The sequence below is a fragment of the Macrotis lagotis genome, chromosome 2, assembly GCF_037893015.1.
Source record: "Macrotis lagotis isolate mMagLag1 chromosome 2, bilby.v1.9.chrom.fasta, whole genome shotgun sequence".
NCBI classification, from domain to species: Eukaryota; Metazoa; Chordata; class Mammalia; order Peramelemorphia; family Peramelidae; genus Macrotis; species Macrotis lagotis.
The window spans coordinates 122,330,628-122,402,716 of NC_133659.1; the positions used below are offsets into that span (position 1 = coordinate 122,330,628).

The 72,089-nt window shown below is 34.7% G+C and overlaps 1 long non-coding RNA gene across 1 annotated transcript; it reads right to left on the reverse strand.

The window, feature by feature from the left end:
* Positions 1 to 17,389: 17,389 nt before the first annotated feature.
* Positions 17,390 to 53,616, reverse strand: LOC141511168 (uncharacterized). Its single transcript, XR_012475276.1, has 3 exons — positions 53,495 to 53,616; positions 45,302 to 45,360; positions 17,390 to 17,805 (listed from the first exon to the last, which is right to left on the reverse strand). It is a non-coding gene; the product is annotated as an uncharacterized LOC141511168 (long non-coding RNA).
* Positions 53,617 to 72,089: the final 18,473 nt, after the last annotated feature.

Here is a 72,089-nt window from a genome sequence, read left to right on the forward strand (position 1 = left end):
TTAAGAACTTTGCCCAAGATCACTAAGATAGGCAGTGGCAAGTAGTGCCTTCCAGTTGCCCAACTCTCACCTGGGGATCCAAGAGTTCCTCAGGAGTAGAAGCCCATTTGGTTAGGAGCTCAGGCCAGTCAACCTGTGTTGTTCTCCTGCTTCTGCTTCTGACTTTCTGGACTTTGACACCATGTTCCCAATGGGTACCTTCTTCTTTCCTCTTCCCCCTAAGTGTGTTTTCGGCTCCCTTTTGTATATTGTTTTCTCCTACTAGAATCTAAGTTCCTCAGAGCAGAATGTTTTTCCACTTGTTTTTATTTGTTTCCCCAGGACTTAGGCTAGTTCCAGAAAGGAGTGAATGGTTAATTAATATTTAATCCCTTGTCTTGCCTTGAAGTCATTAAGTATAAGATCATTGGACACTAGATTTAGAGTTGGAAGGAACTTTATAAAGAAGCATGCTCAGCCATTTTGATCATATTTGACTTTTTGTGACCTCATTTGGATTTTTCAGGGCAAAGATGAATGGTTTGCCATTTCCTCATTTGCTCATTTTATAGATGAAGTACTGAGAAAAGCAGGTTAAAGTGATTTGCCCGAGGTCACAGGGCTAGTCAGTGTCTAAGCCCAGATTTGATTCAGGGAGATGAATGTTCCTGACTCCACACCAGTACTCAGTCACTGTAGCACCTTGGTGCCCAGAGCCTCCCTTAGTATAACTCAATAATTTTGGAGATTAGGAAAATGAAGGAAAGATACATTAAGTGACTTGCTCAGTTAAACACAGGTAAGTAATGTACAGAATTAAAACCCTAGTCCTTATAGTCCAAATGTGACACTCTGGATGATGGTAGATATACCCATATAATAATAGAATTTTGATGATATCTTAGACAAAGATGAATAACAGGATTGTTGTATATCATGAACAAAAGCTATGGATATTGCATGAAAGCTGCCAAGGAAGATTTAGGGTGGCCATAAGGAAAAAAAAGTTATGCTTTCTTTTGGTATTCTATCCTAGTCAGAACATATTTAAAGAATTGTGTTCATTTTGGGATCCCCACAGTTCAAAGATAAGCTGTAGAACTTTCTGAGGATGACAATTAGGATGGGAAAGGATCTTGAGTTAACACAATATGAGAATCATTTGAAGGAATTAGGGATGTTTAGCTTGGACAAGAGAAGGCTTGAGAGTGGAGGATAGAGGTGCTTTCAAATATTTGAAGACCTATTATTTGGAAGAGGTTTTAAACTTATTATCTTTGATCCCAGAGTATAGAGCAGGAAGAAATGAATAGAAGTTAAAGAGAGGAAAATATAGTAAGGATCCTTATCAGTTAAAATTATATTAAAGTGAAATGCTATGGTTTTGGGAAGTGGCAAGTTCCTCCTCTCTGGAGGTCATTCAGCAGAGGTTAGACAATCACTTTTCTACTACATAAAAGTGGGTATTCTTTTTCAGGTATGAATTAGATTAGCTCCAACTGATGTCATTCCAATTTGAAAATTCTATAATTCTGATCTAAATGCAGCTATTAAAGATGGGCAGGATTAGAGTAGTCCAGACAAAGTTGGAAAATGAATTTAAAGTTGCTGAAGCACATCTGTGAGCAACTGGCACCTCAGTCAAACTAGAAACAGTAATTAAGATGACATGATTTTTTTCCATGCAAAGGCTTCAGGTGATGAGTATAAGGTAACATCTCTGTTATGTCATGAAACTTGGATTCATCTTAAGTTGTTCTAGGGCCAACTGACTTGATAAAATAGCCCTTTAAGTCACAGGAATGGCACAAACACACACAAGCAAGATTTCCCAGGGGGATTCTGACTAAATAAACTACATTTATTATGGCAGAGATTGATTATCTGGGACATCATACACCCATGGGATTTTAAAGTTGGAAGAGACTTTAGAGATTATTTAAGAGATAAACTGAAGAAAAAAAGAGAGAGAAAGAGGTAATAATCCTTGTGTTACTTACTTCATGGATGGTTGCCAAGATTAAATGAGATAATATATGTAAAGCATGTTGTAACTGCAAAACACACACACACACACACACACACACACACAAATGTAAGTTATCCTTTTCTGGCTTAATCTTCTAGTTTTTCCAATTTGATAACTGGAATCTCAGAGAGATTGAAGTGACTTGCCCAAAGGCAAATACCTTGTTAGTCAAAGAGCCTAAACTTAAACTTGTTTTTTTGTAATTTTTAGTACAGTGCTCCTTCTAGTTCAAGAATTTCCTTTCTTTAATTTCCTGACTTAGTAGAATCCCTGGACAAGACCAATGAAGAAACCAGAGATGCTCAATCCAATTGGATAATGAATTTTTATGTCCATCAAACTAAGATTTTAAATATCTGAAGGACTGAGTATAAACTTTTTAATTGAAATCCCAAGGAGTTTAAATAATATGTAAATAGATTAGTGTAAAATAATGTTTCATAAGCATAAATAAGCTGGAAATCATCTAATGAACTAATGTCTTATAAGAGCATTGAAAATAAGAAGGAATTTAATTTTCAAAAGTTATCTTCTATTTTGCTTCTTATTAATGATTTAAGTAAGGTAGTTGAAAAAAGGGAAGGATTGAATTTCCATGCAAAAAAGACTAGTCTAGCATTTTAAGCCCTAATGGAATCTGAAAGTATCAGCAATGTCATAGGCAGTCCTATTCTCAAAGATTTCCTGGACGATTTTTGATATCCCAAGAGATTCAGAAAAACGTGAACTTCTGGGCACATACCAAGATGTCCAAATCTCTTTTAGACTCACCCATCACAAGCAATGGCAGCTAAATGCTGTAGGTTTTTTTCCTAAATAGGTAGCTTTAATAAATTAGACAGGCAGAATTTGAAGACCAGATAAGTGTATATATATATATATATATATATATATATATATATATATATATATATACATATATATATTTTACTTCCTGTAAGAAATGATTAATTCAAATATATTTTCTTCTGAGTGAGTTAAAAATAGAGTTGAAGTAACTCATCCTATGAAACCCTTAAGAGTGAAATGTGTTTTTTCTTTTAAAAAAAGCCATTACTTTAGAAGAATCAGGCCACTGCAGTCTGGATGGAATGCTAACCATGCCACTGGATGGCAAATTGGAGGGAAACATGCCTTTCATCTTAATTATAGGCCGGACAGGGGAATGCACTATATTCTGTGCTATGTATTAGCTGAAGGAAACTTTCCCAGGGTATTTTTCTTTTGCATTTCTGATTCTTATTGGGTTGGAAGCTTGTCCATGTGACCCAGCAGGGTCCACTTTCCATAATAAGTCTAAAAATATGCCAGAAATGTTTTCTTTAGCACAGTCTATGAATGTCAAACATGAAAGGGACAGCTTTGCTTTTCCTTCTGCTTCACCTTGTTTTTTTTTTTTGGTTAAAAATAAAAGCAACAAAACTCCAGTTACCCTCTCACTATTATCCAAGCATTATTATTTTAATAGTATTCCTAAAATGAAACTGTGTTAGATGGAATTACTGAAGAAATTTGAAAGACTTGGGGAAGCAAAATCCATTTTTAGAAAATTTGACATGATACTATTGACTCATCTCCCATAGGCATATGCTTTGAATCCTTTGTCTAGTAATAGTGAATGCTTGCACTAAACCATCTTTTTCATCCATGGCTACTTGTTGCATTAGAGATGCAAAATGTAATTAGAATAGAGCAATTCTGAGTAGCTCATGTAAAGACCAAAGCTAGAACCTTGGGCTCATTATACCATGTAATAATCCCCTGAACTAACAAGTTATAGTAGATGACAAGTTGTGTGAAAAAGTCTTTGTTGGACCTAAGACCTTACAACAGGTTTCCTGTTCCCAATATTATACTATAACCAGATTTATTGGGTTAACAGTCTTATATCTCTTGCCCAGGAATGAAACGAAACCATTCAGCTTTTCCTAATGCCTTCCCTTCCATTCTCTTCTATTTTCATTTGACATTAATTAATTTAACATTTATTAATTTTCTACCAGGTGCAAATCATAGTCCTAAGTGCTGTATATATGCAAAGATATACATCTGTCTTTTCTATTCATTTACTAAAGAGAAAGCATGGATACTACATAACTATCATATTAAGTGCATAAAATAGGTGCAAAGATTATATTTACAGTATTGGGCAATTTTGGTAGGCAGAATCTGGATTTCTGAATTCAATTTTTTAAAATGGTCCCAGTACTGATCAAAAAGTATGGCAGGTATTGGGCTTACTGCCATGGATGAAATAGTTGTATGCCCTGTTAACACTGCATATCACACATTGAGTATTTCACAATTAATATTTGCTAAATGGAAATAAAAGTATCTCTACTTAATTCAGTTAATTTATTCTAATTATTTTTAGAAGGTTTTTTTTAACTATTATTATTTAAAACTTTTAGAATTCTCACAGTTTCTACTACTACTGAAATAAAAATGGAAGATGCTACTTGGTTTATTATTTTTTTAAAGAAGTAACATGATATATCAAAAAGTACACTACAATTTGAAGGCAAGAGACCTGAGATTGAATTCTTGTTCTAACATTACTTATGTTAGCTTGGACAAGTCATTTTAACCTTTTCCTTGCCCAGTTTCTATATCTGTAAAATGGAGGTAATACTTATTTCACAGGGCTGTTGCTAGGGAAAAACTTTGTAAAACTTTTAGTGCTGTGTCCATTTGAATCATTGTTACTGCAACTGCCATATGTGTAATTTTTTTAAAAAATTGTTTTATTGGGATTCTTTTTTGACATAATTTTCATTGCCTCCCGCTCTCCCCTCTTCCCTGTTAAAAAAAACACAAAACTCTCTCTTCCCAAATAAGTATAGTCAAGGAAAACAAATCCATAAAATAAACTTGTCTAAATTTGCATCTCTCTTTCTGTATCTTGTTTACCACTTCTTTGTCAAGAGATGCCAAGTGTTTCATTATCAATCCTACAGAGTCATTGGTCATTGATTTGATCAGAGATCTTGAATCTTTCAAAGCTGTGGTTTTTAACATTGTATCACTTGCTCTCCTAGCTCTACTCACTTCACTCTGCATCTAATTATTCAAATACTCCTGTTTTTTCTGAATCCATCCCTTATGAAAGCTCTATTTTGTTATATCCCTATTTGGCTACAAGTTTTGACTTCAGATACTTATTAGCCTGTGACCTTGGGCAAGTCATTTAACCTGTTTGCTTTGGTTTTCTCATCTATAAGAGGAGGATGACTGTAACAGCATCTGCCTTCCAGGATTATTGTGAGGATCAAATGAGATAATAATTATAAAGTACTTTGCACAATGTCTATCACACAGTAAGTTCTATATAAATGGCAGCTATTACTGTTGTCAGTATAAACTATAATTTGTTCAGTTGAGGTGTTTTCTTTGCAAAGATACTGGAATGGCTTGCCATTTCCTTCTCCAGTTCATTTTACAGATGGGAAACTTAGACAAACAGGGTTAACTGACTTGCTAAGGATCACACAATTAGTATCAAGAAACAGACTGGATTTGAATTCGGGTCCTCCTAATGCCAGACCCTGTGCTTTATCCACTATGCCACTTAACTGCCTCAACTAATAGGCACATCATTAGTTTCTAGTTCTTTGCAATAACAAGAATGATATTATACATTTTTTTATCTGTATGGGTTCTTCCCGTGAGATATTATGAGGCCCAAATGAGATAATGCATACAAAGCATGATGCAAGTATTAAAAGTGTGATCTAAATGTCCGTTGTTATTGTTTGTGTTGTTATTCTTATTAGCCAACATTCTCCAGGTTTCTAGTCTGGTGATGACTTCATTCCCACAGTCTTCTACTTCACTCCTGTTGAACTCAAGTTATTTAGTCCCACAAAAACAATGATTCACCTCTAGGCAGGGTGTCATAAGATTTATACTATGATGTTTCAGGCCAATTTCTTTGCCATCACTTGTATTTATTTGCCTTCTGCTTTAACTCTTGTTTCCTTGTGGACTTTTAGAAAGAATGATGTGTTACACCACTTCTGCTCTGTCTGGTTTCAACTTCCAGGAACAATATGCCCTTCTCAGGATATGTTCATCACTTCTGATCTCTTCATCATAATGCTAATTCAAGTTTTGATTAACAATATCTCTCTCAGTCTCCTCTCCCCTGTGTTTGGAGGGATAAGGATATAGTCCTAAATTCTTTCAATGGCTTTCTTTTAAAGTGAGCAGTAATTGGACTTCTAGCTTACCCCACTTTGCATCTGCTCTTCTTCCTGGTTTCAACTTCCAGGGAACAAGATGCCTTTTTACTGGATATCTCTCATATCTCCCTTCCCCCAAGCTTTTTTTTGCTTCTTTTTGTGTTATCTTCCCTCCCCTTGCCCTCTCCCTCTCAATAGATTTTTAAACTTTTTATGGGAAGGGACTTTCTTTTTTATTTACTATATCCACAGTACTTCATAATACCTAGAACACAGTAGCCATTTCATACATGTTTATTGGATTACATTATTGCATCATTGTTGCAGTCTTTGATTGTTCTATTTGTTTATCTTTCTTACATTTGTGTCATCCAAGGTTTTTGAAAAGAAAACAATTTGTTAAAGTCTGCCCTGTTTTTTTTTGCTTCTAGAAATGCTCTAAATGTAGCCCCCTTCAAAATAAGTATCATCTTTTTTCATTCTAGTCTATATTTAGGTTTTCAGAAAAGGTCACTTTGATTTTATATCTTCAGTTTCTTTGCTCTTTAAAACACATTATTCCTTTCCTTTGTGCAGTTTCCAGTGGGTGAAGAACAGTACTGTGTTATTTGAATTTCCTTTCCTTTCCATTTGAGGTTTTCATTCCATTTGCTTGCACAATTGTTGCTTGTCATTGGACTTACTACTTTTAATCATATGGATCTTAGAGTTTTCATCACTGTATTTTGTTTTGTTATTCTTTTTTTTTCCTTGAAGCAATCTATAAATTTTTTTGGTTGGCTTTTGTTCAGAAGATCTAAATGAATTTCTTTAGTTATTTCTTGATTGTGATTTTCATGGTTTTTTTTTTTTGCTTTATTATATTCTTTTGGAAGAATTATTATTTTTAAATTGTCTCTAAATTTCTATCTTTGAAATTGATATGGTCCTCCCTCAATTGGCAATTCTTGTTTTGCAGACTTCAGTCTCTGCCTCAAAAGATTTTTGGAAAGACATAATTGGTCCTAGATTGATAATGGGCATTTTTTTCTCAGACTCAGTGGAATGTTATGTGTCTTTCTGCTGCTCTTTTGTAACATATACTTCTTCTAGACTTAGAAAATTTCTGCTTTGGGGTTTTCCATGGCAGGGAGAATAGGTGATAGCACTGGGTTCTGTTGCAAGCGTGTTATGAAGCCCTACTATTGGAATTTGGTGAGTGATGAGGGAGGGTATGCTAAAACAACAAGTTAGAGGTTAGTAATTAGCCTTCTCTGCCATTAGTTTATTGGGTTTTTAGCCTCATTAAGGTTCTTGGTCTACTAAACCAAGGAGATAGCTGAAACTGCTTTATTTATTAAACATAATTATTATTTGGAGAATAATAGAATAGAAATCCTCAATTATTTTTAACTCTTCAACTCTTTTGATTTTTCTTTTCTTTTTTTCTTTCTTCTTCTAACCAAACATGGAGCCATAGGAGTTGGCAAAAACCTTTTCAGTGACTGAACAAAGAATGAAAAGTCAAAGCCTTTATCAGTCCTTGTTTCCCAATAAGACATCTAGAAGATAATTTCCTCTTTTCCTGAGTCCCTGAAGAGAGATTTATCTCAGCAAAAATGATCCATAGACTTCTTTGATAATGGCTCTGTGGATCTTGGCTCTGAGACTGGCCTAGTTATTCAGCAGATACTGACTGTCCTAGTCAACCCCTAGAATAACTTTCAGCCACTACCACAAAAACAGGTTACTACATTCAACTAGATGGAGAGAACCTCCTCCTCCCATGCCCACATGCCTGATTTATACTGTTTATGCCATATTTTCAGGGAAGAAGGTACGGTTTCTTTCTTCCTAACTCTCTCACTCTCTTTTCTTCCTTTCCTTCTTATTCTTTTCATTTTTCTTATTTGGCTACTGATCTGGCCAAAATTGGAAGTAGAAAAGATGCCTGTATCCATGGATTATCAACTGACAAAACATGGAAAAACACTGCTGCTACTTTAAAAGAAAACACAACTATTTATTTTCTGATTCATTAGAGATTCCTTTATTTTCTTACTGAGTATTTTGTCTTCTTTGGTTCCAATTGGTTGACCTTCTGTAAGAGGTGGAGGTCTTGAGGGAGTAATAAGAATGGGCTGAAATTACTTGCTGCAGAAAATGGATTGCATATTATATATCCCCGACCATTGTGAGAACTAACCTCTACTGATCAAATGTGCTTTTTTCATTTCGTTCTTCTACCTTTTTTAAAGATTATCTTTCATGGCTCCTTTTCTTGATCCTTGATTTTTTTATTACCTCTCCTTTTCATTTTCTTTCTTGCTGAAGCAATGTAGTATCAAAGAGTTGCTGGACTTCAAGTTAGTTTGATTCGAGTTTCAGTACTAACACAGATCCTAGCTTATGATCCTGCATCCTATTTGACTTCTGGGAACCTTGGTCACATTGAGGCAGTCTGGCTACTGAATCCCTTGGGGTCTTTGAGGGGACCCTTGGGGTTTGAGATTGATTTTCCAATGCTAGCCTAGATCTTTCCCACAAATGATTATTAATTGATGTCAATTAGTCAGGCAGATTTAATTAGTTTATAGAAATGTATTTTTTTTAGGGTTTTGCAAGGCAAAAAGGGTTAAGTGGCTTGCCCAAGGCCACACAGCTAGGTGTCTGAGACTGGATTTGAACCCAGGTACTCCTGATTCCAAGGCTGGTGCTTTATCCACTATGCCACCTAGCTGCCCCAGAATGTATTTTTTTTTAAGATAAAATAGTAAGATTTTTGACCAGTACATACAGAGTACTGAGAAGACTGGGCTCAAACTTATAGTAAATGTGGCAAAAGATACAACTCACAGCTCCTAGAAATCTTTTTACTACAGTCCCTACATTGTTTCCCTTAAGTATTCAATGGCCTTTCTGCTCAGTTCTTCAAAGATCTTCAAATCTGCTTTTCCTCAAGTTCAGTCTGAACTGGCTCCTATTGCAATCACTATTGTCAGCCTCAGCTATCCCAAGGATACTACTATGATGCTTTCAGTCTTCCAAAGATAATGAGAGCTTCCTCTGGTCAAGGAAGAGAGGAGATCAAAATCAAAGTTTTTGATTCAACTTTGACTCCTTTACAAGATTTTCCTTTTTAGGGTTTTGGGAGTAGGATTAAACCACTAAGTAACTCCTGGATGCTGGAATCTGTTTTCTAGCTATAATAAAGATTAACCATAGGTCATATCCAAATTTCCTCAAACAAATCATACAATCTTTCTATGCAGTATTTTCCCAATTTATCTTATGACTTTGAAAGATATCTAAATTGATTAAGGATTTTTGAAATTAATTTAAAGCCTATGGTTGACTGATTCAATACAGAAGGATTCTCGCCTGGTTAAGATATTAGGGCATAGTATACTGACACTCTAAGTGGAATGTTAATTGATTTAGTGACTCAATTGATCTTCACTTTTACATGTAAAATAGGGATAAAAACAGATCTTACTCCACAGAGTGGTAGTAAAAAAAATATGTAAAGCACTTGGCAAACCTTAAATTCCTATCAATAGTTCAGTAATCCTTGCCTTCTGACTAATGTCTGCTAACACTCTATATTCATTTTGATATTTTTTAGGCCTAATAATAGTGCTAGAACTGAGTGTTAAAATGATTACTGAATGGTAAAATGGATATTGAGTTATTTATTTTATGTAAAGGAGGACAGGAAGACTTTGAAATTCATGAATGTCATTTTGAATCTCACTGAGAGGCAGTATGGAGTAGTGAAGTTCTGTATTTTGAATCAATCAATCAATAAACAAACACTTATTAGATATGTGACAAGTATTAGTTACCTAAAGACAAAATTGAAACAATCCCTTCTTTCAAGTACCAATATTTCAATGAAGAATATAACTTGTACAAGTATAGGATGAATATAGGGTGTTCCAAAAGTGTTTGAGTGTTTTTAAACTATTATTAAAGTTATTAAACCTTAAAAAATTCACATCCTATCCTATAGATGCAAAATGAATATAAGGTGAACAGAATAGGTGAACAGAACCAGCAACAAGAGAAGGTAAAATAATCTTTGAGCCCAAGAAACTTGGAAGCTTGATGAGAAAGGTCTATCTCATTCAGGTAAAAGGAGAGTACAAAATAGAACAGGAAGCATCCACCCAGTCAGCAGCAAGCCCCACCCAGCAAATCAGGGGGAGATACTGAGCCCTAGTGCAGTACAGTAGTCAAACACCAACACCAGGACCTCCCACATACCTCAGCATAATCAGGGGAATGGATAAGACTCCAGCTCTGGGAACAGACACATGCCTCAACATTGCTCTGGGCAAATAGGCAGCCTCTAGCAAACAGACTGCTACTTGCTTCAGTGTAGTCCTGGGTAAATGCAGAAACACCCTACCAGCACATGCCAGACACTAGAACTGGAACACTAGCTCAGCACCAGATAAGCTGCCAGAACCCTACAGCCACCAGTCACCCCTACCCCACTCCTTTGGCAGAGAACCAGAAAGGAGGGTCTCTTGTGAACTTCAGGGCAACAACAGTATAGCAACAGGTTAACAGTCAGGGCTTGCAGTGTCTTCACAAGAAACCTAAGACTGTGCCCCTTTCACATCAGGAGCAGAACTCAAATTCAAAAGAAAGGGAGAAGTCCAAAAAAGCTGAGCAAAAAGCAACAAAAAAAGAATTAGACCATAGAAAGTTATTACAGTGACAGAGAAGTGCAAGAAGCAAACTCAGAAGAAGATAACAATGTCAAAACACATATGGGCAAAGCCCCAATGAAAAGCAAGAATTGTCTCATGCCCAGAAAGAACTCACACAAAAACTCACAAAGAGACTTGAAAATCATATAAGAGAGGCTGAAGGAATACTGGGAAAAGAAATGAGAGTGATGTAGGAGAATTATGAAAAAAAGAATCAATGGCTTAGAAAAAGAAAGTACAACTGGCCAAATGGAAAAGGAAATGCAAAAGCCAATTGAGGAAAATAATTCCTTAAAAGTTAGAATTGGGCAAGTGGAAGATAATGACTCTATGAGAGATCAAGAATCAAACAAGCTCAAAGAATGAAAAAAATGGAAGACAGTGTAACATACCTTATTGAAAAAAACAATTGAACTAGAAAATAGATCTAGAAAAGAAAACTTCAGAATCATTGTACTACCTGAAAGTCATAATCAAGAAGGACCTGGACAGCATCCTTAAAGATATCAAGGAAAACTGCCCTCATATCCTGGAACCAGAAGACAAAATAAGTATTGAAAGAATTCACTGATCACCTCAGGAAAGAAATCCCAAAATAAAAACTCCAAGAAGTTTATAGTCAAATTTCAGAACTATCAGGCCAAGGTAAAAAATACTGCAAGTGACCAGAAAGAAAAAAATTCAAATATCTGGGAGCCATAATAAGGATTGAGTAGCTGCAACATTAATGGACTGGAGTTCATGGAACATGATATTCTGGAAGGCCAACGAGCTAGGACTACAAGCAAGAATCACCTAACTGGTAAAATTGAGTATAATACTTGGGGGGGGGGGGATTGTCATTCAATAAAATAGAAGGATTTAAAGCTTTCATAAGGAGAAGATCCAAATTGCACAAAAAATTGATCTCCAATATCAAGACACAAAAGAAGTATGAATAGATGAAAGGAGAAAAGGAAATTAGAATTGAGTTGTTTACATCCCTAACATGGGAAGATGATACTTGTAATTCTTAAAAATTCTATCATTAATTGTACAGCTAGAATGAATATGGTATCAGGTGAACTTGACAGAAGGTGTGGTATAAGGTAAACTTGACAGAATGACAAAAATAATAAAGGGATGAGAAAGATGAGCACATTGAGTGCAGAATGAAGGGAGAGATAGAATGGGGGTAAATTACTTCACATGAAGAGGAATGAAAAAATCAACTGCAGAGAAAGGAAAGTTAATATACACAATTAGTTCACTAAAGAAATCTATCTTACCCAATAGGAAAGGAGGATGAGAGGAGATTAAGTAAAGGTGGGGGGATCTGACAGAAGAGAGGGCAAACCAGGGAGGTGGCAGACAGAAGCAAAACACTATCAGGGAGGGAAAGGGTAAAAGGAGAGGATAAGCAGAAGGAAAAATAGAATGGAGGGAAATGGTTAATAATCACAACTGTGAATGTGAGGCATGGACTTTCCTATAAAATAGAAGTGGCTAGCAGAATGAATCAAAAACCAGAGTTGTCCTCATTTCTCAAATATTTAAAGAAGTGAGTCAAATTTATAAGAATACAAGCCATTCCTCAATTGATAAATGGTGAAAGGATATGAACAGGAAAGTTTTAGATGAAGAAATCAAAGCTATCTAAAGGCGTGTGAAGAAGTATTCTAAATCACTTTTGATTAGAGAAATGCAAATTAAAACAACTCAGGTACCACCTCACCCCTATCAGATAGTCTAATATGACAGAAAAGGCAGATTACACATTTTGAAGAGGATGTGGGAAAATTGGAACACTAATGAGCTATTGGTGAAATTATGAACTGATTCAGCTATTCTAGAGAGCAATTTGGAACTATGTCCAAAGGTCAACCAAACTCTGCACACTTTTTGCTCCAGCATTACCACTGCTAGATCTGTATCCCATAGCAATTTTAAACATTGGAGAGAAAAAGGACCCACATGTCCAAAACTATTTATAGCATTTTTTTATGGTGACAAAAAATTGGAAACTGAGGGGATAGCCATAAATTGGGAAATGGCTAAATAAACTGTGGTTTATGAATGTAATTGCATCTATTGTGCAATAAAAAATGAGTAGCAGACAGATTTCAGAAAAACTTGGAGAGACTTGTACGAATCAATTGAAAATGAAATGAGCAGAATCAGGAAAACATTGTATATAGTTTCAGCAACACTGTGTGTTGATCAACTATGAACGATTCATCTCTTCTCAGAAACACGATTGGAAACAAGAACAAACAACTCAAAGGAAAGTGTTATCCACATCCAGATTAAGAACTGATGGACTCTGAATAAAGATTGAAGAATACTTTTTCACTTTCTTTATTATTTTTTCTAATTTCTCTTCTTCCCTTTTGATCTTTTTCTTATTTCAAAACTCTGAATAGTATGGAAATATGCTTCACATGATAGAATATATATAACCTATATCATAGGAAGAGAGGAGGGTACAGATTAAGAGAGGGAGAAAAATCTGGAACTCAAAATCTTGTAAAAATGAATTATAAAAAAATTGTCTTGGCATGTAATTGGAGAGTGAAATTGTTTAAAAAAAAAGAACATGGAATTCCAAAAGGTGGAGGTGAAGTAATACTGTAATCCAGGTGTGATGAAGGCACAAACAAACAATCAGCACAAAATCATGGAGAAAGGAGGCAGAATGTTGTGCCCATGGAAGAACAAATAGATCTGTATGACTGTGCCATAGAAAACTTGGAAAGAAGAATATAAAAGAAGGAAGGGGTCAGATTATGAAGAGTTTCCAAGTGTCAAATAGGAGTTTATCCTGGTTCTACTCAATACTATCTATGTGACCTTGCGTAAATCACTTCGTTATCTGATTTAATTTAATGTAATGAACTATAAAGATAATAGTTTTGGCATAAATAATCTTTTCTAGCTCCAGAGTCTATGTTGTTGTTTGGTTGTTTTCTGTGTGCCAACTGTGACCCCATTTGGGATTTTCTTAGCAAAGATACTAGAGTGATTTGCCATTTCCTTCTCCAGGTCATTTTACAGATGAGGAAATAGGAGAGTTTCTTGATTTGCCCAGTGACACACAGCTCAAGCTTATGTTCCTGGAATAATAATCTGAATTTTTGCGTATTTGTCATGATGAAAACTTTCTCTGATCTCTAATAGCACATCTCTATGAAGAACAAGGTTGGACTCAAATAAATTCATTTATTCATATCTAATTTTATTGAACCTTTGTTGACAAAGCCTATTAATTCTACCACCGTAGCATCCTTTAATCAGTACCTTTCTCTCAACTGCTATCAATATCAACCTAATTCAAGCCCTCAGCATATCTTCCTTAGACTATTAAAAAAGGGTTCAATAGATCTCCCTACCACCAACCTCTCCCTTTTCTTTCTTTTTTTTAGATTTTGTTTTTGCAAGGCAAATGGGGTTAAGTGACTTGCCCAAGGACACACAGCTAGGTAATTATTAAGTGTCTGAGGTCGGATTTGAACTCAGGTACTCCTGACTCCAGGGCTGGTGTTCTATCCACTGCACCACCTAGCCCCCCCCCAACCTCTCCCTTTTCTAATCAATTCTCCATACAACCACGAAAATAATCTTCTAAAGTCCTGTGTATGTCATTTTGTTGTCAAAAATCTTCAGTGGCTCTTTCTGACCCCAAGGATAAAATCTAGTTTCAATCTACCTTTCCACTCATTTCATTAAATTGCCTTCACCTTCTATACTAGAATCTAGTAAAAAGGAACAATAAGTCACTAGGCATATTGAACTTGAGATCACTGTTCTATCTCCAACTTTTATGCATTCATATAGCCTATCCCCTATGCTTATACTATGCCTTCTCCCAGATTCTTGTCTTTTTTGAAAGTTCATTTTGCTAGTAAGGAAACTGAGGCTTAATATCACATAGTTATACAACTACTAAGATTCAAAATGAAGACTGCAATTCAGGTCTTCCTGCTTTAGGTTTGGTACCCTTCTCATCACTCTATTCTACTTTTTTTCAGTATCCCTAAATCTATACATATAATACAGATAAATTAGGGAGTCATTATTCAGATATACAATACAATAATAATATGATTTATTGCTGGCTAAGTGCTTGTTTACATAAAAGTAATTGACAATTAGTCAAATTGGGCAAAGAACCTTATGCAGCTTTGTAAACAAGTTTCAATTATAGTTTCATCAGATATGAAGAAATCTTACCACTTCAAAGACATTTTGAATCATTGAGGGGAAAAGAATTTAATTTTTAAAACTCAGTTCTACATTTAATTTTTCATAAATAGTTATTTCAGGCAATGAGCATGCACCATTTCTTTAGTGGTTTCTCTTAACTCACTAATTTCAAATAGCAAGAATTATTATTTATACTTTGTAGATAGGAGAAGTGATATAGAGAAATGATTCAAGTTATCTCAATTTAAAAAACATTTGTTAAATACCTACTGTAGTCTAAATATTGTGCTAAAAGCTTATAAATACTTAGGGAAATAATAAAGAAAACAGAAGCAACTCCAGATTTTACTCTGAAGGAATTAACATTTAGGGGAAGGTCAGGGAGAAAAAATAAAAATCTCAGTGCACCCTATTCAAAAGAGACAAACTCAGAAAATAAGACAAAAGAATTTATTAACACTCCAAGCAAGCTTGTTATTATTATTATTATTAACAACTTATTTTTATTATTGTTATCATTGTTATATTATTGTTATTAACTCCAAGATATATTATATGATTTGAGAACCTTAAAGAGTTATATAAATACTAGCTATTAAATGAATCTAGAAAGACTGGTAGACACCAGATTAAGTATAATTTTAAGGAGAGTATGTATTTTATTTGAGACAGTTTGGGATTACTGCAACTTTGGGTTAGTGAACTGATTGATTAGTCAGTCTGTTGAAGAGATTGGCTTAGCAAGTGACAACTGAACACAATATGAATCAATGGGGAGTTCCTTACTCTGTTCTAAAATTTCCCTTCCTAACTCATGTTATTTCATTCATTTATGCTGAACAATACCGTTCTTTCTGATTCTGCTCTTTTAGAAGATAAGTACTCTTCTGAAGGGTAATAGAGTCTTTATTTAGTGCCAATTAATTTATCACATCATTTTCTTCCTTTCTTGAAAAGACCTGCAAATCACAGCTAAGGTAGAGTGGTTCCCTAAGAAAGGAGGTGAGGGAAGAAAGGAGAAACATTGCCTATTTCAAAATTATAATAAAAATTGCTCTGGATCCAAGGATATTGCTGAAGAGAATTCCACATCCCACCTTGCTTTCTAGGAGAAGTCATGACTTCAGCCATGTTCATACCTTCTTCACCTGTCTGATGCAATTAGACATTAATTGGGTAGATCCTAAGTGAACCATGCTGGTACTACTTCCTGCCTCAGTAGAAGCCATGTAGAAAAGTTATGCTTTATTTTGCTATAATCAGCAAAAGCTAGAATAATGTGTCTAATTTTACAGATCACATTTTAGGAGGAACTTTGACCAGCTGGCACATATCTACTAGAAGGCCACCAGGAAGGGATTCTAAACCATACCAAAGAAGGATCAGTTGAAGGAATTAGAGAGGTTTAGCCTAGAAAAGTGAAATGAAGATTTCAGGGGTAACCTAATAGCTGTCTCCAAATATGAGAATGCTTGGCATTGGAAGATAAATTAGATTCAGTCTGTTTTTCCCCAAAGAATAGAACTAAGAACAATCAGAGACCATCTGAGAGAGTTAGTCTGTCTTGATATGAAGAAACAGCTGTTAATTAAGACTGTCCTAAAGAAGAATTGGTTGCCTTAAGTATAATGTGGTCTACCAGAGATTATATAACTTATTGGGGTTGTAGATATGGGTTTATATTTTCTGGAATATTAGACTGGATGATTTTGAGGTTAGTTCTAACACTAACTACTATCTCAAAAAGCTCTAGAGCTAAAGTCAATATCATTTTATGCATCCTTCTTGATACAAGTTGCTGTTTTATGCTTCCACTATGCCTACCCTCCCTTATTTCAACCCCAGCTCAGAGTATTTTCATAGATTCTACTCTCTGATCTTCAAAAATCAACTGCTAATATCTCTATAAATCTTCAATAAAGGCCCTATACAAGTCACTGTTGTAGAGTACCTGGTTCTCATCTACTTTCTTGCTCTGTTCTTTGATACAACTGCATTTTCCCACTGTGCACTTCTCTTGGATTCTGCCTAATCATGCAATAATTGGGAGACCTGACTGAGATTAGCCTTCTCTTGTATCTTTCCATTCTGCTTTTCTTTTCCCCTTTCTCTAATTCCCTCACCAACAATTTTGAGTTGTATAGAGGCCTTTATTGAAGATTTATAGAGATAATAGCATCAATAGGGCAGAGAAGGCATGAAAGAGCTGGGTCTAAGTTAATGGTGAGTGTACCTATATTATAAGTTCTTGAAATCATTATTAAAGAGTACGTGTAAAATTTACATTAGTTTTTCTTTATATCATTTCTTTGCCCATTGCTGCCTATATTAGTGGTACTTATAGTCCCTCACTTCAGAGCTTTTCATTTCTAGTTGTCTTTCATAAATTTGAATAATGTCAGATCTTACTAGACAAGGGCTTTGTTTCCATATTTTCTCAAGATCTACCAGATGGGTGAAGGAAACAGTGGGCTAAAAACTCAGAAGTGATTAGCTAGTACACAGGCTTCCAGGGCAGTCTTGCTTCAAGAGGACATTTGATAACCTGCAGATAATTATAAGTTTATGGTGAACAAATGATTGCTGAAAGACGGCATCATGCACATCTGTTGTTTGGAAAGAATTGTTGAAGAGTAGTTGACTTGGCGCTAGCAATTCACAACCGTGGCTAATGGTGTTTTCTTCTGAAAAATTCTGTTTGGGCGCGTGGAGATTTGAGATGGAATGAGTGTCAAAACTGTAAAGACAAAAAAAGGAAACAGAAGCTTGCTTTTTTCTTAAGGAAATGTGGCTAGACCTCCTTATACAACTCGTATCCTAAATGAGAGAGGCTATTTGTTATAGTGGTGGTCAATTCTAAATCAAACACTGAGAAAATGCTGCTAATCTCTCAACTGGTAGGATGATATAGAAAGGTGAATAAAAAATAATTGAATTTGCCTTCAATTAGTCTCACTACTCACCTACCTCTTGCAAAATGACAACATTTTGAAAAGAAGGAAGTTACTCAAATGACAAAAAAATGACACATGCAGAATTGAAATGGACCTTCGAGGTCATTTAATCCAATGCATTCATTTTATAGGTGAGAAAATTGAGGCCCAGAGAGGTCAAGATACTGATCTAAGATCACAAAATTATCAAATAGTTGAGTAAGGACTTGAATGAAGGCCTCATCACTTCACATCCTACTCTGTTTTCATTGTATCAAAATTTACTCTCTAGTCCTTCCCTTGGTGCTTCATAGAAAGATGGCAGTCATCTTAATGACTTCAGAGAAAAGCTAAGCATGACTTAATAACATGAAGGTTAACTCAAAGATCTTTTTCTTATGGAAATTGCACCAGAAGAAAATCAACTTGTTGATATTAGAAATTTTTCATTTCTAGGGATGTGGCACAGATTCAAGGTGATAATGTCCGGGTCAGTGTACTAATTAAAGTATATTTGTGAGTATTATCTTTATCAGATGAAACTACACATGTAAAGTGCTTCACAAGTCTTAAAATGCTATATAGTATCATCAGATATCCAATCAACAAACATTTGGTGAACATGTTTAATATGTGAATATTCTACTTTCTTGTTGATACTGCAGGGGATACAAGAAAACACTACATAGTTCCTGCCCTCAGGTGGCTATTTTAGGAGATGATGTAAATGCAAGAAAAGTTAGTAATATGGTGCTTTGCACAATTAATTATAAATGTACCATTGATAGAAATTATTGGCACTCAAAGAATACAGAAGGCATTCTAGGGTGTGAATATTTCATATAATTCTATATCTTGAATTTCATTCATTATAAAATTCTTATTTTCAAATATGGTCTCTCAAGGGGACTATCAGGATTGAAGTCAAAAGAGTCAATTCCTCTGTAAACAGCATTAGTTGGAGACATAACTATAGCAGGGGAGAAATGATTTATTCTTTAGACAAAGACTGTTCTACTGAGAGAACTGATGAACTCAGAGCAGATTGAAGCATACTTTTTTCAATTTATTTTTCTTGTTTTTCTTTTGTATGGTTTTTTGTGACATGACTAATATGGTAATATGATTTCACATGTATAATTGGTATTGCATTTCTTGACTTCTTAAGGGGTAGAAGGGAGGGAGAGAATTTAGAACTCAAAACTTTAAAAATTCTAAATTTTAAAAGTATATATATATATATATTTGAGAAATATTTAATGAAATAAATAAAATATATTTCAAAAAAAAGAAATAACCAAATCCAAGGAACCCAGACACTACTTGGTTCAGACCTTTTATGCCATTAAATGAACAAGAAGCTAAGTCTGAGAAACCAGTCATGTTCCAAAGGCAACTTTATCTTAGATCCAATCCTTGTTGATTTGGAGGATGGAGGAAGGAAGAGGTAGGTGATAAAGCTTCCCCTTGTTGTAGGAAAGCATTAGTTCTATTGCATATGTGCACTCAGGGAATTTTGTTTTTAATTGAACATTTGTTGTTGTTTGTCCTTTGTTTTCATTTGAACTTTGTTTTCAGAGGACCAATGACATCATGACTTGTACGTGAACTGGAAAGTAAGGAAGAATTGTTCAGTCACCAATCTCACTCTATTCCAGAGTCATTGAAGTCCAGTGGCAAGATAGAAGTCAAGATGCCTGGTTATGACCTGGATGCACTGGATGACTTTGGTGTCTTCAATGTCTGAGCATGTTCTAAATTTTAAAGCGCCTGCTTCAGCTACCTTCATGGTTATTGGAACAAATTTTTCTTATCTGCCCATTCCATGAAGAAAGTCTTCAAATGTTTGGGGTAAATACCCTCTAACTCACAGTGGGTTTGAGTCCTGATAGCTATCCTTAACTTGGTTTAGCTCATCTGTTGAGAGAGTTTACTAGTGTGTAGCTGTACAGCATGCTACAACTTCTTGGAGTCACAGGTAAGAGTTGAGTACCAGGTAGACAGCAGAGGAGATGAGTAACCCTTAAAAGAGCTCAGCAAATGTTCACACCTCCATATACCCCAGGTGAACATTTATTGAAAAATATTAATTCATTAAAAATGCATCTAAAGAAGTTAAAACTTAATAAACTTGATTTTTAAAAGATTAACAACTAAATTTTACTTCAAAATGAGACACAAAATATCACTTTTTTAATATTAGGATATGCCTGACCATATTTGACTTGCCTTCTATATATTTTTATTTCTGTGAAGATACTCAGTTTTTGAAAGTGCTAGCTTTGCCACAATGGGACTATTAGGTAGGACTATTAGGAGATTGTTGTACCTCATACCCCCACCCCCAAGAAAAGGAAAAAAACCTTAGAATCTGAGAGTTGGAAGGGAACTCAAATCTATTATTCTAAACTTTGTATAAACACAACTATTTTCTACCATATGCTTAACTAGTTGTCATTGGTTTCTACATGAAGACATCCATTGAGAAGGCATCACCTACCACCTGTCTGACATAGCTCGTGTCATTCTTACATAGCCCTAATTGTTAGAAGTCTTTCATTGATTGAATAAAAATCTACCTCTCTTCAATTTCTATCCCACATGCTTCTTCTGTGATCAAATAATAATCATCATTAATGTTCTGTAAAGTACCTTAATGTTTACAGTGTTTTTCCATATATTACCACAATGAATCCTCAAAACTGTGTAAGGTATTATAATCTTCATCTTATTTTTTCTAATAAAAATAAAGCTACTAATTCATGTATACAACATAATTTACAACAAAATATTTTTCTCCTCAATTTCTTAAAAACTGAAATGCATAGAAGATATGGTTCTTAAAAATTTATTCGTTAAGGCATGATCTGACAGATAAGTTTTAGAAAGAGGATTTGAACCTAGGTTTCTTCTAAGTTCCAAGTTTGCCTTTCTTATCCTAAGGAAGCAGTATGTAAAATAACTAGTTATAATCTTTCTTCTATAGAACTATTTTAAAAAAATATTTGAAGATATTTCCATATTCTGCCAGGTCTTTTCTCTGAACAAAATTTTCTCAATTCCTACACATTTGAATTTGACTGTATCCTTAATCAGTGAGGACCAAAGAATATGTGTGGTCTAGGCATTTACATGGTCTTGTGTTGATAATTGTGTTGAGAGCAATAATTTGCCTTGAGAGTTGATGACCAAGAATAATACTTATTTTTAATACCCAGGCATAGGATAGGGTATGAATTAGGTCTTTTAACATTTCAGTCATGCCTAAACAAACAATTTGCTCAACTTTTAAAAGCAGCAGTAAAGGAAGATTTCGGGTGTGTTATGTACTATGGAAGACTAACTACCCTAAGAGTATCTTCTATAATCCGATGAGTCATTTGCTGTTCATCCATGATGGATTCACTAGAATACAGATGAGATGAAGGCAGCGTTCCCAGAGGAGTCAGTAAGAGTCCAGCAGAATGAATTCTGAAACTAACAAGGACTTAGTGATATTGGAGCCCTCCACTCAATAACAGATGTGCCCAACTCCTGCCAATGTATTTTTATCATCAAAGTTTGAATAAGAATACATGGTTTCCATGGGGGGAGAAAAAGAAAGTTGTTTCACTGACAGAAATGTGAGCCATCGTCCTTTGCAACTAGTTTAATGGAGAAGTGACTTTACATGGAAACTATATTGGTCAAGAACTAAACTGAATTCATGGAACACTAACACTATTTCTTTTCATTGGAAAGTTTTGGGGAAAATGTGTCTCAAACCCTTCCTAGTACAGTCAATATTTCAAGAAGCCACATAGGAACAGTGGCATCTGCTCTTTTCCTTGTGTATCTAGCTAATACTAATCTGGATTTTCCTTTAGCCTGACGATCAGAATCTTCTTAAATGTCATTGATCTCATTCATTGCACACCCTGAGTTTCTCCATCCTGATGTCAACCTGCAAGCAAAGAGGTTCTGGCCCTGCTGGGTGATTCATTTTTCTGTTTGCATGCTCTGATAGTATATTCAGGCCAGCCTGCCATCAAGTGGCAGGAACACCCACTTTTGCTATCAGGCTTTTCCAAGAATGCGGATGCAGCAGTTACTTCAGTCTTTTAAATCTCCTGTGGTTTCTATGCATATCATTTTTTCACTTGCAGTCAATATGAATTATCCTCCAGACTTTGAGTCAACAATTAAAAATACAAAGTTGCATGTTTACAGGAGATGTTGAAAGTGTTTCAATTTAAGGGAGAATTTTTTCCCCCCATTAGATGAGTAAAATTTGTGTATATTCCATTGTTTCTATGTTTCACAAAGGGAAGTGGAAAGTTGGCAATTATCCAGTTATTATGATCAATGTAGATAATGAGAACAGGTAATTCCATTAAAAAACTTCCCCTTGGGCTTAAGGTGATCTGATTAGGCCATTTACATTGATCATTTCACTAGATAATGACCAAATATTTAATTCTTTTTGTGACATGAGATCTAGCTTTATTTATTTCCTATTTCTAAGCCAAAGAATTCTCATATACCTATGTGTGTGTGTGTGTGTGTTTCTAAGTTCTAGCATTAGCCTTTAGATTCATTACCCCAAGTCTAAAATAACTAATATTTATATCAGAATAAGAGTTCATATCCTGGTACAAAAATAGCATAACAAAAATAATTTTAATGTGACAAGAATATTTTTAAGATACAGGCATATTGCACTTATCAAAAATGCTATTTCATACATTACAATCATAACATGGCAAAAGAATTTGAACCCTTTCAGGGAGTTCATTACGGAATGATCTTTTCCTACTAGTTTAGAGAACTGAGGCACAGAGAAGGTGATACAAGAATGATCTAGGACTCCACTTTTACTTCTGATGATGATGAAGCAGTGGAAAATGATGAGAATAGCAGGATCAATATATTAAAACTCTGCTATCTAGGAAGTCTATGTGACATATGAAGAAGTGGAAATACCACTTAAGAATGTAAAGAAGGAAGAAGTTGTTGGATCATATGCATACAGAAAATGATTATTTTGGAGGCACCACAATTTAAAAGGCACTTGGGATTGCAAGATGATACAAAGAAAGAAGAGATTATTTTTTTCTTTTTCAAGATTTCAGAGAATTAATATATTATAAAATGTAAAATTTTATGATGCTATAAACACATAAACATAAAATTTCTATTTTAGCATATATGACATGTTATTTATTATAATATATATTTATTATGCATTTTCAAAGTATTTCAAAGAATGGAAAGGCATGTCATATGATGATAGTTTGAAGGGACTGTGGCTATTTACCCTAGAGAACTGAGGCACAAGAGCTATCTGGAAGTATCTGAAGGACTGTCAGATGGAAGATGATTCATTCTATTTGACCCCAGAGAACAAACTAGGTGCAAAGAGTGGAATGATAAAAAAGGATAAAATAGATTTGATATAAGAAAAACAATTCCCTAATTATTAGAATTATTCCAAAGTAAAATTAGTTATTCATTTCTCCTTTCACTAGAGGTCAATGAGTAAATTATTGATAATTATTTATAGGGCATGTTGTAGAGCAACTTCTCATTCACGTAAGGTGTTAGACTAACTGGTCCTATTGTTGAAATATAGGTTTGCTTAAAAGACTATTTTGCAAGTGAGCAGAGCTAGAAGAATATTGTAAACATTAACAACAACATTGTATGATGATCAATTATGATGGACTTGCGCTCTCAGCAGTACAATAATCAAAGATAATTAATTCTAAAGTAATTGTAATGGAAAATACTGTCCACATCTAGAGCAGAAACTAGGGAGTCTGAATGTAGACCAAAAGCATACTATTTTCAATGTTTAAAATTTGTTTTATATTTTATGATTTTCCCCCCTCTTTGTTTTGCCCTCCTTTTTTTGTTCTGACTCTTCTTTCACAATATGATTAATGTGGAAATATGTTTCATATAGTTAAATACATATAACTACATTCTCTGTCAAGGGGCAGGAGAGAAAGAGAAGGAGGAAGAAAAATGTGGAACTCAAATCCTTACCAAAAATGATTGCTGAAAACTATCCTTACATATAGTTGCAAAAATAAATAAATGAATTTTTTAAAGAAGATTATTTTGCAAAGAATTCACACAAAGCAAGAATTCACACAGAGGTCAGAAAGAGCAGTACAAGGATATTCTCAAAGTTTCTCTGAAAAACTTTGGTATTGACTGTGGAACTTAGAAGATACTCGTGTAGGACTAACCAACAGAGAGTGCCTTATCAGAGAACATGCTGTGTTTAAAAACAAAACAGAATTGTAGTAACTTAAAAGAAATTTGAGATAAACAAATTTAGAAACACGGGCACTTCAAATGTTAATATGGACACTTTGTGTGTGACCCGTGGTAGAACCTTCTGAGGTTGTCTTGGTCTGATTAGCCACTACATTGACCCAACCTAGTGATGTCATTTTGGTCCTCTTTGATTATGAAGGACAACAATTGAAAACTAACTGGTTATTACACAATTTGATGATCCATCTTTCCAAAAGAATGAAAAAAAGATGATAGAATACATTATTTTCAGGGCCATTAGAAAAGCAGGGTCATTAAACCAATTTTCTTGAAATTTGCTTACTTTGATATCTCTACAAAATCTTTATAAAATGCATAAACATACATATATATTGAGGGCATGTGGGGAAAAATCAGGAAAAAAAGGGAAAATAGGTTTTATTTTTTTTAACATATTTTGCCATAGAAGATCACAAATTCTGTAATGTATTTGACTTCTCAATAATTTTCATTATAAGGAATACAAGATTCTACTGTATTATTTGTGTGTTGCCTCCTCTTTTCCAATTAACTTTATAGAGTAAAACATATACTTTAAAGATTCTCTTGCAACAATGTTTCACATGTAATATGGGCGTATGTTATGCAAGAATTGTTGAGAGGACCATGAAAATAATTTTTGTTAAATAATCCTTTATGATTGTCAAAAGCAAGTGAGCTATAAGACACGTAAAAGCATGCCAAAAATATTCACCTATGTAATAGGGTAAACTCTGAAACAAATTCAAATGGAAGAAAGATGCCTATAAGTGGTAAAGTTCTAAGGTTGTTATTGTTTGTAGGTGGTATTGAGCCTTTTTTTGTACCATAAAGACTGGATTCACTATAGGGTCTTTTTCTATGGACTGAAATCCACATTTAAAAAAGTAACTAGAAGAGGATTGCATATGACCATCAGTAGATATACCCTAGGCAAATACAAATGAGCAACAAATCAGATTCAGAATTGAATAGGACAGTGGACTTGACTACATTTTGGAAATTGTACAACTTTTTCAATGATTCCATGATTTTTCTTGTTATAAAAAGTCTTTTAAAATGCCAGTCTTTTCCCAGTGGTAATACATGATTCTCTGCCCAGTGATGATGTTGAAATCAGGGAGATAAAGCCATGACAAGCAAGTGAATTAGATTTGAGTGAGAGTTGCTATACCTGCTACAGATGCTACTACTACTACCATTACTACTTTTTCCTCTTTCTCCTTCACCTACCAGATGACCCCTTGTAGTGTTTTACAAAGCACTTTACATAATTGCTCCTTAAAATTTTTTGATTTGATGAAATAATTATTTTTTTAATTTAAAATATGGTAAAATAATTGATTATTTAATATTTATAACAATCCTGTGATGCATTTAGTGAAAATGTTATTTATTCATTCTACAAATGTATACTGAATTTGGCACCAGGAAGATCTGAATTTAAATTCAGTCTCAGCTCACTAGTCTCTGGGCAAGTTACTTAAATCTCTCTAAACCTTATTTTCCTCTTTTGAAAAATGGGGATAATAATATCTTTGGCATCACACTCTTGTTATGAGAGACATATATGAGCTAATATCTGTAAAGTGCATTCTACACCCTCAATTGCTATATAAATGCTATTTATTATTTTTGTTATCATGAAATGAGGAAAAAGTGACTTACCCCAAGTCACTCAGCAAGTTAGTGATAAAACTGGATCACAACTTCCTTTTTTGGTTCCTTTAATTCCATCTAATTCCCCATCTGAGTAGTTATCCAGTAGCCCTTGATATTTTTATTTTTATAGTTACCCTTCCCTGCCCCCCTACCCAGGCAACCTGCCAGCTGCCTGACATTCTCTTGGGTCAATTGGAATCCCATGGATTCTAACTCTGATAAAAAGAGTGCTACCTATTCCATTGGGAAGTACTGCTTCTTTTAGCTCTGGGATTTTCCCAAGATGTTTTGAATGCATGAACTGAGTTCACATCACTCTATTTAGCTCCTGAGATCATAGTCACTGTGAATATTTTTCCTTTGACTTCAACCTAAGGGCATGTGCATGGCAGTCCACAATTAGCTAGTATTTTATATGGGTGAAGAGTCCAACTGGTAATGTAGATTGAAGAAGTCTTCTAAGGGGAATGACTTTATACCTTTGTTTGAGTCTATTCCGATTCAGCTTCTTTGTCTAGTGAGCAAAATCACAGTGTTTTCAAGTGATGATGATGATGTTTTGTCTTTGGTTCTCAAAGAAGACCATGATATTAGAGAGGTGATGCCATGAAAAGCACATGAATTGGATTTCGATGAGGTGGGGGCTATGCTGAGTCACCAGCCTCACTTTTTCTTCTGGAGTCATCTGGATCCAGTAGATGGAAGGTGGTCCTTTATGTCAGGCAATCAAGGATAAGTGACTTAACCAAGATCACACAGCTATTAAGTACTAAAGGTCTGAGGTCAAATTTGAACTCGGGTCCTCCTGACTCTAGGGCTGGTGCTCTATCCACTGCACAATTTAGCTGCCCTGGTATGCAAGAATACCAGCTTGGTCCTTTGAATCCCTTCTCCAAGTTATTTAACTATTATTTAAATATCAAAGTACAGTTACTTACCTGATGGTAGATCATTGAAGGAACATATAAATGTTTTGGAAAGAGATGTAAGGGATAGCTAACTAGAGTTGTGTGATAAGCAAAATATTTGATTTACTTGGTTCATCACTTCTGTGTTTTTCAATTGAGGGAGGGTAGGGGAGGCAAAACTATATGTCTTAAACTATCTTTCTTTATGGGTGATGTTAGTGAGCGATATCTAGAGAATGTTACTAGAAATACTAGATATTCTGTTCTCTGAGAGTAGAGATCATAGCTTGTATTCCATCTTTCATTTAGCTCCTCTAAATCTCAAGCCACATAAAATGTCAGCTGAGTTGAGATTTGGATTGGTTTGGTGAAGGAAAATGGGAAGTATGATTATATGCCTTATCAAATGTTGCAGAAATAAGATCTGGAAGCCCAGGGTCAATGGAATTGGTCAGCAAACTGGTAGAGAAGGTGGTTAAAAGTCCAGTGGTTTTTCCCGTCATCTTACAAGGCTTCTCAAATATTTTTTAAAAAGTGAAAAAAATATAAAAAGGCCCTTAGTATTTTTAACCTTAAAAGGTGTTGTAGTGATGGCAGAGAAGGGTATGCTGAGTGTGCTAAGAATCAGAGATTTTAGATCGAAAAATAACATGACTGCTACTACTCTAAATATGACTTCCATTCTACTTCTTCAATCTACCTCAATTATTCCTTTGAATTTTTTTGAATGGTTGACATATTTTGGAGAGATAGAATAGCAAATGTGATATACAAATAATGATTGATTGATTGATTACTATGCAAAACGACTGATTGAGGTATATTGAAGACTGAGGTAAGGAAAATTGAGGAGGTTGAGGAACTGAGATGTTAGGAACTGAGAAGAGTTCAGGAAAAGGTACTGAAATTTTGAGAGAAGGGCAATGACTTGAAGTTCTTCAGATAAAATAACAAAATCTGGATAGATTGAAATAAACTTGAAGGGGAGATGGTTGCTAACTGATGGTGACAAAGGGAAAATAGAAAAGAAGTAATACTTCATGCCCAAGTAGTTAGAGAGAGGAGCAGAAGGGCCACAAGACTTTAGGGTTGTGAGTGACCTGGGTCAGTGAGAGGATGAGCAAAAGAACAGGAAGTCAGGGCAGTTGGCACTATTGTTGGGGATGGGATGGAAGAAGAAGAGAATGCACCTGAGGGGAAGAATGTTGCTTTCAGGGAAGTTGATGTATAAGATCCAATTCCAATTGCTTCCTCTTAGTTTTTTCCCCTAGTATTATCTCCTTTTATCTTCACTGCAATATTGGGATATGACATCAGTATTATCTTATATAACAGATGAGACAGTATGGGCACAGTCACACAGTAATTGTTTTTATTAGGAACAGTGACTAGTTATTAGGTCACTAAGGACAGAGCTTAGACATGGACCTTGATTCTGTCTCCAAATTAGATGCTTTTTCTAGTACATACTTTTGATGTGGCCTGATCAGGACAGATAGCAGGACCATTACCTCCTTAGCATTAAATGCTGTGCTTCCTTATTGAGTTGTTTCAATTGATCAAAAAGTACTTGAGCACATTTTCCTTGTGCTGCAAGTTGCTGTTCAATCATTTTTTAGTCATATCCAGCTCTTCGAGACCCCATTTGGGGTTTTCTTGTCAAAGATTTTAGAGTGATTTGTCATTTCTTTCTCCAACTCAATTTATAGATGAGGAAACTGAGACAAACAGGGTTAAGTCACTTGCCCAGGATCATACAGCTATTAAGTGCTGAAGGTCAGATTTGATCTCAAGAAAATTCTTCCTGATTCCAGGCCTGGCACTCTATCTACTGTGTTACCTTTCCCAAGTTATTTCTTCTCCTGGATTATAATCTCTTTGAGATTATACTGGTAGACTATATTTAAATTAAAGAGGAAAAAATAATCGGTTGTTGATCCAAATAATCCTTATGCATGAACCTAACCTGCTGTTTGCAGAAATCTTATTTGATTTGGGATTGGGCTTGATTTGATTATTGGGATTAGGAAGAGACATGATGAGCTTCACTTTATTTTATAGACAATTCTTTGATTCACAGAAGAGATAAATTAAATTAATGGTTAGAACAAAATAATAATAATTATAATAATAATAATAATAATAATAAATATAGTCCAAATTTCTTTCCCAAGTTAATCCTTTCCTTACTAGGTTACCTTTGGTGGTTATTAAGTGAAAATGTATTTCTGGAGTTTACTTAATTGGAACATGGAAGGTAGAACAGATATTTGAATTAGGACTTACTGGAGGAGACAATAAATTGTTTTCCTCATAAAGAACTGTTTGGTGTTTTTGCTAAATCCTGGTAGCAAGAGAATGATTGTTGTCATTCATACTTCATTTCCATTTCATTAGATATCATGATGTTGGGGTAAAACAGTAGATTTTTATTTTCTTTATATCCACCTCCCAGTATAGCATATAGACTTGTGCATAATGTATGTTTTACATATTTGTTGAAAGAATGAGTACTGTCAGAGTCAAGACTTGACCCTCCAGCTGATCTGACCAACTGAATAAAGTGAGTTTTTAAGAGCTCCACTTCTTTTCTTAATAATGTTTTATTGCTGAAAAAAAGGCATTGTTCAGACAAGTTTGCCCAGCCCTTGGCTGAGATAGGATGCTCTTCTTCTGACAGGCAGCCCCCTCTTCCTCTGACTGGCCCCCCCACCCTACTCATTCATTCTTGTTGCTTCCTACCAAGGTAGGTGCCAATTTAGATCTTGTTACTTGTAAGGACTGTTTTTGCCTTCCTTGGACTTGTTTCTCCAAAGCTAAGCTAGACAACAATCCTTTTGTCTTTCCATTGTCACTGTTAGCAGTGAGGATGAGCACTATGAAACTAACTCTTGGTGGAAAAACTGAAGGGACTTGTCCCTCCTCATTAACAAACATGTTGTTACTGGTGTGTCTGGCCTTTCATGCCTGTGGAGGTTGTTTGTTTTTTTTTTCCTCTTCTCAATACATTCCAGAATCTGACATGTTTACATTCAAGAACACAAAGAAAAGCATGCTGATCTTTAAAAAATATGTAATCATTTTAAATGAAACACATCTTTTGGTAGAATCTACCAAAAATGAACTCGATACTCATGAGAAGTTGTATTTTTTTAATTACCCTCTGAAAACAGAGACAACAATATTCTTCTCTTTGATCCATTATCCATCAGATACTGGTAGACTATATTTAAATTAAAGAGGAAAAAAATCTGTTGTTGATCCAAGTGATCTGTATGCATGAACCTGGCCTGCTGCTTCCAGAAATCTTATTTCCATTGGAAGTGGTAACACTGAAATTTGATTCTTAGGATTAGGAAGAGACATGATGAGCTTTACTTTATCTTATAGACAATTCTTTGGTTCACAGAAGAGATAAATTAAATTAATGGTTAAAACAGAATAATAATAATAAAATATGGTCTAATTTCTTTCCCAAGTTAATCCTTTCCCTACTAGGTTACCTTTGGTGGTTATTAAGTAAATATGTATTCCTAGAGTTTACTCAAATGGAACATGGAAGGTAGAACAGATACTTGAATTAGGACTTACTGGAGGAGATAATAAATTGTTTTCCTCATAGAGAACTGCCTGGTGCTTTTGCTAAAGAGAATCAAGAGAATGATTGTTGTCATTCATACTTCATTTTCATTTCATTGGATATTATGATGTAGGGGTAAAACAATAGATGATGAGTGGCATTTTGACTTTCTTGTGAATTGAATTTAAGTGATGCAGAGTTGTCATCTGCACTCTATCTTCCAGAGTTATTGAAGTCCATTGGCAGGATAGGATGGTGAGCATAGTCCAGGATTCAGTGGATGACTTGACATATTTGATATCTGACCAGGTTCTAAGCATTCCACTGCTTTAGCTATCAGTATGTTCATTGGAACAAAATATTCTCATCTGTCCATTCTACAAGGGGAAATCTTCCCATGCTTAGGATAGACATCCCCCAACTCACTGATGGATTTAATGCCTATCAGGTACCCTCAACCTGGTTTAATCCATTTTCTGAGACAGTTTTACTAGGGGTAGCCACTGTACATGCTACAGTTTCCTGGAACTCACAATAGAGAGAGCAAGAGAATGATATTGTGTGAATCAAGAACAGAACTTTGAAATTAGGTTTGTTCATTGGTGTATTGGGACTCAGTGGAAGTTGGGGGGCGGGGTAAGAGCACCAGCAACTGACAGCATCAAAAAAGTCTTCATAAAGAAAATGACAAATGAGATGAGCCTCTGAAGGAATTATAAAACCTGTAGAATAATCAGTATGGAGTTGGAGATGACCCTATGCCATTCTGTTCTGCCATTCCTTTCTGTTCCTCATACAAGATGCTCCTCTATCTTTAGATTCTAGGCATTTTCCTTAATTGTCCCCATGTCTGGGATTCTCTCCCTCCCAATCTCCTCCAGACTTCCTAGTCTTCTAAAATTTTACCTTCTGTAGAAAGGTTCCCCCTCCCCCATCCTTCTTAGTGCTTTCCCTCCTCTTATTATCTCTAATTCAACCAATATGTAGCTTGGTAGTACAAAGTTATTCTGTTTTTGATTCCATTAGCCTGGGAGCACAATGGGAGAGGATCTACTTCTTCTACAATAATTTATATCTCCAATACTTAGTACAATGCTTAGCTTTTTAAGTTCAGTAAGTATTTATTTACTGCCTGATGTTGACCAAGAGGAACAGCAAGGTCATTTTAGTTAGAGTTGAAACAAAGTGTTGGAATGAACCAATTAGTGCCTATAGGAGAGTTTTATATAATAAGACTGGAAATTTAGAAGGAGCCAGGTAATACAGGGCTTTGAATGCCAACTAGAGGAATTTGTAATTGATTCTGATAGTAAGAGGAGTGTTTTAAGGGTGTATTGAGCAGAGGAATCACAGGGTCAGACTAATGTCAGTAAATCACTGGAAGTTTTGTAGAAGATGGATTAGGAATCAACTACATAGAAGATAGAAAAGAAATGATAATATTTGTCTAATGCTTTCAAGATGTTATCTCCCCTTTTAGGGAGATAAAAATGCAAAAATTAAGTAAGGATAGAGTTAAATAGAAATACAAATTAACAAGATAATATCCTGTCACAAGAAACTACATAATTATTTACCAATTGAGTAGTTAAAAAAAAGTGATAGCTATAAGGTTAGAGGAAGGAGAGGTCATGATGGACTGGAGGGCTGAAAGAACTCTTGCTGGAGTAGATGGAATCTGATCAAGACCTCAAAAATTGAATAGAATTCATTGAATAAATGAAACAGAATTTCATATTGGGAATTGTTGTGAGAATTAGGGTAGAGAATGAAATGCACACAGGAGTTGGAAAGTGTGGGTTTAAGGTACAATGAACAGATTAGAACTATTAGGCTAGATTAGAACAGATTAGGCTAAAGTAGAAGCGCACTTTAGGGGAGTATTGCTGGAAGTATAAAGATAGAAAGTTAGCCTAGGGACAACTTGTGTGGGATTTTGAATGTCAACCTAAAGAGCTTGGATATAAACTTCAGTTTTGAATAAGGTGCATGATGACATAATGAATTAATTTGGCAAAAGGACACATTAAGAAGTTTGGAAGGAGGAAGGCCTACCCATAGGAAGAAGAGAATTTTAAATTTAGCTATTGCTAATGCAGCTGGTTGAAATATATGTAATCTTTTCTTTATAGAGACAAACAGGGAATGAGATGGATTTTCTCACCAAACTGACCAGCTAGTTGATTGAACCAAATAAATTTTTCAATTGCCAATTTTTCCCCTTGCACTTTGGGTGTTGAACTAGATTTAATAAGAATTAGAGAACTGGATTCATAGCCAAAGTTTTCACTACTATGAAGGAAGAAAGTCTATATCCTACCTCTCTACATACCTTTCATAGTAGAGGGCATGATGCTTTCTTTCCTTGATCCTCATAAAAAAGAATAGAGAATGAAGGTTTCTGTAAGTTGGAAATTGGAGTGCAGTAGACTAGCAATAATCATATTTACCTGGATCTCTACCTGATCAGCCCACTTAGATCTGAAGTCTATGCAAATGCATTCTTGTCATGTAAATATAATGGTATTCCTCTTTCCTTAAATTATAAACCTTGCAAATATTAGAGATCAGTTGGTTAGTGTGTGGGAGTCATCTCAAAGTAAATGATGGACTGGAAGAACAAAGAAATGAATGAAATATGAAGAACCTAGATCCAGTCAATGGTTGATTAGAATTACTCTGGCATGTGCCTCCCAAGCAGCCTGACAATTATCTGAAACCATGGATTTGAGTTTCAGTAAGGTGAAACTCATTGAGGATCTGAACTGACCCCAGATCTCTGAGGCACATTTGGCCTGCTGTGCAATCACACCATTTGTGATTCAAAACCCTTGCTAATCATTTCCAGAAATTGCTTCTCCCTGAGGATTATGCTGCAAAGGACCCTGTAGCCTTTTGATTTAATAATAAGATGCTAGCTTTCATACTTTAAATCAAATCTTCATAGGGATGAAAACTCAATTAGTGTGTCTTTCCTTTTCTTTCATAGGATATAAACATATACGCTTTGGAAGTATGTGTGTGTGTGTGTGTGTGTGTGTTTGAATACTCTTGTATCTTTTCTAAAGAAGGTAAAGCAGGACAAATCTATTACCCTACCTTTGAATAATCTATGGAAGAAAATTTGAGCAGGATAAATATAGTCAACCCCAGCACTGAAAGAAGCATTATGATTACTGATATAGTTGTTTGCATCATAAATTATTCTCTTGCTTTCCTGAAATTTTCTTTTTTTTTAGAATTTTCAAGGCAATGGGGTTAAGTGGCTTGCCCAAGGCCACACGGCTACGTAATTATTAAGTGTCTGAGGTCATATTTGAACTCAGGTACTCCTGTCTCCAAGGCCAGTGCTCTATTCACTGCACCACCTAGCTGCCCCTGCTTTCTTGAATTTAACTAGAATCCTTACCCTTCTTACCCTTCCCATCTTTATTTTGTTTCAAAAATACTTTTTTCAATTATCAAATATTGTAGCTTTTTTATCTCTCCAATGTTCCCTATCAGGGGAGAGATGGAAGCAGTATAGCAACTGTAGGCATGAAATTAAAGGACTTGTTCTTGCAAGAACTTGTTTCTTGGAAGAAAAGTAATGTTAAATCTGGTCAAACTACTAAAAAGCAGAGCATCATATTGCTGACAAAGGTCCATATCATCAAATAAGGTTTTTCCATTAGAAGTATATAATTGTGAAATTTGAATTGTAAGGAAATCTGAGCACTGCAGAATTGACACTTTCAAATTGAAGTATTGGAGAAGACTTTTGAGAATCCTTAGACACTTTTGAGAGCTCCTTGGAGAGTCCTTCAATAATTAAAAGAATTAATTCAGGCTATTCATTGGAAGGACAAATGCTGAAACTGAAGTTTAAATACTTTGACTGCCTTACAAGAAGATAAGACTCACTGGAAATGTCCCTAATGTTGGGAAAAATTAAAGGTAAAAGGAAAAGGGAACATTAGGGAATAAGATGAATAGATAGTGTCATGGAAAAAATGAACATGAACTTGGACACATTTTGGGCAATAATGGAGGATAGAAAGGCTTAGGGTACTATGGTCATGAAGGATTGGACATGCTTTAACTGGACTGAGCAAGCAACAGCTAATATGTTCTAACCCATGGAAAAGAAAAAAAAGGAAAAGAGAGAAAGTGAGAAAAAGCAAGGTAGGAACAAAGAAAGGAACAGGAAAGAAGGAAGTGTCATTCTAGTTTATGAGCACAGTTAGGCAAAACAAATCCCAGTGTTGGCCATGTCTAAAATTATGCAGCCCATTCTGCATATTCTGAGATGAAGTATGCAATAATATTTTTCTTCATATATCCTCTAGAATCATGGTAACTCATTTCATAATCCAAGTTCTTAAGTAATAATAATAATATCAATTAATATTTACACAGTACTTTAAGGTTTGCAAAATACTTTATAAATATCTCATTTTATCTTCATAATAACCCTTTCAAGGTGGGTATTATTATTTTCACCATTTGATGGAATCAGAAATTGAGGCAAACAGAAATTAAATGATTTGCCCAGGATCACATAATTCTCAAGTGTCTTAGGCCAGATTTAGTCTCCTGGATATGATGGGTTGGGAGACAGTGAAGTGTGGAGAATGTTACCCTCTATAGTAATAGAGAAGATAGGAAGAGGGAGAAATTTGAACTTGTTGAGTTTAAGATGTCCATTAAATTCCAGATGTCTTAAAAGCAGTTTAGAGATGAAACTGATAGCAGATAAGTTGGGGGAAAGACAGGTAGATTTGCTAACAATAAAAAAAAACAAAGATGAACATTAAGTTCATGGTTACTGATGAAAATATTAAATGAAGTAGTATAGAGGGAGAAAAGCAGAGGACCCAGAGTGGAACCCTATGGGGCATCATCTACAATTAGAGGTCTTGATCTGAAAAATGATCCAGTTTGTGGGGAGCAATCAGATAGAACAAGAACCAAGAAAAGTAGATACTCAAATTGACAGGTAAATCCCACTTGACCACCACTACTTCTCCTTTCAAATTATTGACCTTTCACAGTTTGACAATAGACAGAAAGAAAATATGCCATGCTTTAGTGGGTCTATCTTTCTGAAAATGTTCTCAGTTAAATGCTCCAAATATTTTATCCTGAAACTAAAAACTTGGAAAAAATGAGTTTAGGATTGCTTCTTAAATGTTAAATATTCCTTAGTCAAACTCTGTTCCTTATGATCTGAAAATTCATCACCAGCACTTAACACTGTATCTAGCTTTTTGCCTAAGGATGAAAATTTCAATATATTTTGAAATTTCATTGTTACTGAACAATGACATTTTAATTTGAGATAGTTATCTAGTAATTTCTGGGTTCCTTTGATATGAATCTTTTAGATAAGCAAAATTTGCACACGAAGACAAATTTTGATACTTCATTTTCATCAAAATTTATTCTTATATTAAATCTACTTGACATTGAGACTAAATAATGAATTGAATTGCTAATAAATTGGCTCATTGAAGTCTTTTTTTAATAGGCATAGACTCCAAAAGCATATGCTTTTCATAAGCATTTAGAAGCCACAAAATTGCTCACAAATACTGCACTGTAACTTTGTTATGCTCAAAACACTCGGTCTTATTTGTATCAGCTACTATTCTGTATAATAAATACTTTTCAATCCCCTGTAGTCTTTGTGGCATTTTATGTTCAAGGTATACTGCTTCATCACTTTCTGGAAAGATTATCCACACCCCTGTATTGAAATAAAAAAAAAAACATCATAGTGTTTATTGGAATGTCCAGCAACATGTTTTATATAAGAGAATTTCCTTGGTAAATTATCCTTAACATTCCATTGTCCTTCCCTTCTATACATCATGGAAAGAGTTTGGAGTTGCCAGTTAGAGCAAACATAGTCAATGTACAACAGAAGTCAAACTTATTCAGATTGATTTATTATAAAAATTGCTTGTCTGATTTCACAAATTCAAAAGATTATTTTTCACACTTTCATTTGACTTTGATCCCATTCTATGATCTTTGACTGTTTACAATCTATTATTAAAAATGCACACCTCAAGACAAAAATGATGGATTATAATGTGTTCATAAGTCTAGTGAAGAAGCTGCCTTAACTTAAATAGGCTACACCTCAATAAAGAGGAAAGGGAAAAGGATAATAATATTAGATGTAAAAATTCTTGACTTTTTCCAGGGTCATTCCTAGAGACTTTCTAAAGGAGTCTCTAGACTCTTTTTGAGGTAAGCATGTAATTTGCAGTTACATGCCTATAAAGAAGTGAATAAGTTAAAACATTTTGAGCATAGGGACAGGTGTGAGGGGAAGTGGGTTCTCATCGAGTAATATTACCTCTTATATTTCTCTAAAAAATGATAATATACTAACTTTTGTTCTGAATTTGTTACAAGTGGCAACCAATGAATAATATATTCTCACAAATTATTCTCTAAAATTACTAATAGAAATTCCATATGCATATTTGATTATTTTAAATATGGTGATAAGATAAATGACATATCATATGATTTAGAAAAGAAGAGTTAAAATATAATCAATATAAATTTGACAGGGGGAGGAAGCCAAGCAAGACTCATGCTATTTAGAAAAAGCTTGCAATATAAATCAGAAAGAATTCCTCAAACTCATCATGTAATGCCTAAAATTAATGGCTTTTTGTAGTGTTTGAGTTTCCTTTCTTCATCCTCTATGCCCACTTTGTGTATATCATAAAATACTCCATGAGAATTCTAGGTTCAAATGTAAAGGGAAAAGTTTAGAATTAGAATTTAAAAGGGAAGAAATACAGATAGGTTTCTGGCACCAGCCACCTTAGAAGTGCAGGCCAAGGAGTGCTTTGCATTTTGTAAAGACATTTGAAAGTACATCTAAATTATAGAGATGTCTACCTCTAAGAACCATAGCACCAGGCAAAAGAATCTGTAAATACTTGGGAAAGAATATGAGCAGAGCCAATAACTTTTTCTGTGGTATGGTACAGGAGTTGTTCAATTGCCCACCCACAGAGAAGTTGCAAGATTCCTGGGGTCCCACACTGAATTAAACCTGGGCAGGGCCCATTTCTTTGGCAGGGTGGGAAAGAACATGATGAGGTGCTTTCTGGCTTTCAGAAGCAAGAAGCTTCATGGCTTGGTTATTTACAGCTAATCTGAAAATGATGTCTTTGAAACTAGCCCATCGCTTGACTGGAGGGCATAAACTCTGTATCCTGTCTGCAACTGGGAGGGAGGGCTGGCGAAGGTTTAGAGCACAAGATGAGTAGGGCAGGAAGAGAACTGGCTTGTATTCTTGGCGAAGGCCCAGGTTTGCTTTGGGCCCATGTGTAAAATCAGCTAATGTCTCTGGGACTCAGTTTCTCAGCTGCAGAATTGTGGCCAGTTGTTTTGGAAGATATTTGTAAGCCTGGGAAGAAAGGTTCAAGGGGCACTTTACCTCTGTTTATTGTTTTCCTTTCCTCCATGTTTGCTTTTTCACCCTCCATACCAGTGTGGCTTTGGGGGCTTGGTTTCTTCAGGAAGACAGGGAACCACATTAAACAAAAGGATGGGAAAAGGTACAGTGCCAAGTTCAGAACTCACTCAAATGGCGTGAGTTTGATGTTTAGAAATGGCCTTTAACTTGTACTTTGTTTACTCTTGGCTAAATGAAACTTCCTGTTTTGAAGAAAAACAGGTTTATAAAAAACACTTCAATAGTAATCTTGGATATCAACATACTGACACCAAACAATATTTTGATGTTTAATGTGTAAATGAGTCAAAACAATGTGAGTAACATTTCCTTTAAAATACATGTGGGTTTCAAAAAATGAAGTTGGGGTGGGGGATTCTTTTCTCAACAAATTTTGGAGAGAGAGGACCAAAAACATTTGAAAGCCAGTTTTAAGATGTTTGCTGAATTCAAAATGTGGCCAAAGCCAACCACTCTTAGTGGAAAGGCAAGCAAACAATTTATTATTAAAATAGCTCATGGATTCGATTACTTGTTGGGCTCTGTGCTTCTGCCTCCAATGGCCAAAGTAATCTCCGGGAAGTGAATGTGGTCCTTGTGAAAAGCTGTGGGACCGGGGCTCCCTGCCTATTCTTGTTAGGATGAGTCTCTTGGTGTGACTCATTTTCGTTTTCTCCTGAGACAAGAGACAAGACTCATTTTCGTTTTCTCCTCAAATACAAGAGAAACTTGATTTCTACCCTGTTGGTTACTGCTGGTTATAAGGGTAATTTTTTATCAGGCATTAATTCAAAAGCTGCTATCAGCCTGTTATGGCCAAGTTCAGATGAGTGGGTTTTCTGCTCAACAGGGTATTCCTGCATCAATTTTCTTTGCAAGATTTCACAGACAATGAGAAAACCTGCCAAGAATTGTCCATGTACTCACAAGTGTTTCTGTGTGAGAAATTTCCTTTGGACAACTCACCATCCAACCCAAAGAATAGGTAATTCCATTAAAAATCACTTCCTTGCCCCCTTGGTAGTAATGAAATAGAGATAGACTAAAGTTCTAAAGACTCCATTCATTTCTTTGGTACTTTCTTTAATTCTTTGATGAATTCATGATCTTACTACTGTGAATACTTACTGTAATGATATAGATTACAACCCATCCATTTCTTCCTCTTCTTTACAACCCTTGGTCAAATTCTATCATAACTTTTCTCCATGAGTGTTCCTTTTTGACAAGCTTAGGACCTTCTTTGATGGGTTTTTAACCTATTTATTTATTTATTCTTCTCAAGGACCAAGGTGAAGACTATGGTTCCTTTTCAGAATGTTGTTTTTTAATACATAAAATAAAATACATAGAACTACAAAAGAAACAAGTTATACTGAAATAAAAGTATCAGATTTAGGTCTACTGCTTAGATCACACAATTATAAATAATATATTTAGAATTTTAAAGGGGCAAAGTCAATATGACAAAGTAAAGGCAAGGACTTTCCTGAAGTCTCCAAAATTCTCCTCCAAACAATATTAAATCAACATCCCAAACTGAATTCTGAAGCAGCAGAAGCAAGAAAATGATAAAGTGAAATATTTTCCCACCCCCCAAGCAGGAAAAATCTGTCTCACTGGGGTGAAAACTTAGTCTAGCATAAGCTTTACCCTAGCAAGGAGTAACAGGGATCAAGAAACAAACTCAGAAGAAGGTAACAAAGTCAAAACAGCTACACTGAAAACCTCAAATTAAAACGTGAATTGATTTCAGACCAAAAAAGGTCCTTGGAAGAGCTCAAAAAGGATTATAAAAAGCAAATAAACTAGATAGAGGAAATATTGGGGAGAGAAGTGAGAGTGATTCAATAAAATCATGAAAAAAAGTTAATTGTGGTAATGGAAACCCTAAAAATACTGAAGAAATAATACCTTTAAAAAGCAGAATAGGCCAAAATGATAAAAGAGGCCCAAAAAATCCATGGAAGAATGAATTCCTTAAAAATCAGAATTAGCCAAATTGGGGTAGGGAGATACAAAAATTCACTGAAGTAGAGATACTCCAATTATAAAGTAGAATAGACCAAGTAGAAAAGGAGGTATGAAAGTTAACAGAAAAAAAATAATTCCTTAAAAATTAGAATTGGAAGCTAATGAATTCATGAGACATCAAGAAAAAACAAAGTCAAGAGAAGGAAAAAAAATTAGAAAAATTTGAAATATCTTATTGGAAAAATAACTGATTTGGAAAATAGATTAAGAAGTGATGATTTAAGAATTTTTAGACTTCCTGAAAGCCATGATATAAAGGGGGGAGGGGAAGGCAGATATCATATTTCAAGAAATTGTCAAGGAAAATTGCTCTGATGTCTAGAAACAAAGGATAAAAACAAAACTGAAAAACATTATCTACTGATTATTCTCCAAATAATAAATGTTCAAAGGATATGGAAAGACAATTCTTAAAGAATTTAAAGCTATCTATAGCATATGAAAAATTGCTCTAAATTATTATTAATTAGAGAAATTCATATTAAAACATCTCTGAAGTACAACCTCATTCCTCTCAGATTGGCCAATATGACTGGAAAGGAAAGAGATCAACATTGGAGAGGATGTGGGAAAACTGAGACACTAATGCATGGCTGGGGGAGTTGTAAACTGATCCAGTCTTTCTGTAGAGCAATTTGGAATTATGCCCAGAGGACAATAAAAATGTATTCCCTTTGGTCTGGCAATACCACTTCTGGGTCTATATCCTGAAGAGATCTTGAAAAAGGGTTAAAAATTCCACATGTACAAAAATATTCATATCATCTCTTATTGTAGTGGCAAAGAATTGGAAATTGAAGGGATGCCCATCAATTGGGAAATGTTTGAACAAATTGCTGTATATGTATGTGATGGAACACTATTGTTCTATAAGAAATCTTGAGAGACAGAATTTCAGAAAAACCTGGAAAGACCTGCTTGTGAATTGATGCTCAGTGAAATGAACAGAACCAGAAAAAACATTATATACACCAACAACAACATGGGATGATGATCATCCATGATGGAATTGTTCATTTCAGCAGTACAATATCAAAGACAATTGTAAAAGACTTATGATGGAAAATGCTATTCATATACAGAGAAGTAACTGTGGAATTTAAATGAAGATCAAAATTTTTCTTCAATTTTTAAAAGTTCTCTTATGTATTATAGTTTTTTTCTCTCTAATGTTTTCTTTCTTCCATTTGGATTGCTTCTTCTCTCACAATATGATCAATATGTATCTATGTTTAGCATGGTTATAAATGGAGAGCCTTTATCAGATTGCTTTCTGTCAAGGAGGGGGGAAGAGGAGAGAAGAGAGGGAGGAAGAAAAATGTAAAGCTAAAAACCTTTCAAAAGAAGATTGGTAAAAACTACCATTGAATGTAGTTGGAAAAACAAACAAATAAAATATTTAATAAAAATAATCCACTGATTACCTCCTGAAAGAGACACCCAAAGTGAAAACTCCCAGAAATATTATAGCCAAATTCCAGAGATCCCAAATCAGAGGCATATTGCAAATAGCCAGAAAAAAGAATGTGTAGTCAGTCAGGGTAATCCAAAATTTAGAAACATCTAGACTAAAGAATTAGAGAACTTGGAAAATGATATCCTAAAGAGTAAAAAAAAAACAGGATTACAACCAAGAATCACCTACCCAGCAAAACTGGATAAAACAGGAAAAATTAGATATTTAATGAAATAGAGAAATTTCATGCATTCTTGATAAAAAGCCCAGAGTTGAATAGAAAATTTGACTTTCAAATACAAGACTCAAGAGAACATAAAAGAAAAATTTCTCTGACTTCTCAAATATATTGAGAACTGAGTTAAATTTGTAAGAGTACAACTCATTCCCCAATTGATACATGGTCAGAACAGTTTTCAAACCAAAAAGTCAAAGCCATCTATAGTCAACTGAAGAAATGCTCTAAATCACTATTATTAGAGAAATGTAAATAAAGCACCTCTAAGATACCACATCACATCTATCAGATATAACAGAAAAGGAAATTGACAAATGTTGGAGGGAATACAGGAAAATTGGAACACTAGAGTTCTGTTGAGCAACTTGAAACTACTCCCAAAGGACTACAAAGCTGTTTATAATCTTTGATCCAGTGAAATCATGTCTAGGTCTGTATTCCAAAGAGAATTAAAAAAAAATTATAGCAGCTCTTTTTGAAGTTGCAAAGAATTATAAATCAAGGGGGATGTCCATTATTTGGGAAATGGCTGAATAATTTGTAGTATATGATCGTGATGACATTCTAATTTACAAAAGAAATGATAAACAGGATTCTTTCAGGAAAACTTGGAAAGACTTAAATGAACTGATACAAAATGAAGTGGGCAGAACCAGTAGAATGTTGTACACAATGAGAGTAATATTGTATGATGAATAACTGGTGACTGACATAGCCATCCTCAGTAATACATTGATTTAAGATAATTCCAAAGGATTTATGATAAAAAAAATCTATCTATAGAGAAAGAACTGTTAACAGTCTAAATGCAGGATGGAGCATACATTTTAAATGTTATTTTCCTCTTTTCTGGTCTATATTTTCTTTCACAACATATCTAATATGGAAATATTTTTGCATGATATATGTATAGCATATGGATATAGGAATGCATATATATATGTACATATATATGTACATATATATATTTGATTGCCTTCTCAATAAAAACTCAAGGGAGAGAGAATTTAGAACTCAAAATTTTAAAAATACAATGGTAAAACTTGTTTTTACATGTAATTAGGAAAAAATAAAATATAAAAATAAGATTTAGAATTGTAAGATCAAATTTGCTAACACTAATTTACATAAAAAGAAAGTTTTCACATCTTTAAATGACTTGACCAGGACTCTGATGATAAATCAGATGAACCTTTTCATTTCAGCAGTATAATATCAAAAACAATTTTAAAAGACTTGTGATGGAAAATGCTATTCATATCCAGAGAAGGGATTGTGGAGTTTAAATGAAGACCAAACTTTTCTTTAAGTTTTAAAAGTTGTCGTATTTGGCTATGATATTTCTGGGAGTTTTCAATTTGGGTGTCTCTTTCAGGAAGTAATCAGTGGATTATTTTTATTAAATATTTTATTTATTTGTTTTTCCAACTATATACCTTCATCCAAGGCTTCTGGTGATAAAATAAAAATTTTTCCCACCGTTATTTATACTACCTCCCTTAGTAACATCATTATATTTCATGAATACCAATGAATAAGCATGCTGTAGTTCTAATTATTATGACTAGCCCATCTCTTTTTTCTATTCCTATATCTCTCTGATGCCATTTCTGTTGTACAGGTCTTTATTAGTACTATGTTGCTGCCTACTCATGCCTGCCATATATTTTCATTGCCTTTTTTGGTAATCTTCTACTTAAAATTTTCTGAAATTGTGGTATTCTGACTGACAATTTGTTTTTGATATTTAATATTGTGAATATTGATATTAAAAAGATGGATTTTTTTCAGGGAAACGTTTAATTGTTTTGAAAATACTGTGTACCAAGCCAAAAGCAATTATTCTTACTCTGTGCTCCTATTTTAATCTTTTAATCAACAGTTAGTTATCTAGATGGTACAGTGTATGGAGTTCTTGCTAGATGGTATAGTGACTAGCATTCTGGATCTCAAATCAGAAAGAAATGAGAACAAATCTGACCTTAGATATTTCCTAGTTGTGCAACACTGGGCAAGACACAAGAGTTCTGTCTGTCACAGTTTTCACATCTTTAAAATGGGGTCAATTGTTTTACCTTTTCCCAGCTTTATTGTAAGGATGAAATGGGATATTTGTAAAATGTTTTGCAAAGCTTAAAGTAATACATAAATTCAAAATAAATGTTTTTATACTGCTAGCAAGAAGTAGCTCTAGGAGCTAGGAGTAGCAGGATACAGTTATTAAGCATTTACTGTGCTAAGCACCTAGGATACAAAAACAAAGCACCCGCCTATGGTCAAGTATCTAATCTCTTTTGTAAGCAAATTATGCACATGGAGATACATATACGAATAGTAGACAAAGTCATTTTTGGGGGCAGGGTGAAGTCCTAGCAGTTAAGGATAGGGCTTGGTTAGAAAAGACCTTCTAAAGAAGGTAGCATTTGAACTGAGCTTTGGGAGATATTTTGGATTCTAAGGAGGGGAAATGAGGAAGGATGGCAATCTAGGCATGGAAGCCAACCTGTTCAAAGGTACCAACAGAGGATTTGGAATGTTGTGTGTGCTGTATGGGACACAAGGCATGAAATGGTGTGAAATGAAAGTGGGCCAGTTTGGCTAGTAAAAGGTTTGGGGAGAGATGCAATGTGTCATAAACCTGGAAAGGTAGACTGCTGACCCATTGTGAAAAGTTTGAGTGGCAAGCAAAGAAGCATATGTTATCATCCTAGAGAAATAGGGAGCTATTGAAGGCTGTTTGGTAGTGAAGAAGTGACCCAGCAATACCTGTGTTTTTGGGATATCACTTTGGTAGCACTCTGGAGTATGTTTTAAATATTGGAGAGACTTGAAGCAGGGAAAAATTAAGAGACTATTTTAATAGTGCAGGCAAAAGTTGATGAGGAACTGAACAAGGACTGTGAGTGTGCTATAAGAAAGAAGCATCCATTTATATTAGAGGTATTACAGAAGTTTCCACCTTTGTTCCTTTAAGAAGCAGCTCAGGAATTATATTTTGTATGAAATCTTTCCTGTTCCCCTTAACTGTAAGAAGTCTCCCCATCAAACAACTTTATATTTATCTACTCTGTCTACATATGTATTTTTCACTATCTATACTTTATACATTTTTACATGTTCTTCCTTTCTACTGCATTAGAATGTCAGTTTATTGTGAGCAGGGATTGCTTTGATCTTTATACTTGAATTCCTAGCATATAACCTGAGCACAAGAGGTGCTTTATATGTAATTTATTGATTGGAAGCTAAAAGGATATAGAAGGTGAGGGAAAAAGTGAGTTTAGGTGAGTTTAGGAGTCAGAAGTTGCAAACCTGGCTAATTGTGGTGTCCTTGCTAGCTACAGGGAAGTTAAGGAAATGAATTCTATTTTGGAAATGTTGAGTTTGAGATATCTATTAATTATCTAGGGAGAAATGTATGAAAGATGGGTGGCAATGTTGCTCAGGAGACAGATTGTAGCTACATATTCAGTATGTATCTATAGCTAGTAGACATCTTTATATTTATAAAGATGAAAATTGAACTAGATCTCATGAGATCATAAAAAGAAAACTAGAAAGATGGTTCAGGATAGAATCTTGGGGCATAGCTACAGTTGGGTGGAGGGGTATAACTGATGATTCAGAAAAGAAAACAGAAAAGGAATAACTTACTAGGTGAAATGATACTATTTTTTGCCCCCCAAATTCTTGATCTTCAGTATTGGTGTTTCCTGGAAAAAAATAAGAAAAGAGTTGTTTTTTCATGAGTGATTGCCTTGCAGACTATTTAAAATTTTCTAAGTGGATTTTAAAACTAGAAATTCTATTACTATCACTATTTTATTCTGGACTCAATACATTATCTAACTTCTCTTTAGCACATAAGTATATACATATGCATACATGTGTTGGACCTAGAGTTAGGAAATCTGGGGTCTAATCTGACCACAGACTCTCACAAGCTGAAGATCCTGGACAAATTACTTAAATCAGTTTTCCCTTCTGAGAATTAGGATGAAAATATTGCCTACCTCCCTGGATTGTTGTAAAAAATCAAATGTGGCAAAATTTATATAGCATTTTTAGCCCAATGCCTGACCATAGTAGGTGCTGTATAAGCATTAGTTATTATTGTTACTGTTTTTATTAATTGCCTTGAAGGGGGAAAGGATGTATAAGAGGTGGTGTCTAACATCAAGAATTTTATAATTTAAATAAGCTATATTAAATATACAAACAATTGAAATGCAAAGCAGAATGTGAAGTATAATAATTGTGCAAATTACTTGAGGACATATTAGCTAAATATTTCAGCAGTGTAACACAAGGCTACTTAGAGTAGGTACTTGGGAAATGTTGGTTATGATGTTCTAAGAGTTCTAAGAATGTAATTAATATTATTGTATCACATGAAGAATTAAGAGATATATGGGAAGAACTGTATAATTGAAAAAGGATTAATAATTAGTTGTCTGGAGGAAATCATTACAGAGGACAGTTTTTTTTTCTCTGAAGGCTAAATGCTGTTTTGTTATGTTATTTTATTTTTTCAATTACATACAAAGATAGTTTTCAACATTCTTTTTCTGGTAAACTTTTGAGTTCCACATTTTCTACCTTTGTCCCTCCCCCCCATGACAGAGAGTAATATGATATAGATTATTCATGTACAATCATGTTGAACATATTCACATAGTAGTCATATTGTGAAAAGAATAATCAGAACTAAAGAGAAAAAAACATGAGAAAAAGAAAAAAACATAAAATAAGTTTTAAAAAATGAAAACAGTATGCTTTGTTCTGCATTCAGACTCCATAGTTTTTTTTCTCTGCATGTGGATGGAATTTTCCATCACAAATCTTTTAGAATTAGCCTTGATCATGAACTACTGAGAGGAGCAAAGTCCATCATAGCTGATCATTACACAATGTTGCTATTAATGTATATAATGTTCTCCTGGTTCTGCTTGCTTCATTCAGCATCAGTTCATGTAAGTCTTTCTAGTCTTTTCTGAAATCCACTCATCTTTCAAGACACATTTTAAAGACTAATTTGAATTGTTTACATTTTATTCATTACTTTATCAAGTCTTAAAATCAATAAAACAATAAGTCAAAGCATTTTAAGAAATGAAAGGAAGAAATTATTTTTGGTCAGTGCTGGAATTCTTAATTTGGGATGCTAGAATTTTAATTAAATTATAGATATATTTCATGACAATTACTCTCCTAAATACTATGTATTTTCTTTGATACATTTAAAAATTTTAATCTGTGAAGAGACTCATAGGTTTTCAAGAATGCCCAAGATGCATGTCCATGCCAAAAAAAAATTAGAAACTCTTAGTTTAGAGTGATTTTGGACATTGTTTTGGAGGAAGTCGAATTTAAGTTGAAATTTGAAGCTTGGATAGAATTTTAACAGGGAAAAGGAGAATCCAGTGGAGAGGAATGTCATGAATATAGACAGATTTGGGAAACTATAGAAGACCATAAAATTGGCAAATATTTGGACAAATGACTAAAATAGTACTGGTGGGATTATCAGGAAACAAACATTGATAGACTGCAAGTGGAGCTATGAATTGGCACAATCTATTCTGTAAGATAATTTGTAATTTTGTGAGAAAATATTAAGGTTTTTGTACCCTTTGACCTATAAATCCTAGTCACTGGTACCAAGGAATTCAAATACAATGTGAAAGGTTCCACATATGAGAAAATATTGAAACCATCCCTTTTCATGTGACAGCAAAAAAAAAGCAAAACAAAAGTGAAAAGTGAGAGCTAATAAGTAGAGGAATATATAAACAAATTGAGCACATGAATATAGTAGAATAGTATTGTGTCAGATGAATAATTCAGAGAAACATGGAATGATTGTATAGACTGGGGTATATATTGGGAAAGGATTAAACAATACATTCTTTGGGGAACAATTATATAGGATACAGTTTTAAGTTTAATCTGCATTATTTGCATTTTCTTTACCACTTTTAGGTAATCTAGATAATCAGCAAAACAATGTCAGCCTGGATTTGTGCCATTTGCTTTTTTTTTGAGGTATGACTGCTCACACCCCAAAATTAATAATTGACTTTCATGAGTTGGTTTGAACTTGCTATACTCCTATATAGAGCCAAGAGAACAATTGCGCACAATAACTAATACAAATGAAAAAGCACTAAAAATAAAGTGCTTAGCTCAGATTTGAGACAATGAGCAATTAGTTCCAGAAGATGGATAATAAAAGTACATCAAAACCACCTGTGTTACTACTTTCTGTACTTTTGTCAAGGTACCAATGTTCTTACAGTCTCCAAGGTTTATCAATCTGTTCCTCATTGTCTCTCATTACAATATTCAATTAATTTCCCCATCCTTGATTTTTTTTATATACTCCACATTTCCTATTTCTGACTCATTTTCATTCATAGGCATTACCTAGCTCAGACTATCATCAATTCTGGCCTATATTGTTGTAATCATTAATTAATCTTTCTACCTCAAATCTTTCCCTACCAATACTTTATCTTTCACATTTGTGCCAAAAGTGTTTTTTTCTTTTAAGTAGAGAACTGACATATCACTAATCAATAAACCTATGCCTTTATCTAAGATAAAAAAATTTTGTTTAGTTTTTTTAAGTCATTCACAGTCTTGTGCCAACATTTTCCCTGCTTCATCATAGATTATTCTTCCTTACTCTGTGATCCAGTCAAACTGAGCTTCTCTGTTCCTCATACATTGTGCTCTATGTCCTTTCTCCTTATTTTTGTTTTGTTTATTAAGTTTTTCAAATAAACAGAGAAGTAATTTTTAATAATTTTAGTTCCTGAAATCAAATATAAATTCAAATCAATATATTTTATTTGAGAGAAATAGCTTTGTTAAAGAATAGAGAGAAGAACTTAGAGTAAAAAAAAAAAACAAAATCTGGTTCGAGTCTTGTCTCTGAGTCATACTGGTTATGTGATTCAGGTGTATTCTCAGTGTCAGAGTCCATTGATACAACTGGGACTGGTGTTGCTCTGGTAAGTTATTCAATTGCTTTCAATTTTCTAGGAAATTCTCTAAGACTACAAGTTGTAGGAAAAAGTGCCAATCTGTCTTAATGGAGTTTTCTTACCAGGGGCTCCCTTTATTAATGAAACAAATAGGTCTTTATTACTTATTTAAAAAAAGATATAGGGGCGGCTAGGTGGTCCAGTGGATAAAGCACCGGCCCTGGAGTTAGGAGTACCTGGGTTCAAATCCGGTCTCAGACACTTACTAATTACCTAGCTATGTGGCCTTGGGCAAGCCACTTAACCCCGTTTGCCTTGCAAAAAAAAAGATATGAAATAAATGTTATACGAACTACAAATAATAATTGAAATGTCATAAAATATTTTCTTCCTAATTTTTTTTCTGTTCTTAAAATTGCATGTGATTAAAAATTTATATAGAACAGGGCCATTCACCCACTGATTTCTTTGCTTTAAATGGTTTCTTTTTGGCAGCAACTAAACTTGAAGCTGTCTCAAGAGACTTTTTGGATCAATAAACACTTTAAGAAAAAAATCTCTTCTGGAATTTCATTTCAATAGACTTTGTTAATTGATGTGTTCATTTGCTTTTTATTCTGAGTGTTTTGTCTTTAAAGGTTCAAAAACCCTTGCTCATATCAAACTTTTTTTCTTTTTCTTTTTGACAAGGAAATGGGGTTAAGTGACTTGCCCAGGGGCACTCAGCTTGGTAATTATTAAGTGTCTGAGATCACATTTGAACTCAGGTTCTCCTGACGCTAGGGCTGGTGCTCTATCCACTGTGCCACCCAGCTGCCCCCACATCAGACTTTATATTGGTCAACAAAGCAGTATAAATAACTAGCTGTAGTCTTGAAGATATTCACTTTATGAGCCAGGACAAATAATGAATCTAGGTTTTAAATAATTTGCATTATTCCTCTAAGAAAATCTTAATCTTTCATTCTTTTTAAGCTTTTTTTATCACATTTTTAAAAGTTAAGTTATAGACCGAGTGAGGAAAAATGTTTATTTTCCCCTTATTTAGAAATCATTCCAATTTTGATACTCTAGCAAAAGAATACTCTGAATGTGATTTAAAAAATAAAATCAAAATTATTAAATCACTAATATCAATATCTCTCACTATCTGTTGATTTCAGACTGGTAGTAAACAGACTTGAAGACCTGAGCATGAAAACTGGTCCATACCATTCAAGTGCTTGTCACCTTGACCTTCTACTTAAGAAATTAATTCAGAGTTAGGACATGATCATATTGCATATCAAGATATGACAATTCATTTTGCCTAACCAAGGTTGGGTTTTGATGTTTTCAAGTTTTAAGAAGAAACTTTAGTAGTCAAAGTTTTGTGGACTGGCCAAAAAAAAAAAAAAATACAAAAACTCATGCCGAATTGGTAATTAATGGTTGACAACACTGACATAGCTATTGGGGTGAGATTATCAAGAAAGTACTTTGATAAAGATTAAGGATGCAAAGAAGGAAAAACAATACTCTATGTATGAGACATTGAGAGCCAGGGTACTGAAAATGGGAATAAAAAGATAGGTTCAATGGAGAAAATTTTTTTTATTTTTATTGTTTTAAAGATTTTATTTATTTTGAGTTTTACAATTTCCCCCCTAATCTTACAGGAAATATTTTTAAATAAAGAATTGCTTTGGAAATTCTCTGATAAATTATATGAATATATATATATATATATACATACTATTATTATTAACATCCAAAGAACAATTCGCAAGAAAAGTATCAGCTGCAAGTCTAAGACATCTCAAACTTAGATGATATTTTTTTAGTCTAGTCACTCTCCACTTTGCCACTCCTGAACGCCCAAATGTTTCTCAGTCATAAAGAAGCCCCTTACAGGTCCAAGCAGTTTGGTACAATGGAAAGAGAACCAGCTTCAAAAAATGCAGGTTCAAATCACAGCCCTTTCATTTAATACCTATGTCACCTTGAGTATATCACTTAATCCCTTTGGGCCCCAGTTTTCTCAAGTGTAAAATTAGAGGATTAGACTAAATGGTTTCTAAGGTTCACTTTAGATCAAAGGCTATGATCCTATGGCACATCTAGCCAAAATGAATTCCCACTTTTGTGCCCTAGAGTAAATGACCTCCATATAAAGTCACAGATTAATTTAGTGTTCTTTTGACCTCCTACCTTGTAATTCATTTATTATCCTAGATCATTGAAGAGTGAGTAGTCATGTTACAATACATGAGACAGATATGGATCATTTTAAAATAAGCAAGGCTGTGTGGTCCATAAGATGGAGAGACAAGTCTGACAGGAATTTGTAGGACTTTTCAAATTGTGGATATGGCAGAAGAATACGGAGCCTGAATAATTGAGAAAATATGACATTGACAACCACAGAAGAAAAACTTACAGAAATTATGTTAATTATGACTTAGGAGAGATTAGAGAAAGGTGTAGGTTGGCAATAAAAAGTGGTCTGGAGTTTTAGACAAAAGTGAATACATTAGTAAAAAAACCCAGCAACTTTCATTCTTGCTCTCTGGTTCCAGAAGAATTAAATAAGTTCATTTTCCCCTGACCATACATGATACTTGACTTCCTTTAGCCATAAAGTCTTCTGAATCTTTTAGTTTTTCAAATTTTTTCTATTTGAATAACAATCTGTGCTGGATTGGAAATCAGGAAGTCTCAGAAATGAATAGCTTATCTATGACTCTGAAAGGCACTTAATCTGTCTGATCCTGTATCACTATAAAATGGGGGTTAATAAAGCATTTACCTCTTAGTGTCATTTTCATGCTGAAATTATATTTCTGCATAAATATATATATATATATATATATATATTTATGCATGCATACATACGTACATACATACATTCATTAGCATGGAGGCACAGTGGATCTAGAATTTGGACTCAGGAAAAACTGAATTAAGTCTCAGATAACTTTTCTTTTTTTTAGGTTTTTGCAAGGCAAATGGGGTTAAGTGGCTTGCCCAAGGCCACACAGCTAGGCAATGATTAAATGTCTGAGGTAGGATTTGAACCCAGGTACTCCTGACTCCAGAGCTGGTGCTCTATCCACTGCACCACCTAGCTGCCCCTTCAGATACCTTTTAACCATGTGATTCTGGGCTTAGTCTCTCTCTCTCTCTGCTTCTATTTTCCTCATCAGTGAACTGGAGATAATATTAATATATAGCTTTCAGATTTTTTGGGAAGATCAAATGACAAAATATTTATAAACCTCTTTGAAAAATTTAAAGTGATCTATAAATACTTGTTATAATAATAAACAATAATAATAACAAATGAAATTATTATTTCTTCCCCTAAAGACTTAAGAATCCAATTTTATATTGTATATTGCTGGTATTGCTTCAGGCTTAAGTATGCCCCTATATTTTGATAGGGGAAGTATAGAGGCTTGCAGCCAGAATCAGATTGAGGAACACAATGTCCCTTAATCTAAAGCTGGGTAGGGTATACTCCCTTTGCCCCCCAAATTTTGCATCTGTGATTGACAGTCATCATGAAGGGAGATGTTTCTGATTGTCCCTGTTCATTTTTGTGTAAATTCACACTTCCCAGCTGTGCAGATGGAAAAAGAATTCTACTTCACCTTTACTGATTCAAAATTAAGATCTACTGCAATCCAAGAACACTTTATGTTCTCTAAACCTCAAAAGCATTAATTAAAATTCGGGTCCCCTTTATAGTTATTGTAAGGGTCCAATGCTACTTTTAGCATGCATTGATTTCAAAGTCTTCTGGGGGGGCAGGATGATTACTAATTATTTAAAAGTGTAACTGATATGTGCCAGAAAGGAGTATGAAAATATTTCCTTTTCATGAAGTGGTGATGTAGGCAGAACTAATGCTGAGAATATGAACATAATATGGGAAATTTCAGAGCAAAGAGTACAAAATTGCAAAGGAAACAGTTCATAAGACAATACAGACATTGTTTTCACTAAACTGTCTCTTTACCAGAGTGCCAAACATACTACCTGAAGCTTCAACTGTTGTCTTGTACATATTAGGGTTCAAGAGCCAGATTAAAATGTATTTGGGAAATATTACACAAAATAAATAAAAATATAATAAAACATAGATAATGTTAATATGTAGTTTTCCAAGTCAATATTTGACCTGCAGGTATCTTGATGTATGGGTTTTATGACCTGTTTCTATTTGAGTTCAATAACACTGACCTACAAGATTGAGATTGTTCCTTTTGGTGGTGTATTTATTTGTCAGGATAAATTATGGTCTTATTTGCTTTTAGTAAATGTACTTTATGTTCAAGATACCTATTGATGACCTTTTTTCCTTACAGGTAAAATGATTTATATATTTTAGGGGAAAACTTGAAAATGTATAAATTCAAATTTTCCCTCTGCATAGGGGAGGTGGGGTGGGATGTGAACTATAGTGATATTATTAGGACAAAATCTCCCAAGATTAAATCCTTTTCTATGTGAAGCTTTGGTTCTGATCATTCACTTTGCAAAGATACACATAACACTCTAGGGGAGAACAAACTCTATTTTCCACCAGATGTGTCTAACTCTGGGACCTTGAATTAAATGTGAGCTAAATTAAAATTTGAAGAAGTGAAAAAAATAAAAGAAGTGGAGAGAAAAAAGGAGGGCATGAGACAGATAGAGACAGAATGAGAGAAAGAGAGAGAATAAATGAGTCAGTCAGCAGGAGGGATGGAGAGAAGGAAAGAGGAAAAGGAGGGAGACAGACATAGAGAGACAGGCAGCTACAGAAAGACAGAGAGATATACAGAAATTCAAAGAGCAGCAGAGACAAAGAGAACATGAAGAAAATCAAACTTACCAATTACATCATCCTTTGTGTTATAAAACTGAACTTTAGGGCTGTAAGAATCATTTTTATTCTATCTCAATAGGTAGAAATGTGCTGAGCTGTTGGGGTCATTGACTAACATGTCTACCAGATGGATCCTGGGTTTGGCTGCCTGGAGGGGAGCATTTCTTTTCAGAGTATAAAACGCAACAATGCATTGTTAAATCTGTTTGTAACACAACACTCTGCATGACATCATATTGCCTGGGTGAACAGGACTTCACCACAAACGTGGCACCCTGCTGTGGTGGAAAAGTGGGATATCAGCATATGGATTTGTCTGGGAAGATGTTGCTGTTACTTATACATTATTTTCATCATTTTTTTCCCCTTCCTCCAAATGCTTTTAAAAAGGAAGGAAGGAAGGAAGGAAGGAAGGAAGGAAGGAAGGAAGGAAGGAAGGAAGGAAAGAAGGAATAAAGGGAAGGCATGAAGAAGAGAAGGGAGCAAAAGCTCAAGAAAGGGAAATGGGAAGGAAGGAAGGAAAGAAGGAAGGAAGGAATTTGTGAGGCTCTGATTGTTTCATTAAAAATGCATAATGGAAAAAATATGAAGAAGGAAAATGGAAATGATCCAAGGGATGTAACACTTATCTTGAAAAAATGCAAATAAGTGAGGCTATTCCATTATGGAAACAAAGACAAAGAAGGAAGACCATAGAAATCTAAGAAATTATGAAAGGCATAGTTAGAATGAACCTATATTTCATTTTAATTGAATTCTATTTGATTCAGCTTCGGGTTTAACTTTGGAGATGAATATCATGATGGGAATTTGCCATGTTGGACCACAAAATAGTCCATGGAGCTAAATGTCCAGATTCCTATGGACTTAGCATTTGCTATACTGACAAGTAACTAGATTAATAGAATAAGTGAGCACTAATTTTCAAAACTATAGCTTGGCTGGAAAAAGTTAAGTATTCAGAAGTCTTCTGTTTATGTTATTATTGCTAAAATATACATATGTACATACATATATATTGTATTTGCAAGTTATTTATAGTTCAAGGCTGGCTAAACAAAACGTTTTCAGAGGCCAAGTCTTTTCTCAAACATTCCTTAGAGATCGAAGTATTTTCTTTAAAAGTGATATTTAGCAGTTGGCTGCTGAAGCAATGTTCTATTATTAACTAACATGTAATTAGTTCATTAAAAAATACCTCAGTTGAATATGGTGTAACATAATACAATCTACCAGAGTGGGGAGATCTCCAGCACTATGCAAATGGAAGAGAAAATTTGGTGCAGAGAACTAGAAAGGAGAGGATGCCAGCTGGCAGGATACTAAGTGTTTCAAATTACTGTATGTTTATGACCCCTGTGTTCTTGAAAAAAATTAATTAGATTATGCTATTTGAGAATCTTGGAATGTCATGGCTCCATGCCAGGCTTATCGAAACCGCACATCTGAAGTTTAATTAAGCTGTTTTAAATTTCACTAGTATTTTCTAGTTTTGAAAAGGCAATAAATGTAGGAACTAATAAATAACAGCACAAGAATGCTTAGGTGAATTCAGATAGCAGCTTCCCATGTAGAGAGAAGGCTGGCTTCCCAGGCTGGCTGCTTAATTCCTCCATTAAACATGATATGAGCCAGTGCTGTTTGTTCAAAGGTTTTGTGAAAACTAGTTAAAGCAATGTGTGAACCAGAAACTATTGGGACATTTCAAATTGTTTGCAAATTCAGACTATTTAATATCAAGGCACTTTGCAGAATCAAAATGATAGGAGGCCAAAAATAGGAAATATTTTTGTGGACAACTTATATTTAGTTCATCGGTGGAAACTTAAAAATAGATTCACCCTCTAGCTATCTTTTATAAAAAGAAAAAAAGAAATCTACAAATGAATTTAGAAGTCTATCAATATTTCATTAATGATCTTCTTCCTAAAATTTTGTTGTAATGATGTCATTCTTTTTTCTTTTTCTTTATTCATTTATTTATTTTTTCCCAATTATATGCAAGTGTAATTTTTAATAGTCATCTGTTGCAAATTTTTGAGTTCTACATTTTTCTACCACCCTCCCATCCCTGCCCTGGTTCCCCATGGCAGTGAACAATCTGATATAGATTGTGTATGTAATGATATTCATTCTTGTTAATAAAGGAACAAAAGATTGAGTATGCTACATTTGTGTCTACATGAGTGGTTGCTGGAGAAAGTCCTGGTTTAACAAAAGAAGCCCTGGCCCTGTGTAGCTGAGAGGAACCTTCTTTGAATCAGGAGATTCTTCTTGCCTAGGAGAACTTGGCCCTTAATGAAAGGCGTGAATTTTTTTTTTTCTTCTCTGACTCTTTATACCTTGACCTCCAGAACCTTGGGGAAAATCACTTAAACCTAAGCTTAGGTTTGCCTCAAGTCTTGGGTCTCCCCAAAGGGTTTAGAAAGGTATTAAATAAACAATATATAACAGGTAAAGGATAGCTATTAATCTTTTCTCTCTCCATAGAGATGCAGTACTTAAAGCACAGAAGATTCAATAATGTGAATAGAAAAAAAGACTTCAAGTATAAAGCAATAACCCACAACTCCTTTTATACTTTCTTGGAAGGTTATAGCTTAAAACATCAAACATGAAATATTTTGTGGGACTACTAAACTACCACTTTACCTTTACCTTCTATCCAAACTTTCTGAGCAATTCCCTCAAGGTCTATATCTGCTGGCAGGCTAGGGAATGGTTTTGGCTCATGGTCTTGGCAGTGGTCATCTTTTCCGAGAAGGGTGTTGCTATAGAAAACTATGTCAGTAAGTTATGACTAAGGAACTCAAGATATCTCAAGATCTGGAAGTAGCCACTAGGCTGAGAAAAGCTTGTTGTTTAATCATCTAAGACAAGAAAACAAAACACATAACAGAATATTTTATGTTAAAAAGGTTATTTCTCAGGTTTTCTGTTTAGTTCTCTATAAGTGGGGAGCAAGGGGGAAGACACTATATAGAATAGGCAGCCAGAGGTCTTGTCCTTACCTAGTCAGCACCTGTGTTCACTGCCTTGTTCAGTTCATAGCTGATTCTTTCCTCCATTCTAAGGAAGTACTAAAGAGAGGTTTATAGAGTCCTCACAAGCTCAGAAGTGAAGAAAGAAAACATCAGAGCAGGTTTTAGGGCTTTTAAGTTCTATTGAATGAATTGCCCTTCCTGACTAAGCGACCAATCTCTTCTATTTTTCTTCTTTGAAATCAAGAATGGTCCTTGTATTCTTGTAATATTCTATTTAGATTGTTTTGTGATTGTTCTTTTTCATTTACATTGCTATAGTAGTAATAATAATTTTATTTATTTTTTCCAGCTCTGCTTTTTTCACTTTGCATCAATTCAAATGCAGAAATATTCATTCTAGATTTTTGGTATATATTGCATTATTATTTATTTTGTGAAAAAGCTTTCTATTTTAATGTAATAAATATTATCTATTTTTACCTTTTATAATTGCCTTTATTTTTTAATTGATTAAGAATTTGTTCCCCATCCATAGATTTGAAATGTATAAAATCTACTTTTCTTCTATCTTTTTTAAATGAATGATCTTTAATCTTCAGGTTAGGGGTCCATTTTAATTTTTTAAAAATTTTTATTCAAGGCAATGGGGTTAAGTGACTTGCCCAAGGTCACACAGCTAGGCATTTTTTTTAAAGTGTCTGAGGCCAAATTTGAACCCAGGTCCTCCTAACTCCATGGCTGGTGTTCTATTCGCTGCTCCACCTAGCTGCTTTGGTCCATTTTATATTGATTGCAAGATATGATATAAAATTCTGGCTTCAGCTTAATTTCTGCCAGATTTCTTTCATGTTTTCCTACAGTTATGATCAAATAAGGAGTTCTCTCTTAGATAATTTATGTTTGTGAGTTATTTAACACTGGATTGAATTCAGTTAATTCTAATTCTTTCTCTTCTAGCCTGTTTTATTGGTCTCCTTTCTTATTTTTTTAACTAGAACCAAATGATTTTAATAGTCATTATTTTATCATATAGTTTGAGATCTGGAAGTGCTGTTTCCCCTTTTATTCCAATCTTTCCATTTTTTTGATATTTTAGATCTTTTGTTTTCCCAAATGAATTATTTTATCATTATCTTATCTAGCTTTGAAAAACATTCCTTTGGCAGTTGGATTGGCAGTATTTCTTACTTTTGTAGATTGTGGATGTAACCACAATTTCTCTACCTCTGGCAAATAATTTCTCTCTGGGGAGATTTTTGAGAATTAATGAGGACTGGAGAAAACATGTAATCCTCAAACTTATTGATCACATGACCCAGAAGCTGCCTTTCCTTTAAAGGTCAACAACTGATAAAATTAGTAAGGAAATTTCTTTAAGAGCAAAACATAAATAATAATAACAAATTATTTTCTATATGAACCTGAGGCACACTCTCCCACATACACAGAATCAGGAGAAAGATTGGGTAAACACATAGAGTTCTCAAATAGAAATGCACAATGAAGGTAATTCATATTTCTTTATATATATATATATATATATATATATATATATATATATATGTGTGTGTGTGTGTGTGTGTGTGTGTGTGTCCTTCATGATATATCTATTCTGTTTTTCCTGAGTATAGCATCTACCTCCTGGACATGTCACTTTTTTTGTGTCCCCATGTCTGTTCCTCTTCACAGCCCTCTTTACCATCACAACTACATTCTCTGGGCTTGCTCTCTGCCAATTGGTTTGCTATGTTGCAAGAAGCTATTGCTGATGAAGGGGGGAAAGGAAGGAAAATTTGTACTTGAAGACATTTAAGAGAAAAGGGAATAAACAATTTCTTTTAAAGAGCTGCATTATTTTACTGCCATGGACTCTTTTCTCAACTTTCAGGAACATGACCATTCCTTCATCCAGTCAATGACTTTCAACTCTAAACTTTCATAAATACAACTTGTAAATTGAGGAATTTTACTACTCCCTTTACAACCATGAAGAATCTCAGTAACATCTTATATATCCTTTAAATAGAGAAAATATGCTATTCTCAGTTTTGAACATTTGACAGTGAGTAGGTCACAAAGTATGTGAGCCACTCAAGGATTCATGACCTTTTTTAAATCAAGGAATGTAAACCACTAGAAGTCTGAAAGAAGAAAACTTTAACATCTTATTATCTTTGTTAGTTGTCCCTTATATCATGGAATTTCTTTAAGCTGGTTGAGGAAATTCTATTGATCTGAATAGCTTGGTAGAATACTGGACTTGGAGTCAGGGAGACCCGAGTTCAGATCTGGATTACTAATTGTGTGAGCCTAGGCAATTCACCTAATCCTGCTTGCCTCAGTTTCCTCATCTGTCAAAGAAGATGCAGAAGAAAATGGCCAACCACTCTAGTATTTTTTCTAGTATTTTCTCAAATGGGACCATGAAGAGTTAGACATGACTAAAATAACTGAACAACATTAACATTTCTCAAACTTCTCCCCTCACCCCAACCCCCAAGGCATCTGACATACCTTATACATAGTAAATTGCTTATTGAATTCCATTCTGCTTATAGGTTCTATGTCCAGCTTACTATTTCTAATGTTACAAAAGACCAAAAGACCTACTTCAACCCCAGGCTCTAGTAACAAGTCATACTTTTAGTCCTACCATTTTCTGTATCCTTGTCCTAATGTCAACACTGACTGATTAAAGTGACAGTAGATAAAGCCAATCTTAGTCAAATAGAAGAGAATTCCTTCTTTTTTCTTAATCTTTTTTTTTACTATTCTTTGTTCTTACCTTTACTTCTTGACATTTCTTTTATCTCTACTTCTTCCTCTTCATTGTAAAAAAATGAAGGTTGAGAAAAATCATCTACCTAATTCTTGCTGCATAATCCATTGACCTATAAGAATTTATTAAGAATCTATTTTTAGGGGCAGCTACGTAACTCAGTGGATAGAGCATCAGCCCTGGAGTCAGTAGGACCTGAGTTCAAATTTGGCCTCAGACACTTAATAATTGTCTAGCTTTGTGATCTTGGGCATGTCACTTAATCCCATTGCCTTAGAGAAATAAAACTTTAAAAAATTATTTTTTAGGAAAATCTATTTTTATTCTATAACCAGGTACTGAGAATACAAAGACAAAAAATAAAACATCCTGCCCCCAAAGTGCTTACATTTGACTAGCAGTCAACATTTGCACAGATAAGTTATTTACAAAAAACAATCAACAAGTATTTGTAACATACAAAGTAATTATTTTTATACAGGGAGGAACTCACAAGGAGTGAGACTTTGTGTAAGAGGTGCTACTTCAGTTGATCCTTGATAAAATTTGGACATTCTAAAAGTAGAAGTTTTGAGATTGTGATTATATCTGATACAATGACATTCAGTTGAAAAGTGAAAAACTTAATTGAAAAGCCAGTTGTTTTGGTTTATGGAATGCTAAAGTAGTAGCTTAGCTGTTGTTTATCCTCCATCAAATTAAGTGGTTCAGAATTTTATCAACTCTATTTACCCATCATGTATTGTGATGCTCAATTCTGTTAAAATAATATTTGAACTGGTTCATTGGCATATATATTCCAAATAGCTGACTAACCCTCACTTATAATATTATGAGAAGAATATTTATGAAGTCCATGGGACTATTCCTGGGACCTAGTACATGCTTATTCCATCCCTTTCATCTTTTTTCCCCATTCTACCTCTTCTGTTTAGCTGGTTGATTGGCACAGTATAGACTAAAAGAGTTGACTCCTTTTTTTTTTTGATTGTCATGGTTTTCATTTGGATATTCATATTTCTTATACAATTGACTGGAGTCAGGTTCTAAAGGTCAGAATATTAACTAGAAGGGGAGAGTTAGTATACCTTGGCTATATTTTTGTTTGTTCACTTTTCTCTTAGTGGCTGGATCCCACCCACACTGATGGGGAAAGCTTCAATAATCAAAGGAGGTTATTTCATTCACATGGAGTTTCTGTTGCCTCTCTTCTCTTTAACAACTTTAAAGAGTTCCTTCTAGACTGTTGCTATCTAGCACTTGATATTTAAAACTTAAATTTAGAGATTATGTAGTTCTCTCTTGCCCCCTTTCCTATTCCTTTCCTTTCTCCATAGTAGTGATAGTATACAGGTCAGGGCAGCTGTGGTGATGTAGAATTACTATTAACTAGTTCATCCCTTTGACCCCAATGAACTCTACTCAATAAATACTGACTGACTGCCAAAGTAACCTGCCTTGAGTTAACAAGCACTGGTGATATTTCCAAAGCTCGGACTGTACTACTGTAAACTTTATCTTGGAGAATTCATGATAGGTGGGTGGTGAAGTTACTGCGAACATAGGAAGCTTCCAATGGCCAAGTTATGTGCTCTTGGCAAGGGAAATTTCCTGCGTGTCCGGGAAAAAAATGTCACTGCATGACTCAAATTATAGGAATGTCCACATCTTCTCTGAGAAAAGAAAGGACTTCAGATGTGCCTTCAGAGACAGGTAAAGGTTTTGGAACAATCCACAGCCACATACCTCAGGCAGGCGCCCCAGTCATTAGCTAACCGCGTGCATGTGGCACAAGGAGTGGAACAACCAATGGCTCCCAAACCACAGGCATCTATCCGGCGAATTAAAGGAAGCAGCCCCACAAGCCCAGACAGAGAGGGGATGTGGTGAATTCTCCAGCAGTCTTGATTTATTGTCAGTATGGTAGAGGGCTATGATACACAGAGAAAACCAACCATTTATACTTCTCACCACCCCTTTCAGGAAAAAAAAAAGACCACAAGCTTCTGGTTACCAGGAAGATGCTGGGTCAAAGGGGCCATCATTACAACAAATTGGACTTTTCTGCCTCCATTCTAGCATGTGCCTTTCCAAGTGTGAAGTATATCCTATTTATAGTTCCTAATTTTGGTTTCTAGCCCAGGCAGATTATGGCATTTGTTAATTTTTTTTAAAGATTTGCCCCTTTTAATTCATTTAGTTATCTGAGAGTTCAAAAGGTCAAGAACACTCAGTTCATTAAATAAACTTGGAAATGTGTTTCAAGACTGAGCCTCTACTTCTCTATGAAGAAATAGTCAGGAAGGAGTTTTTTGCTTGAAAATAAAAAGCAACTATTTTTATTCATAATTTGACAAGAATGGGATGGATTCCTAAGGACATTGGAACCTCTTTTTGATGTTGCTCTCTGTATAGATACTTCAATGTTCCATTAGGAGGGAAAAAGAAAGAATTGAAGTAATTCTTCTTTCCAGCTGCTGTCCCACTTTAAGTGAAAGCACACCAATGTGATGCTATTTCATGGTAAGTAATAAACCAGGCCTTACAATCTGCCTCCTTCTCTGCTTAGAGGAAGGGTATTTTTTTCAAATAATCTATCAGATTTGTTATGATAGAATTAGGAAGAACTGTGAATTAAGTGAGGGAGTACTGGGTCTGGAGTTAAAGATTTGGGGTTCAAATCCCAGCTGTGATACCTCCTAAATATGTAACTTTAATCTTTCTGAGTTTCAGTTTCCTCATTTATTATCATGAGGATGCTGTATTATGGTCTCTGAGGTCACTTTCAGGACTAATTCTATGATCCTATGATCTTACAGCACATGTCTTTCTGAGTATGGATGGGATCCTGATCCATTTACATGCTCACCCTAAATTGTATTCATTGTATTCATTAAACATCTACTAACTAGACATTCCATCTCTTAGCTTATGGTATTTTCTCTTACTGTCTCCCAAGCCTGGAATGCTCTCCATCTTCATCTCTGCCTGTGGGATTTCTTGGCTTCCTTCACATGCCAATTAAAATTTTGCCTTCTTTCCAACCCACCTTAATTCTAGTCCTTGCCCACCAGTAATTATTTCCTATTTATCCTCTATATAACTTGTTTTTATTTTTTTTCCTTGTCTTCCTCATTAAACTGTGAACTCCTTGAGGAAAGGTAGTATTTTTTGCCTTTCTTTGTCCCCCGCCAACACTTAGCATATTTCCTGGAGCAAAAAAGATAAATAAAAATAGATAATTTTATTGTCTTGGATTCAAGGAGGTTATTACATTCTAATGGGGAAAGATAATACTCAAAAAGTAGCTAAAAATGGTAGAAGGGAAATTGGGACCCAATAGAGAAATCCAAAGTCATTCAGTCATGGAAGAAATAAAGAGAAAGCTGTTCTGTGTACCCTCCTTTTAAAGAGGTTTTGGGAGGAGCTCTCTACTTCAGAGGACTCTCAGAAGCAAAGGGTCCTGATGAAGTATAAGAAGTATACTGAAATAATCTTGCAAGATGATGAGGTTCCTGGGGGCACTGTTAAAATGCTCACTCTCCTTTAGAACATATGAATATTCTTCTAAGCTAAACTAAGCTTAAAACACAGTTAAAGATGACTTAACGAACCATGTATATGTGTGGTAACCCAGGTGGGACAAACTCAACCACATAGTTTGGTAAAGTTCCCACAGTACCAGGTCCTTAAGTAGAATTTCCAAAAGTTGCAAGCCACTAGTTCCTTTTTCATTCTGCTTCCCTCATTGACACTACCTTCTTCAAAAATATTCAAAAATAGCAGAACAGTTGTAAGCTTTCTACTAAAATGCTCACTTGCCACCTTGGGTCCTAAGAATCTGATAGTTATTTCAGGATATTTTGAAAAAAAAACACTTGCAAAATAAAATAAAACAAAAAGTTAGACTCAGAAAGTGATGGAATAATGAAATACTTGTGTTCCATGCTATCTGTAAGCCAAAATAAAGTATGTGCATGTACGTGTGTGTGTTTGAAAGAGAGCTACTAAAATTAAGAGTGAATAATGAGAATCCACCACAAACTATTATTCAATCAACAAACAGTTATTAAGGATATATATATAATATATATATATATTATATATCTATATCATGTAATAAGTTACAGTACCTTGAGATTTGATAAATTCTTTTCAAATATTATCTCATTTTATCTGGTGTGTATGGGGTTTTTAAAGTGGACTGGTGTGAGGGCTGCTGAATCTTTTTCAGGGAAACTCATCTATTTTTGGTATTCACCTTCCACCCAGCTCTCACTGGTGACTTGAAGAAACTGTGGCATTCATAGCAGCCATACCCTTGGCTGATTGACTAAACCAGATTAATAGCAGCTAACAGGTCTCAAGCCTGTTGGTTAATCAGGGAGATGTTTACCCCAGGAGTAGGAAGTCTTTCTCCATGGAGTGGTCATATAAGGGCAATTTGTTCCAAGAGCTCTAAAGGCAACTGGAACAAGCACTATGAAGTACTTAATTTTTGTTCAGACATTGGTGCATCTCAGACCATCACCAGTTGTCTTGACTTTTGTCTTGCCACTGGGCTTTGATGACTATGGAATAAAGGCAGCTATGATTCACTTAAATCCAATTTATGTGGGCATTAAAAGGCATCCTTCATTCCATTTGATCCTCATAAAAAACCTGGGAGGTAGGTGCTGTTGTCATCCTTATTTTATAAGTAGGGAAATTGAGGCTGAGAGAGGTTCAGTGCTTTCCCCAGAGCTATGTAGTTATTAAATGTCTGAAGGTAGTTTTGAACTCCGGTCTTTCTGACTTCCAAGTTCAATACTTTATCCTCTGAGCTGCTGAGATATATATTAAGGTCTGTACAAACAAACACAAATATAAAAGCTCAAGAAATTTGTATTCTATTTGGGGAGGCAATGGGAACATCAATAATTACATACAGACTAAATACAATAAAATACATATAAAGTAGGGAACACTAACAATTGGGGGTGGGGTCAGAAAGGCTTCATCCAGAAGGTGACACTAGACCTGAGTCTTAGTGGAAGTCAGGGATTCTGCAAGAATGAAGTAAGTGGGGATTTCTCTCCAGTTTAAGGTTGGCCAATTTAAAGGCTCAGATTTGAGTACTGGATATATTTTCTGAGGAGTGTCATTTTGATTGACTTCACAGTTTAGGAAGAAGATATTAGATAAAGAGACAAAAGTATGTTGGGAATAGGCTCAGAAGAACTTTAAAAGGCATGCAGGGTTTGTTTCTTTTCTCTTAGAAGCAATACAAAGTTTCTGGAGTTTGCTGAGTTCATGAGTGACTCAGTAAGATATGTGCTTAAAGAAAATCATTTTGGCAACTAGGTGGAAGATGAACTGAGTTGGTGAGAACCTTGAGAAGGGGAGGCCATCTTGGAAATCACCTAAATTGTACAGGTAAGAAATGATGAGGTCATGAACTAAGGCAATTTCTTGTGTTAGCAGAAGAAGGCTGAGACAGGACAGAAAGTTTCAGATTTGACAAATGATTGAGCTTTTTGTAGTGAGGGACAGTAAGAAATTAAGGATAATTCCAAACTTTAGAACCTATAAAAATGGGGTCATCTTCTTTAGCAATTGAAATATTCCAAAGAAGAATGTGAGATGGTTCAAAGAGAGGAAATACAAAGAACGACCAGAACTGATTTTAAGATTCCTTTAGATTCTCAGAAAGCACTTCAAAGAAGAAACATGGCAAAGCAGTAGATAGATTTGGTTGAAAAAGAAACTGGGTTTGTCTCCCCTCAGAAATATACTTGCTACATACCACTCATTTAACCTCTTACTGCCCCAGACACTGTCTAAAATTGTAAGTTATAGAGCAGGTGTCATTCTGCTTTGGTTGAGGGAGTTTGTTCGTGAGGAATTACCTTGACCAATGAAATCTTAGATCGGGTTGGAAAAAAAAAGACACCATGTACTTGAGAAATTAAATCTTTGCTTCTTGGAGAGGGCTGCAGTCTACTTGAATCATCTGGGGTGAATAGAGTTCTTACAAGTAAACATTTTTTGAATTATATTCACTCTCATTGAAAGACAAATTTGGTTCAGGAAGACCAGGGTTCACAGACATAAGCTCCACATTGTGAAAAAGGGAAACAGGTAAATAAGAAGGGAGGAGTGGCCACCTATGGGCAGGAATACAGAAGATTTTCCCCAGAAGGTCTGAATTGGTGCCAAATGTCTTAAAATATGAAAGACAGAGGTGGTCTCTGGGATTTTTCTGTGCACCTTCATGTAAGAACAGTTATGAAAATGAACAGGTCCCACACCAATCATTCCTTCCCCTCTACCAACTCTCCTGTAGAGACTATTGGTCCATATGCTATATAGTGCGCATTCACAATATGATGAGTGGAAGATTTTCCTGGATAAGAAATATTGGATATTTTAAATTTAGATTAGAATCCACTATTTATATATATATATATATATATATATATATATATATATATATATATATTAAACAAAAAGAAATGTAAATAGAAAATTCCCAAGTTAGAATGGTATAATATTCTGCTGGGATAACACTAGGTTATAAAAGATTATGTGCCTTCATATTAAACTCAGATCCAAAATATTTATTCCTTGTGTAAACCATTTGGAGAGTTCCTATAATAATAGGTTCCACCAAGAAAACCTTTCCAAAGTTTCAAAAGATTCAGTGAAATATTACTTAGCACCACCTAGGATAACCACAAGTAACTCCAACTGGCTGCTAACCATAATTTAGGAAAATGTCACCCAGCATCTATTCTGAGAGTCTGCCATCAGCTTATCCAGAAAGTACACATCTGATGGACTGCCTGGCATGATCACCTGTTTGGGTAATAAATTGGGGATGGGGGAGAAGGAAAAAAAAAGAAAATCCAATGACACAAAAGTACAAATAGACCAAAAGGAAAAAATAATACTACATTTAATTTGAAATCACATACAAATGGGGTTAGGACTTGATCCATAATCCTTCAACCCTTTTCTATTCATTCAGTTGCTATCAATATCCCCAAGGGACAGATTCTTTTTCCAGGGTAACAAACACACAATTCAGCTGGGAACAGAAACACTGCTCCCGTTTAGGTTTGGGGGCTCATTAAGAAGCTTAAATGCAAAATGGAAACCAAAGACATATTATTTTCAAAAGTGAACATGTTAGCGACCTAATTAGGGATGTTGATTCTTATCACCCTTTCAGCTCTTACATACAGCGCCCCACACCAGAGCCCTACTGACATTGTAAGAGAACACTGTAGTGGAAAGAATACTAGCTTGGGAGGAGAGTTGTGGATTCCAAAGCATCTGTACCTCTTTTAACCTTGGTCAAGTTGATTCAGAAAACTGGAATCAACTTCAGAAGTTATCTATTTTAATATCCTCATTTTACAAAACAGAAAAAAAACAAAAGAAAAGAAAAAGAAAAACAAATATAAGCTCAGGAGAAGTTGAATAGCATAACCAAATATCAAACAAGTCATAAGTAACCAAGTGAGAATTCAATCCCTGGTCCTTTGATGATATCCTCACTCTGGGACTGAGGTTTCCTCATATATATGCATTAAAATCACCAGACACTGTGACTGGCTAGGTTCTTGCTGCCTCTAAAATTCAAAGTGAGGAGAGTTAGCCCTTTAAGGATTGACTTCCCTATTCATTACATTTCAGGAATAGTTTCTCTCATTTTGTTTAAGGACAAAATCAAATGATTAAAATTTGATACCCAAAGAAATTTAGTTTTGAATTTCTCAATGGTGTTAATAAATGCCATCCTGACTTTGGTAGCTTATATCAAAAAGCAAAATGATATTGCTATGATTAAATATCAGTAATAAATTCTCAAATAGGGATTGATGAAACTATTAGCAAATAATTTAAAAATCTAATCCTATTTGGGGAAAATATCAATGTATTCTGGCATAAAATGCAGAATCATAGAGTATTAGTGCTAAAAGGCAAGTCAAAAATAAAATAATATGAAAATTAGTTTGGGATCACCTTAGCAAAAACTGAGGTAGTATCACAATAAAACTTGTGTATCTAATAGAATTTATGTAGTGTTACATGTGGCAATAATATATCTATCTCTATCTATCTCTATCTATTTCTGTCTCTATCTCTATCTACATCTACATCTATCAATACTGATATCTATCTCTATCTAATCTATATCCATATCCATATCCATATCTACATCTATATCTACATCTACATCTACATCTACATCTACATCTACATCTCTATCTCTATCTCTATCTCTATCTCTATCTATCTCTATCTCTATCTCTATATCATCTATAGAGATATATTCTTGGATCTCTGAGGTTTCTTCTAGCCTTTGATCTAGAATCCTATGACCCAGCAAATTTTCTTTCAAACAACAGGAAATATGCTTCAATTGATTATTACAAATATATTTACATCAAATATAAAGAAAGTAAAAATAAATTCTTGTATGAAAAATTCATGTCTCCTGTTTTTCCCTTACTTCCTCTTTGTGATAATTTTCAACCCTCTTAGGCTCTCAGGGTCCATAATGCTTTCTTATAAAATAGGACTCTGGTCATTTTCCAGAGGAGAAAGCTAAGATAGAGAAGTTAAGCAACTTGTTACAGATCACACAGGATTTGTTAGTGCTAGAACTGATATTAAAATCCAAGTATTGCATTTTTTTGCCCAGTGTTCTTTCTCTTAATTGTGCTGCCTTTCTCTGATTTGTCCTTTATAGCTATATTCAACACATATACAAAAATTATCATGTTGATTTTGTAATGCTTCCAAGATCACATGTGATTTCATCAAGGGTGGGGTGGAGAGGCACCATTAGAAGAGCTTTAAAAGCAGCTGGGTTTGATCCCTCGGGTGCTTGTTGTCAGTGCAACTGTCTGTCCCGTGCCTCCTACAGGGCTGTTATGTAACTTGCCTTTTCCCCATCTCTGCACCACACCCAGACTATCCATCTGAGCAGAAAGGAGATAGAGAAGGGCTAAGATGGGTGTGGCAACATGGTGATGGGTATCTAATAAAAACCATCTCTGATCAGCCATTTTGTTATGTTCTATTCCCTGAAAACAAATGTTCTGGATGGGAAATGTTCCCTCTGTCTGACAGTACAGATTAATTTAAAACAAAGTGTTTTCATGAAATATTTTGTTGGGGGATCAGATATCAGGGTTAAGTCACTCCCCACATATGTGACAATTCATTTCCTTTCTCTTTTCACTGTGGTTGTCCACCATATCTCAAATTTATTCTGTCATCACCTTCCTTCTTCCTTGACTACCTACCTTCCTGAGACTCAATTTAAGTTCCTACTTGAGGAAACTCCCACATCTTTTGACTATTGCTTAGAATTTACTTTGTATATATTTGCATTTATTTGTCTGTGTTCATACAACCTCCATAATAGTCAACACATACATTTTTTTTGGTGACTGATAAAATGAAGACAGGAAGTATTTTTATTATGTCTTTTTATCTCCAGAGCCTAGAACACAATCTGCAACACAGTATTAATCAATGTTACTTGGATGAATACTTGGATTTATTCCTTCTATATTATTCATTGGTGCTGAGATAGATAAGACCTCAGTGTCTGTAGGTACACATTCAAGTGTACATGGAGCACCTGGCAATGATACTTAAACTGAAGCTTATAGAAGAGGAGGACTGGAGCACAAAGGACACTGGCTACAATTCCTTCCTCCTTTATGTCACAACAAAAAAAGTCAAATGAGTCTAACAATATCAGCTCTTTGGAGTCCAAGGTTGAAATATTAGAATATTAGAATATAGCATATAGAATAGTAGAATATAGCTTTCTAGATGAATGTGCTCTGGAAAAAAAAAAGTTTGGCTAGAACACATTTATAATTTGTATTATATTTTGCCACTGATACTGTTGTAATTGCAATAATATTTCATCTTGAAATGAAATATAGCATAGTGGAATTCATTTTGAGATTAGAGACCAAAGATCTCAATTCTCTCCTACTTCTTTGTAACCTGGGGCAAATCAATTAACCTTGCTGGGTCTCATTGTTTTCATCTATAAAATGATAGTGGTTGAATTAAATGGCTTGTCAGTCTGCTTCCAGCACTATATCAATGAGTCTATGATTATGGTTCTTGGGCTTCAGCCACACTCTTTGTATCTCTTCTCTTCTTACCTCCCCCAAGGCCTTTCTGGAGAGGAGTCAATGATCTATAAGCAAATAATGGAAAGCACTGTTTGTTATATAAAGTATCCCGACATTAAGCCTCCTGTAAGCAAGAAAATTGTATTTTTGTGATCTAGGAATAACTACTTCCCATTTAAAGGATTTGTATAGTTGCCTTTTTACATATTGTCTGTTCTTAAATTCAAATACATTTAGATGAATATGAAAGCTGGGCAGTCCAATCAAAATGGTGGACTTTTTGAACTGAAATTAAGAGATAGAGAATGGAAAAAAGCATTGATTCTAGGGTTGGGAGATCTAGATTCAAGACTGCTTTTGCTCTTTAACACCTATTAGGACCTTGGGCAAGCCATTGAACTTCCTGGATCTCAATTTCCTCACTCATAAGATCAGAATGGTTGTCTCTAGATGGCCTCTGGAGTTTCTTCCAATGCTTAATCTTTATGCTCTCTATGAACAAGTGCCATAGAAAATGTGTGTGTATGGGAAGAGTTCTAGCCTCTGGAGATAAAAAGACATAATAAAACGGGCATATACACATATAAATAGGAACTCACACATATATGTAAACACATACACATTTTATGAATTCCTGGCTTTTCCGGTCTTCTGCAAATCCCAAATTATGCAAGAAAACTTTCCCTAACATTTTTCTTTTTTTAAAAAATAGTGTTTTGTTTCCCCCCAATTACAAGTCAAGACAATTTTTAGCATCATTTTTTTTACAAAATTTTGAGTACCAAATTTTTCTCCCTCCCTTCTCCTCTTCATAAAAATAGTAGACAAATTGAGATAGGTTATACATGAACTATCATGTAAAACATATTTCTGTATTAGTTGCAGGCATGAAAGAAGAAATAGATGAAAAGGGGGGGAAAAGTGGAAAAAGTCTGCTTCGATCTGAATTTCGAATCTGTACATTCTTTATCTGGTTATGGATAGGATTTCCCTTTGTGAGTTCTTTGCACTTGTCTTGGATCATTGTGTTGCTGAGAAGAGTTGACTCATTCATAGTTGATCATCACACTGTTGCTAAAACTGTGTTCAGTGTTTTCTTGATTCTGCTCCTCTTAATTTGTATTGATTCAGACAGGTCTTTTCAGATTTTTCTGAAATCTGCTTGTTCGTCATTTCTTATGGCAACATTCTTCAGTCATTCCAAAACTGATGGCCATTTCCTCAGTTTCCAGTATTTTGATAGGATGAAAAGGGCTGCTATAAATATTTTGGCATATATAGGTCCTTTCCTTTTTTTATGATCTCTTTAGGAAATTGTCTTAGTAGTTGTAAGGCTGGATCAAAGACTAATTGGAGTTTGATACTCCAAAAACAGTATATTAATGTCCTAATTTTCCCACTTAGCAATTTTTTTTGTTATATCAGTCAATATTGAGAAATTAGTATTGCTATCTTTGCTTTTTTTTAACCTTAGTTGAAGCGTAATCAATTCTACTCCAATCTCTTACCTTTACTCTGTGTGTGTTTCTCTTTTTTCAATTATATTTCTTGTAAACAACATATTCTGGTTTTTGATCCACTCTGCTTTCTGCTTTGGTTTATGGGAGTGTTCATTACATTCATATTCATACTTATGATTATTAACTGTGCATTTCTCCTCCCTCCTATTTTTCCTCCTGTTTGTTGTCTTTCTCCTCTCACTCTTTCCCTTCTTGACTATATTTTCTTTCTGTAAACCACTTACCCTGCTCTCTTCTGCCAATTTCTGCCCCCTCCCCAACTTTTACTTAATCTCCTCCCCTTCTACTTTCCTGTTGAGTAAGATAGATTTTTATATTCAATTGATAAGCTCTCTTTGAGTCAAAACTGAGGAGAGTAAGGTTCAAAAAATGCACATCTCCTATTCTCCCATCTTTCCCTCCACTGTATACAGTTTTTAATAATTTTTCATATGAAATTATTAACCCCAATGTACCACTGCCTTTCTTCTGTACCCAATGTACTTCACTTTCTTGTCCCTTGATCTTTTTATGTCATTCCTTAAAATTCACCTTATATTCATACCCTCTAAGTGTCCTCATTCTAGTTGAAATATCAGTGTTACAATTTTTAAGAATTGCAAGTATCATCTTCCCATGTGAGGATGCAAACAGTTTAGCTCCACTAATTTGGAGATCCTTTTTTGTTGTTGTTCAGTCCTAGTCTTCTTATGAAAGTTTGAAATCTCAGTTTCTTTTTATAGGTGATTCTTGGTTGTAGACCTAGTTCCTTTTCCTTCCAGAATATCATGACCTCTGATTGCTTAATGTTGCAACTCTTAAATCCTGCATAATTCTGATCGTTCCTTCCCTGGTTCCTCCCCCCCCCCCACATAATGATTGTATTGATTCTTTCTGGCCAACATTTTTTGTTTGACCTAATCATTCTCAAATTTGGTTATAATATTTCTTGGAGTTTTTGTTCTGGGATCTCTTCCCTGAGGTGATCAGTGAATTCTTTCAATGCCTGTTTTGCCCTCTGGTTCCAGGATATCAGGGAAGTTTTCCTCATTAATTTCTTCAAAGATGCTGTCCAGATCTTTCTTTTGCTTATGGCTTTCAGGTAGTTCAGTGATTCTGACATTGTCTATCTTGGATCTATTTTTCCAGGTCATTTTTCCAATGAGATATTTTACATTGTCTTCCTTT